Below are 70357 nucleotides of genomic sequence, written 5' to 3'. Positions count from 1 at the left end.
GGCTCGGTTCTCGGTGGGTTCTCGAGGGGGACGGCTGGGGATATATAGGCGGCAAGAGGAGGTCGGGACGGGCTAGGACTCTCAAGGGCAGCGGCGGATCGATTCGGACACGGCGGCGGAGTCCGAGTGGAAGACGACGGTGCGGTGCGGGGTGAAGGCGGCTTCGGCGCAGGGCGCCAACAGGTGAGCGGGCTGGCGAGCTGCGCTGCGGAAATGGGCCGTTGCGGTCGGGCGCGGCCCAGGCGGAGGGAGAGCAAGGAGGAGCGGGTCGGCTGGGGTGCGCTGGGCCAGGCCGAAAGGGAGGGAGGGAGCCGGGCTGGGCCAGGAGAAAAAATGGGCCAGAGGGAGAGGGGAGGGAGTGGGCTGGTTTAGATTTAGGAATAGGCTTTTTATTATTTATTTTGGAGAATTACTATAGAAGAAAGAAAGCAAATAAAATCCAATAAAATACCAAATAAAGCCTAAAAATTCTAGGAAATTCAACAAGCTCTGAAAGCATTTTGAAAACAAAACAAAATATTTCTAACTTATGAAAACATTTTGGAAATCATTTTTAACTCAAACAGATACAAATAAATCCAAATGAGCTCAATAAGATCCAATAAAACCTAAATGCCTAATAATCAACATAAATGCATACAAATAATTAATAACCTTAATTCAAATTTAAATTTGAATTTAGAAAATAGGATTTTTCCTATTTTAATTATTCAACCTATAATCAAATCTTGGAAAATTTTAGAAAATTGAGAAAAGTGAAAATCAGGGTGTGACATTGTACCACATGAAAATTAAGTGTAATATATTCTATTCTCAATAGAGGAAATAAAATGAATCACGGTTACTACAAACTACTCATATTACTACAAACTTACACCTTAAGATGTCATCGCTCAAAAGAGGTGGCGGAAAAACACAAACAGATAAGCCAAATTCTCACGCTTCTATTAACAGTGTATTAGTAAGAACCAGGATTAAGAACTACACACATCCACTATCTCATGCTTCTACTAACAACATACTAGCAAGAACCAGCTGACTACGATAGCATTAACCCAAGAATGCCAACATATCAAAGAACTCTAAGCATAACCATTAAGATATCAACATACAAATTATCCCATGGTTTCTTAGAAGGTAGAAAAGGAAACGAAGTTAAGAACATGTTAAAGACAAATATTAGTAGCCAGATCATAGGGATGGATGTATTGAATTGGAAAATGCCAAATCAGATTATGAAGATAATTATATACGAGTGCAAGCTCGACTGGGAAAGTGAAAAGACGTGCAAGGTGCATGTATAATAACCATCACAGTCGAGCTTTGCACTCATATGTATGGTAAATAGTTATCTTCTTTCATCATTTGCAGGACGGTTTCAAAAGCACAGGTATATATCATCATGTTTAAAGCATCCAAGGAACTACATATGGCTATTGTAAGTATAATTTCTTTCAGAAGATGAAAAACAATATCAGAATGGATCTCATCTTACATAAACATAGATAAAGAAATAATAGAATGAACCAAATATAATGACCTTTGAGAGATATGACATCAAAGCACAAAAATCAGTTTCCAAAATCATGTATACAGAGTGTTCTAGACAGCAGATACATATTATGCATAATAGTGCTCTCAAAAAATAAATGACAATTGGCCCCAGGACTAACAAGGTCCTGCACCCTAATTGTCCTATTGAAAACATCATTGACTGGACAATTTATCAAGTTCTCAACTAGTTCTTAGACCTCTTTATAACCTAACTGAGGAAAGCAGAACAACCAAGAAATTACTTTCTATTGGGTCAAGATATGTGTAGCAAAAATAGCCCTATTAGGCTATGATTATGATTTTAGTGATTAATTATAACATAGTCAATGAGACTAATATATTTGTCAAGAATATATGTTAGTAGATCTCATGGATGCAATACATGAAGAAACTATCATAGCCGGGACAAAGTTGGACTGAATTAAATAAGTTCCTGGAAAATTTGCCTCACCTAAAGATGTCCCAATAGGCTGTGCCTACTGGGCTGACCCGAGGCATGACACTGTAGGCACGGCACAGCCCGAGCCAAGACTGGCTGGGCCGGCACAACACGAGGTCACGGACCGTACCTGAGCCGAGCGCACGGCACGGGCACGGCCCAGCCCGGGTCGGCACAGGCTCGGCCTAGCTAAGCACGATCCAGCCTGGTACGCATGGGCCAGGTTATTTTCTATATTTTTTAATTTTGTAGCTATTTTTTTATCTATTTTATATTTTTTTATCATATTTTCTATATACTTTTTAATTTTTTAGCTATTTTTTATTTTATCGGGCCGGCTGGGCCGACGGTGTAACACCCTGATTTTCAGAATTTACAACCTTTTAAAAAATTTCAAGATTATTGAATAGCTTCAACAGTAGTATAGGTTTAAAACTTATTTTCTTAATAAATCAATAAAAATAGGTTATTATTTTGTGTGCATTGCATGCTGAGTTTTATTAGGATTCAGGTAAATGCATTAGAGTTCTTTTTCTTTTTCCTTCTCTTTAGTGTTTTGAGTGAAAAAGATTTTGAAAATGTTTTTACAAAACTCACTAGTGAATAAGTTAAGGATCTTAATGGTTGGAATTCAAAATCTTTGAATTTATCATCTATTCAATCCATGATCGTACCTGATCCTTCTCTAGTTCAATTCAAATCTTATCCAAATCCTTGTTTAAAGCCAATCTCTTCTCTTGATCAAAATTCTACCCAAATCCAAATTCAAATTCCTTATCTACTCCGATTCTTGTTCAACCTCATTTTCCGTTTCTCTTAAATTCACTCTAAGCTCAATTCAAATTCAAACCATATTCAAATTTCTCTGTAAAAGTTTCTTTTCTAAACCCTAGATATACCTAAAGTGTCTTTGGGCTCAATCTTGCTCAAGTCCAAAGCCTTAGCCAAGTCTTCTAGATGGCCCAAAAAAGGATTCACGAAATCTGTAAATTTTCGCGGAGTCCTGGACAGCCTCATCTTTCCATGAAGTTTCGGAGTTCAAAACAGCCTCAAATGCAAATCTTGACAATACCAAATTGTAGGTCTCATCGAGAAGATTTGAACTTATGGAAGTCCCCTTTTGGATAATGGAGCTAGGAGTTATGGCCCCCGAAATCAGTGCTGCACAGAGAAGTCCGAGTTCAAACAGTTTATCTTCTGGTGCATTTTTGAAAATCAAGATAGTGTTTTCAGAAGTTTCAATAACTACCAAAGTTGTAGATCTTTTCAAGTAGTACAATTTAGAATCAAGAAACGTCCAATTTAGAGTCCGGACAATGGAGATATCATCCTCGGAATACAGAGCTACAAAAAGAAAATCGTAACCGACTCAAACTCGAATCCGATTCGTGTTTGGTTTGGACTCCACCTCAACCAGCCACCCCTAGCCCTATAAATATGAGTTGCATGCCCTCTCCAACCCCTATTCCATGCCATCAAACCATAGAATTCGCTGATGTCCTGTTCATGCATTGCCGGAGCGCCGCCGTTCACCGGAGCTGCCGCCACCGCCGCCCGTGATGCGCCACGTCGTCTTCTCCACGAATCCTCCTTCCTCGACCATCAAAGCAATGTGAGGACCCATTCTTCTCCTCTTTTACTACTATTTTAGCATCATACTAAGTCCCTAGCCAAGCTCTAGCCCCAGCCAAAGCCTGATCTACGCCGCCACGGTCGTCGCCGTCGCGGACAGCCGCGTGACAGCCGCGTTGTAGCCGATTGGCATCGACGTTCCCGACCGACCAGAAGTCAAATCACCAAGCCCTTTCACCGGTGCATGTCCCATGATGTTCCTCACGCCCTCACCAATCAGGTCAGCCAGTAGAGCAGCCAAACCACGGCAAATCAAGGTCGACATACCCGTTGTCCGGTTTCTGGACATGTTCTGCGCGCACTGGATTTGCATTCGCGTTCTCCATCAATCCAAAAGCCGTATGGATGCACCAACCACATCACGGCATGTCCCATGGAGTCTTCTACGTGACCCTAGGAGCCCATCCCCGTTTGTGCAACGACACGACCAGGACACCATTGCCAACCATAGTACGTTGCAACCATCACCTATCTCATCTCTGCCGATCGTTATTCCTCTCAGTGGATGATCTACCCAAAACTATGCTGTAGCATTATGTTCCCGGGATATCTGAACATCTCTATTCAAACATTTTCTCAAATTTAATAGCTAATCTCCTGGAACGCGAGCATCTTCGTTCCTACATCTGTTTGCGGTCACCACCAAACCTAGTAGCATTCATCATTATTTTGTCGCTACCTTGGATGACCTCTTCCAAAACTAACCATACCGCTGAGTTAGTCTTTCCGCGTTCTACGCTATGCTTCCCTTATTTCACTGAAACACCACTGAAGCTGACATTGATGTCTGTGGCCACATGCCCGATCGCTATCTCCGACGAAACCTGAACCACCACCGCTACATAGAGTCACTAGTAGTATCCTTAACCTAGAAGCGCAACCTTCAACCTTTTTGATCCTTCATGGGTGGTCGAGACTAGATCTCCGCGTATCCCTTCTTTAATCTAAGATGGTACTTGCATAGCATACCAAGTCAGCACCACATCATTCCCATTAGCCTAGTCAGTGAAGTCTAGTCTGCCCTACACTTCTTGAATCTTGTGCAATAATGTTGTCAAGCCTGACACAGTGATTGTACAATAAACTCTTTTCCCATAGGAAGATAACTCCAATAAACTAGTCTTTCTTTTTAGTCTAATCCATCTCTCAAAAGTTGTTCTCTTTTCATCTTAACTCCGATTTAGGTGATTCTTGCATCTAAATACTTCTAAAATCATCCCTATCCAACTATAGTGTTTTTAAAGTATTTTAATGATGTTTGGTATGTTGTTCTTAGTGTTTTCCTTGTCGGTAGTTCTCGTGATTAGTCGATAACGTTCCGGAACAGTTCGAGGGACTTCAAGACCAAGATTTCGACAACACTGAGCAGCAATGGGTAAAAGGAAAGTGTCCTTGATCATCTTGAACCTATGTTTTTAAACTATTTTGTTTTACAAATTGCATGCAGTGTCTATCAATATGATGGGTAGTCACCTATGTTAGGGTTTTCTCTAGATTTTCCCTTATCATCCCTTGGAGCCTAGATGGTTGATGGTTAGGTGTCTTTTATGGGTAGATTGCTTAGCCATGCTTTTGGGATATTGAGAAGTGTCATATACTTGATTAATGAACTTATGCAACAATGGTCATTAATATGTTAATGGTCTAGCAACATGGAACCTTAGGCCTTGAGCAAAGTGGTTTTGATGGTTGTCATGGTTATGATATTGGTTTAGTGTTTGCTCAAGTAACTTATGTAAGGACCGGTTCGTGGAGCGACAACCCAAGAAATATCGTACCAACCACGAGACCTAGTATGGGACAAGCCTAGCCTATTAATTAGTGGATTCCAGTTTTTGTGCGTACTAAACGGAAGAGTGGATGTGTGGGGACGGCAAAGGCCAGAACCATTTGGTTAGTGATATGAGGTGTGTAGTGGAAAGGAAGGGTGAAAACTTTCTGGAGCTACAAGGTGCAAAAGGGGGCTTCTGGGTGGTGTGAATGCCACTTTGACGGCGGTGAAACCTAGCGGGCATGCACATACTGGATGAACTTTGTAACGACTTTGAAGTGACTTTCCGGGCGACACACCACTGGCGTGTGTTAAGTGTCTAGCTAACATGGCAACATGGAAATCACGACTTGTGGGGAAAGCTGGACAACCTCTGCAGAGTGTAAAATCTGATATATCAGCCGTGCTCATGGTTATAAGAGACTTGGATCCTCACATGATTAGTGGGTTGTGATTATGGGTTGTGGTTACGAGTTTGGTTGTGGTTATGGTTCTGGTACAGGGAGTACTAGATGGTTGTGGTTATGGTCCTGGTACAGGGAGTACTAGATGGTTGTGGTTTTGGTTATAGTACATGGAGTACTAGACGGTTATGGTATGCAAGGTGGGAAGCCTTGTATGCTGGATGTTGCACTATATAGGTTACATTAACTTAATAATTGTTTAATACTTTTGAGTCCAAATATCTTTTCATTACTCACATTTACGCAAATATACCATGTGTTAGCCTATTCTTTATATAAGCCTGCATATCATTATCTTTCCCACACTTGCTGAGCTCATCATGTGCTCATACTTGCTATTTTCCCTATACCATGCGACATGTGTGTTGCTACTCAGTGAGTGAAGATGTTGAAGACTATCAAGACGAGGTTGTAACGTTCTAGACGCGTGTCTCCCAGTCGGTTGCCTGCGGTGTTGTTGGGCACCAGTGCTTCTGTTCCGCTGCAGATATCTTCATAGAAGATAATATATGTCAATTGTTGTAAGAGTTTAACGTTTATTTAATAAAAGTATTGCTTTGTTACTTCACCTGTGATGTCCTTATGTCTGTTGAACATCATGGGCACACATAAGCCGCATCTGGTTTTAGCCATTAAAACTGGGTGTGACAGATGGGCTGCTCGTGTGCCATTGGGTCGCCCGTGCCTGTCATGCCCGCCGTGCCTGTTGTGACCGTCGGGCCCGCCGTGCCGCAATCATGCCCAGGCTGCCTCAGCATGGCACGATGACTAACAGGTCATATCGTGGGCTGAGGAGGAGACACGCAGGCCAACACGGTATGACCTGTTACAGTAACTGAGCCATTCAGTTCGTGCTGAGCCAGGCCCATGCCGGGCTGGCCCGAGTGGCCCATTTGGCCATCTCTGGCCTCACCAGATGGTCCGATGCTGTGGGTGTTGAACTCACTGAAGCATATTTGACAAAGGGGAGAGAGGCCTACAAATCTCATTGGAAGGTCCGGTGATCAGAGAAGATACACATCGAAGCATTTTATCTAGAGAAGGTTGCAACCATTAAAGTTGAAGATCAAAGCACCGGATGGTCCGGTGATCAATGTGTTGTTGCACACATCGAATAATGAACAGTGCAAATGGACAGAAGGAGGTCAACACAACAGAAGGTCCGGTTTATGTGTTGTACGCACTAGAGGCTTAACACTGCACTAATTTACATAGGGTGCCAAGTGTTCAAGAATGAAGTTCAATGCACCGGATGGTCCAGTGATGGATGTTGTGTACACTGAAGTATTATTTCCAGAGAGGGTTGCATTGGCTCGGTTGGTTGAAGTCAACTCACCGGATAGTCCAGTGATGAAGTGATATGCACCGGATGCTTTCACCGGAGCAATTTACACAGAGAAGAAGAAAAGACTCATATGGCTTTGGATTACTAACCGGATAGTCCGGTGATGGAGATGAAATATATACCGGAGTGTCATGTGTTCATAGAGGCTTGAGTGGGGGATCCAACGGCTAGTTTGCGAGAGTGTACTCACCAGATTATTCGGTGTTAGTACTATTATTTTCACCGGATCATCCGGTGTTAATAACTTTTCTGAGCCGTTGGGTTAACAGCTAGTGCGTGGGTTTGAGGCTATAAATACCCCTCCATTCAGTCATTTGAAGGTGTGGCATGCTGCTGGAGTCTAGAGGAAGGTCATACACACTTGAGAAGACATCAAAGCCACCAAAGTGCTTAATGTGATTATCTAAGACGATTAAGCACAAGATTAGTGAGTGATTAGTGCTTATAGGTCTAGAGAGAGTGTTGTTGGGTGATTGTTGCCTAAAAAGTGGATCAAGGAGTAATCCAACCTTGTACCAAGTGGTACGCAGGCACCTTGGAGTCTTGGTGACTCACCGGTAAGCTTTTTGACCCTCCCACTTGGTGTGGAGCGGTGACAAGAAGCGTGTACGAGGACGCAGAGACCATTGCCTTGGTGGCTCAAGCTCCAAAGTGATCACATCGGCAAGGAAACAGAAAAGAGACTTGTGATGAGACCTTGTCTTGGTGGCTTGGTGGCTCATTCAGGTAGAGGCCTTGTCTTTATGACTTGGTGGCTCAAGAGCCGTGACCGAGTGCCGACCGGTAGCATATCCTTTGTGGAACTCTAATATGAACTAGGGATGGCATTCATGCTATCAATACCACGGGATAAAAATCCCTTGTGTTAAGTTTACTCTCTCTACCTTATTTACATTTCCGTATTTTCATTCTTGCAATTTACCTTCTTAGATAGGTTGCAAGCGCTTTGATCGGTAGAGTAGACACACTAGATAAAGTTAGAGCTCATTAGAATAGAATTTGATATAGGTTTATCTTCTATTGTTTTTGGAGCCGAATAGATTCTAAGTGTCCTAATTCACCCCCCCCCCCCCTCCTAGAACGTCACTGATCCCTTTAATTGGTATCAGCACGTCTAACTCTTTAATTTCTGTTAGAGCTTCATACCTTTCACAAGGTTTTTCCAATTCAAGTGGCATTTTAATCTTAGTCTTATTGTGACTAGTTAGGCTCACCGCCTAGTGAGTTGTGACGTTCGTGGTTGGGATGTATTCCCATAGTGCTCCACTTTTCGATGGCACAAACTTCTCCTGGTGAAAAATTCTAATGACTTATTAATTGCAAGCATGTAGATTAGATGTTTTGAAAGTCACCGAGGATGGGATGAGAACTCGCATCACCAACAAGGAGAGACAATTAGATGCATTAGCCAAGAGTATCCTTCTATCATCTATATATGTTGATGCATTGGCCAAGAGTATACTTCTATCTCACAAATGCACATGATATTTGGATTAGTTGTATTGAAATACATGATGGCACAAAGGATGTGCACAATAAGAAATATCATGTGGTTGTTACTAAGCTCAATGGCATCAAGCATCTACCCCATGGAAGTGCTAATGATATGTATTCTCCTTTGAACATTTTTGTTAATGAGATCAATAGGTTAGGTTTGACGTCAATTGAAGATGATCAAATGGTGAGAAGAATACTTCATACTTTTTTTCTGAAGTATAAGTTGATAATCTCCATCATCTACGACACCAATAACATCAAGAAGATAACTCTAAGTCAAGTGCTCGATAAGATCACTACCTATGAGATGACAATGAACATGGGGGTGAAAACTTCTTCCTCATCCGACACCAAGAATCTTGCTCTCACAAGCAAGCAAGCTCAATACCAACACATGAAGGCAAGGATGAAGAGACAAGAGCAAGAGTCAAGCTCAAGTGAAGATGATGAAAATGAAGATAAAGAGAGCTATGAAAAATATGAGCAAAGCACCTCAAGCGATGAAGAGATGGATCCCGAAATCGTCAAGCTCATCTCACAAGTGGAGAAGAACATCAAGAAGAGCAATGCCAAGATTGATCACCTAATCTCCATGAACGATTTGGTCAAAACAATTGATCACATCAATAGGGAGAAGAAGACCAAGATCAAGAAAAGGGAGACAAAGTGGAGAGCCAAGTCACTTGCTAGCATAGGAAGATGGGTGAGTGATGATGAAGATTTAAGCTCAAGTGATGAGAGCATCACCATACATTCCTCCAAGAAAAGCTCTTCCTCAATGTCGTTATTGCGTAATTCATCACACAAGTGTCTCATGGCCAAAGGTATGGATAACGATGTAAGTGATAATGAATCCGATGAAGATTCTCCCTCCTATGATGAACTCCTTCATTTAATCATTGAGCAACAAAGGGCCCTTAAGAAACAATCTAAAAAGCTTAAGAAATTCAATGCACTTAATGACATTCATGTTACCTTTGTTTCTAAGTATGAACAATTATTGTGCAAATTCAATTTTCTAAACAAGGAACATGAAGAGCTTAAAAGCTAAATTTGAGTGCATTGAATCCCAAACTAAGGTCTGTTTGAATAATCTATCTCTATATTTTATTTCAAGTCTAAGGTAGATGCTTCTACTTCTTACAATGATTTAATTGATATATTATGCTCACCCCCTTTGCAATGAGAAATGTATTGAGAATATTATTATAGAATCATCTAATAACCTCATTGCACAAGAAAATGATGAGCTTAAGCAAGAATTGGAGAAGCTCAAGAAAGACTTGGCGAGTTTAAAGTGTAAAGGACATGTCCAACCTCCTCAAGATAACTGTGTTTTTATGGTGAAGAAACTTGCGGAGGGGTCCACCGTGACATGCTTCAAATACCATCAAGAAAGCCATAAGTCATTCCAATGCAAATAAGTGAAGAAGGAGACCAAGGAGAAGAAGAAGATAGCAAACCTCTCCCACAAGACCTCCAATCTCTACACCAAGCCTAACTACAAGATCAAGACCAAGAGCAACCACTACAAGCTTAAGAAGAAGGACAATGGCAATATAGTTCCACACATAGTTGGGAGAAAAGATTGAAAGTGGAACCAACCTATTTTGGTTCCCAAGGAAGTCATCACCAACATTAAAGGGCCTCAATCGGTTTGGGTTTCAAAGAAAACTTGAAGCCCGAAGCGACTATGGGGATTTAGAGGCTTGACTTACAAAATGAAGTGAAGATTCAAGTAAAGAAGCCAAGTATACAAGATGGGCGTATTGATAAAGATAATAATCATCATATACCCAAATTCCTATCCAAAGGTAAAAGAGGTAAGTGTAGCTAGATTCTTGATCATGCATTTTGTTTTGCGTCTAGCTCATTTGTCTCGTCTAGGATTGCATGTGTTTATTTCAATTTATTGCAATGCCAAGTGTAGGTTTTCATATGGTATGTCCTTGTATTTATCTCTAACCCATGATCAACCTACATGGTTTATTAGTTGTAGGTTCATTTTTTGGCACTGGTTTTTTCAATTGGTATCCTTCATGTGCCATGATTCAATCTATAGGATAAATCTCAATTGTTATCAATAACAAGTGCATATATCTTATAAATATTCAACACTTGTATGTACACTTTTAGAGGGAGTATAGCCTATAGGTTATGATTTTGAGACTAACATGTATTTCTAATGATATCTTTTGTAGTCTCATGAAGCAATCAACATGTCCCTGGAGGTATGCAATGCTTAAATACTTCAATTGTTATCATTGTCAAATCTTTTATTCATTTAAGCTACCTACATGCATAATATAGCTTAAACTTAATATCTTGACATATTGTCTAGTTGTTCATATATTTCTTTTCCATTGTATGTGACACATATACCGGGAGTTTAGACTATATTATGTGAGTTTCATAATTTATGATCCATGTGCTTTCATAACCTATAATTAGTATCATTCATTTGTAGTGATATCCATACAATTGGTATTTTTTTTTATTGGATCATGATTTATGAAGCTCTCTCCCATGTGCTCTAATATTTTTTCTTTTAGTTCAGCATGTGTTTATAGCCTTTTTTAGGAGATTGTTGATAAAGTGGGAGAATTTTGATGACCAAAGCAAGATGAAAGTTTGCAATATGAACAATGTGGAGAACATTGTAGCAACTAGTAAGATGTATAGGAATACCGAAGTCGACAAAGGGGGAGAATAAAAGATGCTAGGCACTTAGATTGACAAAAAAGAAGCTCTTGCATAGGTCGTTCAAGGGAGATAGTGGCAATGGAGAAAGAGAGAGTCACAAAAAATGGTGACTAAGTGGTAAGAACATGCATCCAAGCAATGTGGTAAGACTTTTTGCTTGCTTATGATCTTTACATTCGGTGTCATTTATTATTTACCACTTGTTTTGGTTATGTTGTCATCAATCACCAAAAAGGGGGAGATTGTAGCGAAAATAATCCTATTAGGCTATGATGGTGATTTTGGTGATTAATGACAATATAATCAATGGGACTAACATGTTTCTCAACAATACATGTTAGTAGGTCTCATGTATGCAATCATGAAGAAGTCACTACAGCCGGGACAAAGTTAGACTGAATTGGAGAAGTACTAGGAAGATTTGCCTCACCGGATAGTCCGATACTCTGGGTGTTGAACTCACTAGAGCATATTTGACAAAGGGGAGAGAGGTCTGAAGACCTCGCTGGAAGGTCCGGTGATCAGAGAAGATACACACTAGAGTATTTTGTCCAGAGAAGGATGTAGCCATTAAAGTTGACGATCAAAGCACTAGATGGTCCGATGATCAATGTGTTGCCAAGAATCACTGTATGACACTTTCCACTAATCAAAGACTAATCCAATGTGTGTCTGCCCACTAGGTTTCACCGCCAGGCTTTACGCAAGCAAAACTCCTACCCAGAAGCCTCCTTTTGTGCTGACCCAACGCACACTGAACAGACTCTAATCAGTATGTCACACCTTACCCATATCAGTCTCGTGGTTGGTACGTTACTTCTTGGGTTGTCGCTCCACAAACCGGTCCTTACTTAGGTTACTTGAGCAAACACTAAATCAACATCATAACCGTGACAACTATCACCAACATCCCTATGCTCAAGGCCTAAGGTTCCATGTTGCTAAAACATCATCATATTAACCATCATTACTGCATATGTTCATTAGTCAAAATTATGACACTTCCCAATATCCCAAAAGCAAGGCTAAGCAATCTATCCATAAAAGACTCCTAACCATAACCCATCTAGGTTTCAAGGGATGATAAGGGAATATCTAGGGAAAAACCCTAACATATGTGACTACCCATCATATTGACAGACATTGCATGCAGTTTTGTAAAACAAAACATTTAAAAACGTAGGTTCAATATGATCAAGGACACTTGCCTTCTCCTTGCTGCTGCTCAGTGTATTATTGCTCCTGGTCTTGATGTTCTTCAAATTGATCCGGAATGTTATCGGCTAATCGCACAATCACCGGCAAACAAACAAACAAGATACACTAAGAACAGAGTACAAAACAAAAGAACAATGAGATTAAAAAAACTAGCTAAAAAGAAAGAACATTGAAAAACGAATCCATCGGCGCAAGAATCGCTTAAATCGGAGTTACAATAAAAAAGTTAGGGCTAAAACAAGTCTACGGGTGAATCTGGAAAAAGAAAAGGGCCTAAATTGAATTAACAGAAAGTTTAGGGACCTTTTTGTAAAAATAGAGGGACCTAAATGTAAATATGAAAATGTATAAGGACCTAACTGCAAAAAGATATGGCTCTTTTTGTTATTTCAGAAAAGTTCAGGGGCTAAATTGCAAAATTACCAATTAAAGGAATTGTCAGATTTATTTTTATACTGAAAAAGGTTTGAATTACTGACTGGGTAGCTCTGGCTGACGTGGCATGGTGACAGGGATGGCACATCAGCATATATGTCGACGTGGCAAGATGAGGTGGCAAGGTATTGCTAACTGGATTAAGTGGACAGGTGGCGGCATGGGATTGGTGGCCGAAGGGGTATAAATGGTGATCTAATCTGGGCCGTGCGGACTAGATCAGACGGCTCAGGACAGATGGATACCGACGAGGAGGGAGTTCACGGCGGAGCCGAGCTCGGGCACGGCGGCGAAACGCCGGAGACAAGCGCTAACCTCGTCGCCGACCTCGGATAACGACGACAAGCGGAGGAACACGATGAGAAGGTAACGGCGATCTCGTTTTGGAGCTTACCAAGGGCGGCGCGGCACGGGAAGGTGGTCGGCGACGGAAGGGGGCGGCGGCTACTTCGGGAACTCGTCGGAGAGGGCGCTCCGGCGATCTATCAGCGGTGGCGAGGGCCGAAAAAGCTTCGGGTGGGTCACACGGTTCCGATGGTGGGCTCGGAAGGCTCCGGGATGCTCAGGATCGGCGGGGCGGCGAGCTCGTGCAGTGGCGGCGGCTATGGCGTCGGCAGCGAGATGAATCTCGGCGAGAAGGCTCGGTTTTGACGAGTTGACGATAGCTATATAGGCGGGTTCGGAAGGGCGGGGTGCGCTAGGACTCCAGGGCGACGGCGGATCGACTCGGACACGGCGGCGGGGAGTTGCATCCGAGCTCAAATCCGCGATTTCCTTAGAGATAAGGCCAGCTAAAGGTAGAGGGGATCCCGGGGATTTGATTTGACTGCTTTCTAGAAGTTCTCGGGTCCGGTTTGGGCTCGGATTTGAACGGAAAATGACGGCCGGCGCGTTCCCGTGTCTATGTCGGAGTCCGACTGAGGAGGAAGAAGGTTCTGACATGTGGGACCCGCATGTCAGCGGCTAGGGTGAGCGGTTCGGCGCGCGGGTTGGTGTGCGGAGTTGGGCCGAGGCAGGCGGCCCGGGTGGGAGGGGAGGTCGATGGCGACTGGGCCGAAGCCGAGGAGAGGCTGGGCCGAAAAGGAAAAAGACAGTCCAGTAGAGGTTTTATTCTTTTTCTTTTTCCTATGAATTCAAAATCCAAATTCAAATTCAAAATCCAGGCAAAAACTGTTCAAATAAATTCATCAAAATCAAATAAAATACTACTTGCCTAATTCAGCATGAATGCAAAATATTCACTTATACCCTATGTCATTTATATCTTCTTTCATATAAAATAGGGTTTTCTCTCTTTAAAAATATTTAAACTCATTTTGAACTTTAACAAATATTGAGAAATTTTAGAATTGGAAAAAAAATTAGGGTGTTACATTCCCCATCCTTGAGATCATGATCCATTTTACCAGGTGTAAATCCTTGATCCACACTGTCGGCATGGAAGGTCCGGTCCATCTCTCCCTCGTTAAGCCTTCCTCGTCATGTTTGTTTCAACATATATAATTCTCTTTAAATTCACGTATGACCAAGTGTGCATGTATATTGTCTGGTTTTAGAAACTTCTTATCATTCTTGCTGTCATAATATGGACAATACATTATCATTTTACCACGATATTTCAGATCCGCCAAGGCAGATGAAATGTTTTACCCTGCTGAGGTACTCCGGATAAGTCCGGATCTCAAGGTACATCCAACTTCTGTCCGTCATCTACAATTAATGTAAAAACATTCATTCTTCATTAATAATTATCTTAATTTCATGGTTAAACATGCGATTAAAAATTCCATATAAATACACTAGATATGTGGCATCTCGCGGTAGATCGGACAAACCTAGCATCAAATCTAACATAAATACAACTCATTGTACTAAGATTTTGGATAAATATGCAAAATAGCCAATTGTAACTCAAAGCACAACAATATACCAAATAGGGATTAGATGAGAAGAAAGGGGAGATGCAAAACTTCAAAGATCTAGCGCCAATTTAAACTTCAAATCAATAAGATATTAGAAAATCTCTAGCGGAGCTGATGAAAATCGCCAGCACGGTGCGGGTGGCACTATTGAGTAATTGTTCACTCACACAGTGGTTGGCAAGCTCTTAAAACAGATCCATGTAATAAGTGACGGGTGATAATATTACCTGTCACTTATTACTTGTCATAAGTGGTGGACCATAACACAACCCATCACTTATGACTAGTGCAGGGAGATCCATCACTTATGATCATATTATAAGTGATGGATATAGTAATTACCCGTCACTCATATCATAAATGACGGATAATATTATGACCCGTCATATTTTACCTGATATCTGTTACGGGTCTATACCCTATAGCAACCTGAGGCGATATAAGTGACAGGTCATATTCTTTCTCCGTTTTTCTCGTAGTGATTCATACTTTAGACAGATATCACACATCATATATCCTATCTCACTTTTTTTTTGTCTAAATTGGACACATATAGTGTTAGCTAGCAAAAGAGATACATCCTATCTCAAGCCTTGAGGAGATCCCAAGCAGTCCGATATGCCACAAAAAAGGTGTAATGTAAGATGAACCAATTTTGTTGTACCTCTTCATTTTCGCAATTGACCCGTCCCGATGACTCTTGACGTCGCCACCGAAGAATATTGTACTAAATTTTAATCTATCCATTTTCCTCTGATATGTATAAACTTTTACAAAATATTTACGAAGAAAGCAGCCCTGCTTTCCACGCCCATGCAACGACGCTTGCTTGCTTAGAATGTGGGAATGCACGAAGCTAGATGTATTTGGACAAGATCTTGTACCTGTTCTTGCAAGGATTTTTCTCGAACGATGTGCATCATTATTCAAGCTGTATTTTGGACAGTTTTAAGCGAAAAAATCACTCATTTCAGCGTTGTCAAATAATAAACAATGAACTGTACCCGTTCTTGAGAAAGACTGTGTGATAAAGTATTTATTGAACACTTCGATATGCGAAGTTCCTGTGGACAAGTAACATTTATACACTCTCTCCGTTCAATAACGTAAGGTACATTTTATTAAAAAAATCAAACTTTATAAGTTTTAACCGATACTTAGTTAAATTATATATATATTTAGTATACAAAATTTATTTTAATAGAATTATATTTCAAAGTATTTTTAATATATTGTTAATTTTATAGTAATTGATAATATATTTTAAGAGAAATTAACGATCAAATTTTATTTTGTATGATTTTTTCTAAACATAATACTCATTACATTTTTAAATGGAGAGAGTATATTGCTTAATCCCTTCCAAGCCATCTGCTGTCACCACGTCTTCAGAGGTAGCAGAATTTGTCGAATTAATCTGTATACACGAAGCACCAATCCAGAACATAGTATATATATAAGTACTGTAGTACATTATTGATTGAATTTGCAAAGCTAGCAGAACACCAAGCAACGTTCAAGGGTCTCATAAACTAAGTAAATGGATGAATGAATAAACTATGTAAAAGTCAGTTAATACTAATATAAAAATCAATCATCCCCTGGGATGTAGATAGCAAATTTGACATTATTATTTTTAATACGAATTAATCAAAACAACACTGGTCAAATGATTTGAAATTTTCAGATGATGAGCCTCTTAGCTAAACGCAAGGAAGTGAGCAGCTGGCGCCATGGTCTCAATCACGGCAAGAAGCAGCTAATGAACGTGCATGCCTATATAAGCCCTCGCACATCTTGATGAAATGGCGAAGGAATCAGCACCAGCGAGTCGGCACAAGATGGCGAGCGGCAACGTGAAGGTGAAGGCCGGGACGCGGCCGCCATGGGTGGGGCTGGCGGCGGCGGTGTGGGTGCAGATGGCTGCGGGCAACGCGTACACGTTCCCGCTCTACTCGCCGGCGCTCAAGTCGGTGCTCGGCTACAACCAACGGCAGCTCGCCATGCTCGGCGTTGCTAACGACATCGGAGAGAACTTCGGCGTCGTCGCCGGGGTGCTCTGCAACAGCCTTGCGCCCTGGCTCGTGCTGCTTGTCGGCGCGGCGTTCTGCTTCCTCGGCTTCGGCGCGCTCTGGCTCGCCGTCAGTGGGACCGTGCTCGGCATGCCTTACTGGCTGGTAAATCAGAATTATTGCCATCTTGGTTATTTTGTTGATATATAATCTTCAGTTCTTCACTTCTTCCCATGCCACATATGTCAGCTGTGGATCGCACTGGCGATCGGGACCAACAGCAACGCATGGTTCGTGACGGCCGTGCTGGTGACCAACATGCGCAACTTCCCGCTCCGTCGCGGCGTCGTCGCCGGCCTCCTCAAGGGCTACGTTGGCCTCAGCGCCGCGCTCTTCACCCAGATCTTCTCCGGAGTGCTCCACCGCTCTCCCACGAGCCTCCTCCTCCTCCTCGCTATCGGCCTCCCCGTGATATGCCTTTCCACCATGTACTACGTGAGACCGTGCACTCCGGCGCTCGGTGCCGGTGGGGACGAGGAGGACGCCATGCAGGACGGCCACTTCGCTTTCGCCCAGGTCGCGAGTGTCGTCCTCGGCGCGTACCTCGTCGGGACGACAGTCCTAGGCAGCGTCGTCAAGTTATCCGACGCCACAAGCTACGCGCTCTTCGGTGTCACCGCGCTGCTGCTTCTTGCGCCCCTCGCTATTCCGGTGAAGATGACGCTGTTCAGAAGAGCGAAGCCGCCGCGGACGGACGCCACGGCAAGCGTCGAGACGCCGTCGTCGACCGAGGAGGAGCCGCTGCTGATTCCATCCGACGCAGCGCCGGCCGACGAGGACTCCGACAAGGTGGACGTCCTCCTGGCGGAAGGGGAGGGAGCAGTAGTGAAAAGGAAGAGGCGGCCAAGGAGGGGAGAAGATTTCGAGCTCGCCGAGGCGCTCGTCAAGGCCGACTTTTGGCTGCTGTGGGTTGGCTACTTCATCGGCGTCGGGACCGGAGTCACCGTGCTGAACAACCTAGCGCAGATCGGCGCCGCCGCAGGCATCGCTGACACAACCATCTTGTTGTCCCTGTTCGGCCTTGGCAACTTCCTCGGTCGGCTCGGCGGAGGCGCAATCTCAGAGAAGTTTGTGTGGTATGCTCACGCACTGTGACAAACATATATAGCTGACAAGTAACAAATCTTTAGTCACTTGAATATTAGAAACTCCGATCGAGGTAGTTAACAAGTACAAGTAATCTTTGTGACATAGGTCAATGCTGCTGGTACCCCGGCCTATATGGATGGCGCTGACGCAGACCATCCTCGCCGTCGCCTACCTCTGCTTGGCCTACGCCCTCGGCCCCGGCATTGTCTACGCCTGCGCCACCATCATCGGCATCTGCTACGGGGCGCAGTTCGCCGTCATGATCCCGACGACCTCCGAGCTGTTCGGGCTCAAGAACTTCGGCCTCTTCTACAACCTCATGTCCCTGGCGAACCCGCTGGGTGCGTTGCTGTTCTCCGAAGAGCTCGCGGGGCGGCTGTACGACGAGGAGGCCGCGAGGCAGCGGCGCCCCGGCCACGCTCCGCACGCGTGCCTCGGGCCGGACTGCTTCAAGGTCGCGTTCGTGGTGCTGGCCGGCGCTTGCGCGCTGGGGACGGCGGTGAGCCTGGTCTTGGCGGCGAGGATACGGCCGGTGTACCGCAACCTGTACTCCGGCGGGTCGTTCAGGCTACCCAACAGTTCCCAGCAGCATTGAGACATTGCTTCAAGATTTGTTGAGACGTTGTTGTGTCTTTGTTAAGTTTCGAGATTTGGATTTAATCGGGCTTTTGTGGTGTGTCCGAATTCCGAAATGGTTCTTGGAGTGAAGGTGAGGTGTGCACGTATGTTTTTGACCTGGCCAGGGGATATGGTTTGCCTTTTGATATCCTTTTTCCAGAGGAAAAGGAATAGTCGACCTGACTTCACATGTATATGTATCATTCTTTAACAAGAAGAAAGAGTGTCATATAAAATTTTGCATGGTAATTCCCCCTCTTTCTCAAAAGATTTTGTATCAAACAGCACAAAAATGTTCTTTTTTTCCCCAGAAGGTCAAGACCTTTAGTGGTTAATTCTGGTAGTATATCTTTAAAAAAAAAGTATGGGAAGTGTACCGATGCTCGTGTGCAGCTTCCTCAATGCATCTAGGAACACTTGCTAGGCAAACAACCAATCTAAAGAAACACCTGGTAACTTGACAAGATTCGGAATGTTTGATCACGGACATGTAATAAAAGCATCAAACATATATAGAAGAAGGATCCCGTTAACGCACGACCCATCTCGCAAAAGCAGAGCGCGCGACCCGTCGTCATGTCCGTTCCGCAGGCCCTCCACCGGCGAGTGCACACACAACGCAAGGTACGGGGTGAACGGCATCCACTGCGCATGTGATTTTCCTTAATCACAAGAAGATAAAAAAGATGCCGCTTTTAGGAAGTTACCGTGTAATCATGAGTGAAAGTGCATCCAAGTCATTAAAAAAAGTACATCTAAATCCTCTAAGTAGGTTTTGATGATTGACGATAAACAATTAAGAGACTAATATATTCAATGAGTATTTATATTGGTAAAAGTCACATTGACGAAAGCATCGTTACATTGACGACCCCTAAAAATTGAAGAAAAAAGACGACGAACGATTTTACTTTTTTAAATTACTCTTTTATTTCTGAAATTGAGTATAGAACTACCGAACTATTAAGAGAGGTGCAACGCAGTAGTTTAGTCATGAATTTAGTGCTAAAAAAGATCTACACTTAGTTTAAAGAGAGACACAAAGTTCACAACACGGGCATCGAGTTAATACTTCTCTGTGAAATCGGAAGTTCTGATGTCTACATCGGATGCTCCGATCTAGTCGGATAATCCGAAATTTGAGAATTCTGGGTTCTCGCATTGCAATTTATTTTTAACATTGGGTGTTCCGATGTTTTCATGGGAAGGTCTGATGTGGATCGGAACCTCTAGTTTTCACCAACATGGGGTTCTCGGGTTTGATTTAAAATATTGTATCAAAAGTTCCACTAGGTCAGAACATCCGGTCTTCGTGAACATAGGACTCTCGGTTTCAAATAAATTCCTAGATCAGATGTTCTGATCCATTTACATCGGATGTTCCGATATATTGTTTTTACCAGGTTTGGTTTGGGGAATGAAGTTCAAAACTGTTATTTTACATACATCAGATATTCCTATCGTGTGAATTGAAAGTTCCGATGTGGACTGAAAATATTTCTAATAGCTAGTTTTTGAAGGGGTCTATTTATACACCCCTTCCCCTCTCCACTCCCTTAGCTTGCCCATTTCAAATATGAGCACATCTCTGAGCAAAAATCACTCTCCTCTCTTAAGAAAGTGTTTCATCCTTTGAGAGAGATTTGAAAAGAGAGTTTGAGTGCTAGAAAAAAAAAGAGTTAATCTTTAAGCACTAGGTTTTATCTTCAAGTTTCTTCACTTGCATTTATTTATTGAGGACTCTTAGACGGTTAGGAGTCACTCACGAGCCACCAACACATTTGTGGTGCATCATGATAAAATTTGTGAAGGCTGGATTTCGCCTCTACAAGAAAAGAAATGCCACAAGGAAGTCGAGAAGTACTTTGTACAATCTCAAGAGGAAAATAGTTGAAAGAGATCCAGTTCAAGTGTGATCGAGCCCATCAATAGAGACGTAGGATCCCCTCAAGGATCCGAACTTTGGAAACAACATTGACTTTCTCTGCCTTCAATTATTTCGCATATTTGCTTACTTTATTGCAAGTTCATATATTGCTTAGTGTTAATCTTAGTTATGTTTATCTCATATAGGATTGTATCTTATTGCTTGCTTTAGAGTAGCTTTAATTTTGTAATTAATTTTATTAAGATGAAGTTTTAGTTTATTTTTAAAAAAAATTAAAAAATACCTATTCACCTCGCCTCTGGACTGTCATCTCGATCCTTCAATGAGCAGTAATGAAACAAGCATTATATTTCATTGTTGTACTAGTGGTGCATCACATCTACTTTAAACGTTCATAACTCTTTCACCGAGTGTCCATTTTCAATTGTGTTTGTAGCATTGTGTTCTTTTCAACGAAATCTAGAAAATGAGACCATATTACACATATTTTGAAAATATATATTTGTACTAGCAAGTTATGCATAATGATACTAGCAAGTTACGTACATAGTTACTATTAAAATTTCTTACTAGAGTTGCTACACCTGAATGACCAAATAGCTACTAAATTGAAGCAACTCACATGGGACTACGTAAAAGCTTCGATTCATGTTTGGTAGCAAATTCATATGAGATAACAACTTTAATCAGTATTAGGTAGCTGCTTCAATGCATGTTTAGTAGCACCTTCAGAACTTCAATGCATGCATTTATTTAGCGTATGTTTTGTATCAATTTTAGTGGGAAATTTGGTACCAATTTATGTTGAAACTATTATCTCTATTCTTTTTACTTGAGTTTAGGATATTAACATGGTCTCCAATATATATATTTAATTATTACTTTTTTCAAGTATTAGTTATAGAAAGTTACTAAAAGTATAATCATTTGAAGTATTTTTCACGACAAATCTACTAATAACATCTTTATGTGATAAATCTTAATGCTTTTAAGTATATTAATAGTCAAAGTTTTCAAAGTTTAATTACACGTATCCCTAAATGACATCTATTTGAGAACAAAGATAATATACAACTTTGTTGCGTGTTGCATAAGAACTTTAATGAATGCTTGGTCGCAACTTCAGATGATATATTCGTTAAAAAAACTTCAGATGAGATGCATTTTGTGAACATATGGTAATAACTTATGTTATGGTTAAGGAGCAACTTCTGGAATATTTTGTAACAACTTATATGGTGAATTTGTAGCAACTTCAGCTGAGTTAGCAACTTTGACTAAAATATTTTGTAACAACTTATGTGGAGAAATCATTATTAAGTTTACATGTAAGTTGCTAGCTACATTGCATGTAACTTGCCGGTGAACATAAAATGTCTCCGAAATGTATGTAATATAGATATCATTTTGTTAGGATAAGACAACGGAGAAAACGAAATTAACATCGGAAGATAGAGTTATCATTATTTTAAAGTGCTCAAATAGACTAACACAACAATCTCCTCCCTCCCCCTCTCCGTCCCTGCATCTCCATGGCCACGGCGACCCCGTAGCAATGCTGCCTCTAGGGATGTAAATGGGGACCCTATCCCTGATTCTCCATAGAGAATTCCGCTATTAAGGGATGGGGATGGAGAGATTTTGTCTCCCGTGAACTCATATGGGGACGGGACAGGGTGCTCCGTCCCCGCTCCCCGTTATATTCCAATATCATATATATATATATATATATATATTTTTTCTTAGTATATAAATGTATAAATATTATATTATATAAAGTAAATAATAAATTTTTTTTCTAACCTACCCCCCTACCTCCTCCCTTCGCTCCCCTACGGCCGCGTCCCCTAACCAGAGCAGCAACCGCCTCCTTCTGGCTCCCGAGGCGCCGCGCTGCAGCTCAAGGAAAGCGAATCTCCGTCGCCTGCTCCCCCAGGTAGCGACTTCGCCTCGTATCCTGGATGCGAGCGTACAGTCATTGAGCCCACGTTTGTCACACCATGTTATTGATTTCGATTGATTTCTTTCCGCTTCGTTGCTGCAGGTGCACGTTGGAGACGGCCGGCCCTGGCTTCGACCCGCTAGGGCTCTACAAGGAGGGTCCGTCGAGGTCTGATTCCCAGTCTCCCTTGTCTTACTTCTTTGGTATCCTGTCGCCGGTGTTCGGGAGCTCCAGCGGCGCCAGGAAGGAGAAGACATCCTATGGCCGAGGAGCAGCAGGTTGCCGATTCTGAGTTCACACATTTCTTTTTATCTGTTAATTCTTTGCGATTGGATCATTCAAGGCTGCTGCAGAAGTGGGTTAAGTTAGCGCAATGCGTTGTAGTTCAAACTTATAAAACTTTGACCACTAATCCAGATTCCATTTTCCAGCAAAATGCTAAACACAGGATCTTGTTTATTAGAATTTTCTCAAGACTTCCCTAACATTCCGCCCTATTAATAAAATTTATGTTGTTTAGCTCAAATCATGCCTACGTTTTCCTATTATTGCAAAAAAAAAAATATTTGACCTACTGTCTAGGCAGTGCCTCTCGGACTGCTAATGTTTGAGCTTTAGATGTCTATGATTTATTTTGTTCATGGTTCTGCTGGAATCCACTTTAGCCAATTAAGCTTTGCTATTTAAAATGTGCTTTAGTCCATGTAGCTACCTTTTGAGCAGCTGCAATCGAGGATAGTTCAATTGACATTGGTGACTTCTTCAAGGGCCCTCTACCTGGGAAGTTCCTGAAGCTCCTTGGTTATTTGGCCTTGTCTCGGCTTGGCGTGTATATACCCTTGGGTGGAGTAAACCGGGAAGCTTTTGCTGGGAATCTTGATCAGAACAGCCTACTGGGCACTTTAGATTCTTTTTCCGGTGGAGGTATCGGCCGGCTTGGAATATGCTCTCTTGGCATTGTTCCATTTATCAATGCACAGATTGTGTTTCAGCTTCTTGCCCAGCTTTACCCGAAATTGCAAGACCTTCTGTGAAAAGAAGGGGAAGCAGGAAGAAAAAAGGTTCTTCAGTATACAAGATATGCATCTGTTGGTTTTGCAATTGTCCAGGTTAGATTCTTGGAAATGTTCGAGTGGTTGAATTTTTTAAGATATTGCTTCAAAAGTGAAAACTCTTAGGAATTTTTCATGTCATGATGCTGGTTCCATCTTTCTTGCAGGCTATTGGACAAGTTTTTTATCTCCGTCCTTATGTTAATGACTTCAAAAATGACTTAAAAAATGACATTGTTTAAGAATATGCTTCAAAAATGACTTCAGCACAGAATGGGTTCTAACATCAATGACATTGTTGACACTTGGATCAGTGTTTACCACCACCATTGGTGAAAGAATATCTGATCTGAAACATGGGAATGGAACATCACTTCTTATATTTACAAGTATAATATCGTATTTGCCTGCATCATTTGGGAAGACAGTTGCACAGGCATTTCAAGATGGAAATTATGTTGGACTTCTCACAATCATATTGTCATTCATTCTCTTAGTTTTTGGGATCGTCTATGTCCAAGTAAGAGAGCTTTCATTAATCAATATATGTTCAGAGTTTCTTTCAATGTGCTAGCAGCCTAACTCAGATCATTTGGAGGATTTTAGGAAGCTGAGCGGAAAATACCACTGAATTATGCTTCTCGATACAGCAGTCGAACTGGCGGTCTTCAGCGATCTGCATATCTACCATTTAAGGTTTTTGATACAATGATACTGCATACTCCCTCCGATTCCAAATATGAAACCATCTAGCCTTCCTAACTTTTTTACAAATATAAGTCCATCAACAATTTCAAGGCACCTTTTACCCCTTTTCCAATGAAGCAATGGGGTCATTGACTCATGTGCACGAGTCTGAATGGACTTTTTTTTGTTTGAGGGGGGGCGGCTTTAGTTTTAAGTTGACACTTTGGTGTGTCTCCTGACGTGAAATGTTTAGTATTTCTGTATTTGTAAACTACCTGTAACTTGGATGTGATCAAATTTATGCTAAAGTGTGAATTTGCTCTAGGTAATTTACAGCACATGTCATAGGAATCACTTTCCATGATATTCATTCGAGTACTCCCGAAAGTTGGTGCGAAAAACTATGTGTTGTTTTCAAGAATGCTGTAGTCTGTTGCAAAGCTGCTTCTAAATCTTCACTTCAGTGACTCACAATTCAATGCTTAATGTTCAGATTCGACTTCCTTATGTTTGCTTAATGAATTGTGTTAAATTGTTGTGGAGGCTATATGATGTCTGAGAGGTCAAATTAACAATCTAAATCTAGATGTCATATGTATGAAATTGGACTAGAGCGTTTCACCAAAATGTGCTTGCAGATGTGACCCAACAAAGAATTAGAGCCTGTTAGATTGTACAGATGTTGCCTGTTCTTCATTAGGAAATTAATGAAGTCGGACCACAAATACTTTTCTTTGTTCCCTGCCCTTGTTCTATCTTTCAAAGTCCATGTAATTGCCCTGATTTTCACTTCTTTTTGCCCAACCTTGCAAATTACCAAAGGATGTAGTAATCACATCAGTACTATTATGAGCAGGTCAACAGTTCTGGTGTCATGCCTATCATATTCTCTACATCTTCGCCGGCTTTGCCTGGTACATTGGCACGATTCACTGGCTTAGAGTTTCTTAAGAAGGCTGCCGTAGCCCTTAATCCAGGAGGTAAACTGTCTAGATTTATAGTTCATTTGAAAACTGTTGCTTTTACTGGGAGAATGCTGATACCCATAAATTGTTTATTCACAAGTTAATCTCATTTTATTATTTTTCTGGCTTAGGTGCTCTGTATCTTCCAACTAATGTATTACTTATAGCCTTTTTCAATTACTATTACACATTTCTTCAATTGGATCCTGATGATCTTAGTGAGCAATTGAAGCGGCAAGGCGCTTCAATACCGCTTGTGCGGCCAGGAAAAAGTACAGCTGCGTTTATTAAAACAGTGAGTTGTTACTCTTACATTAGAAGAGATGCTTGCCTTTAATTCTGATGCACATGTTCCAACTCATTATTTTATTCTTGTGATATGAAAGATCGATAAACAACTTGAAATCTGATGCATTTCCCCTCAACTTGAAGTTCTGCAGATGAAAATTGTTTATTCATGTGTTTGTTTGCAATATCATAACTAATGTTGAACTCGGGCTGATTGTTTTAAGCCATTTGTTACTCAGAAAAGCCAACACAAATATCCTATATCCTATTCATAACTGGCTGGTCAAAAGATGGTGCCATTGGTCATTGGCAGGGGCGGAGAGGCCCCCCACAATATTGTAGTCCCTTAGTCAAAGTATTAGGCTTTATGGTTAAATGCTACTTAAGCTTAGAAATGGCCACCCCTTTCTTATGCAGTACATCCCCTTATAAATGTTGGCTCCCTCTTAATTTACGACCAAGCTCCGCCACTGGTTATTGGCTATAATTGCCATTGGTCAAACATCCTATATCCATAGAGCTAGTCTTATATGTTGCAATGTTGAATGCTGTTTTAAGCAATTGGACAACATTTCTCATCATAATGAAACCTTAGTACTGGAAAAGGGAGGGGAAAATAACAAACACCTCACACTTGACATTTTCAAATATTTGGGCCTTCCTAGTTCACAAAACTAGATATATTATGTATGCGGAAAGAAGATTTAACATTACCAGCGCATATTTTCTTGGACAAACAGATGCAGAAGCCTCAAGTTCAATAAAATAAACCCAGTCAACAGAATTCAAGTACACTTAATATTTCAAACCAGTTAGCCAAGCAAACCTGAAATCCACTGTGCACAAACAAGCACAATATAGGAGGACAAGAATTGCATCAGCTGTGGATTTGCGAACTATCTCTCCCATATGTTGTACTGAGTAGTTATATGTCACTGCAGGTTCTTAGTCGTATATCTGTCCTAGGATCTGCCTTTCTGGCTGTTCTAGCTGCTGGACCATCTGTGGTTGAACAAATATCTCACTTGACGGCATTCCGGGGATTTGCTGGAACATCAGTGCTCATCCTAGTTGGATGTGCAACTGACACAGCTCGGAAAGTTCAGGCAGAAATAATTTCTCAGAAATATAAGAACATCGAGTTCTATGATGTCAACCGTTTTGACCAATGATTGATCTCACTGGTCGTTTTCAACTTGTACTTAACTTTTTCTTGTACAATTGAGTATTGGGTCGTCTGCTAAGCATTTTGTTATTATTCATTTGGGTCTTATTTTGTTTCCACTGTATACTAACATGTTAAAACACTCAAATCTTAAAGCTGTGGATGCTCATTATTATCCAGCATTCATGTTGCTGATTGATCTAACATGATTCCGTACCTCAGAAATGGGCACTTGACTTACGATTTCCTTCCCTATTGAGAAAGGGTGGTAGACAGAGAATAAATAAGGGTTGGAGATTTGGACTCAGCTGTTTCACTTCTTGCACATATTATTAGCAGTTCCACTAGAGTTTTTTTAGGGTGGCAACTGGCAACTCCACTCAGCTGGAGTGCTGGTGTTTCCCATCAAGCATACAAGGATACCTCTTTTCTTATTTTTTTAGGTTTCTTATCTTGAGATTTTATTAGTAAGTGACTAAGGCTGCTTTTTGCAGTTCAACGTCAATGCTTACTCATGCAAACTTTTCTTATTTGGATTCATATCTTTTCATATATCTTACATGTGAAGTTGGCATCAGATTTGTTAATATTGTTCTTGTCTGCAACATGCATACATTGAACCATTATTCAAGAGCTAAGTTAACATTATGAACAATAGAACCCTGAAACGATTATTGACGGATGAGAGGATTATGAAAATTTGGTAGATATAGCTAACACATAGTGAGATCATCATTTGTTTGATTACCAAGTTTACCACCTACATCATTTGACTATATGAATGCAGGTTATTTGCTATCCCGAGTCATCGTCTGCCGATCAGTCAGGTTTTCCTTGCTGCCTGTTCTGTGTTTTCCTGAACATTGAGGCAATCTTGTAATGACATCTATTTAGAAAAGGAGGCTATATTCATTTGTCTGAAAAGTGACATCAACAGGTCAAAACAAATTTTATAGACAAGCTGCTATTGATACTATACAACCTGATGGTATGTCTAGACTCTGGGGTGATGCAAGGCTGGAATTGTCAAAAATCCATAAGTTAGTGTAGAAATGCATATGTCAAATGTTAAGTGTCCCCACAACAGTCAAAAGAAGTATTTCTCTGATAGAAATATTGTAGCCACTTCATTTTGCATTGGATGAATGAATATTCTGTAATTTATGCTGACATTGTGGCTGCCCACATTACAATTCGTTGCATAAATATTTGTGTTATCTGCCTAATTTTTATCATCACTTCAGCTGGCATGTCGACAATTGAAGATTTTGAAATTACATGGAGTTTTTTTCACTCCATATTTCAGTTGACTTGAAAAGGTAACACAGGCACAACTTGGAAAACTGAATAACTAGGTGAGTGGTTGAGACTTGAGACTAGGGAGAAATGTTGAGACTAGGTGAGTAGTTGAATATTGGCTCATCTTTGTTAAATACTAAAGTGCTTACTGGAATCCTTACCTTTTGTGCATATTTCTCATCTATGTATTGGACAAGAATGTCGAAAATATAGTCACTTTGCTAAGCTACCCTATGCTTTGAGAAAACAACATTCTAGCCTCTAGGAATGTTGGATAAATCCACTTTAGCTGACATTCTATTTTTTGCATATGCTTAACATTGTTTTGTTTGCACTACACATATGAAATTTGGTATAAACGTCTTGTTACTTGTTGTCCGGCTTTATCTAATAATTGGTTCTTTGTGAAGCTCATGTTTTGCCAGAGCACATTCTGTGTACCACTGATTCTTTTATTCATTATATTTGTGAAGTTGAATTCCTCAAATTTTCTAAGGTTCCTTTTTGACCATGCACAAGTGCTAAGTTTGTCGTTATCTCCGAACTACAAATATTTAATCATTTATTCAGACAATTAGATATCAGCCGTGTCTATCAAGCAATTTTAGTTTTGGCCATTAACATGTAAACAAAAAGGCTCTAAATTAGCCTCATGAAGTTGATAAAATTAGATTCGTCATGAAATGTTCATCAATAATATCAAAAAAAAAATTTATATCTAACAGCATATTATATTTAAACTTAGCAGCCGAACTAGTATTTTGAGACCATGTCAAAAGTCCAAATGACGCGTATAAGCAACCGGAGGTAGAAGGATCAATAGGATCAAATGACTCATATCATGTGCTGAAACTCTGTAGTACCACCTCCCTGTCTATTTAGCAGCAGCCCCAGAATGTTGTGCCCAAGTAATTAAAAAATACTAAAAAAGTAATGGCTCATCTTTGTTAAATTAAAAAACTCACTATTTGTAACTTAATTTATTTACATCAGTGCATATTATATGCTACTCTGAGTGATCATCCATGGAGAAATCAGACTCCATAGGCCGGTCCTTCTGCGCTTTTAAGAAGATCGTGGCAATCTTTGAGAAAGGAAACTCTGCTCCCTGTGGCGTAGAGCTGGAAGAACCATCGTTATTCTGATGCCTCGCTTCGTTGGCATGGTTATCGATCAATGAGAAAAATGATTTCCACCTGCTGCTCAAGCCTCCTTCTGCTATCTTCTGCCGGTTCCTGTGCCTCCTCCATGCAGACTGGATGAAGCAGGCTGCCCATGTTCTCCACTGGTTCGAGTAGAACCGGAGAATGTGCTGCAGATTTTTGGAATGCATCATTCTGAATGTGCTGGCCACAAACTTGATGTCATCTGCCTGCAGGGAGAATGCCTCAAACTCGGCGATTGTTCTTACAGTTCTTGTTGATGATGGGTAGCTTTCACTAGATCTGGGAAGCAATGCCCATGTGAGCAACTCCTCACCGCAGAAATCACCTGGCTTTAGGATGATGGAGTTGAAGAAGCCCGTCCTGCCACCATCTGTCGTGGAGCTCTCTAGCTTCCCACGGATTATAAATAGCATCACCTTGACGGGGTCTCCCTCACGAATAATATAAGTGCCCTCAGTACGAAGGAAGTAGGTCATACGCTCACAAATAGCGTTGAGTAGTTGCTGGTCCATTACAGAGAAGAGTGGCACCTGAAATTTAAATTGGAGGACATGCTTTTGGTTCATCTCATAATTGACTATTGCTGTTTGTTGTTCATCAGTAATGTTTCTCTTCTTTCGTTTAAATTTGAAGTAGAAGAGATTGTTGCTATTATAGCAGAACATGTTAGCGGTAACCAGAAAACCACTTACGCGTTGAACAAGATCAAGGCATAGGTACTGTTTTATGTCTTGACGAAGATCAACAGGTAGCTGTTTGAGTATCGAGTCCTCTTCAATTCCCTGTGTTGCAATCCATTTGCATTCCAAGAACCGGGAGATGCGAATCCGCAAATCATCAGGTATTTGATGATCTGTCATCCAATCCTCCGTTTCTGCCTTTTGTATTCTCCAATCTTCGGCGTTTGTAGAACGGGATCTCATGTATGTCTGTGGACAATTCTTTTCCTTGTTAGATCTACTACATCTACATAAGTATATTGTTAGCAATATGGCTAATTGTTAGACAACTTACCATCATGTTTCCTATTAGCTGAGCAAACAAACCAATGCTGAGAAGGGTTAGCCCTATGGCAAATAGGTTTTCTCCAATGAAGGAACTTGTCACTAAAGGATTGCCATACGTGCTGACACCAAAAACATACAAAAAGTGAATTTCAGTCTCCTAGAATTATGTGTGCTCTTCCACAAAATATTGTGAATACTATGAACTTGTTGGTAAGGGTAAGTTGTTGCGTGATACTACTACACCACAATTATCATCTCGAATAATGCCAAACTGGAACTATCAAAATGCATAGAGTTAATTTTGAGATGTAAGAACGAACGTTAGCTGTTGGAGTCCCCACCACAGGGAGTAGAAATATTTCTCAAGAAATGATGTTGTGGCCACACCATTTTTCATTGCTTGGCTGAATATCCCATAGTTGATACTGATACTATTACTGTCAACGTTGCATTTTGTAAAGACATTTGTGCTCTGTGCCCAATTGTGACTTTCACTTGATGTGGAATATCGGCAGTCAAGAAACTTGAAATCACATGGTGTTTTATTCATAATCCGGTCCTCGACAGAGCATTGTGTTTCCCAGCATGTCTTCTGCCGATCAACTGCAAGTAGATAGTATATTGATCCGACAACCTGGTGGAAATGTATCACATGAAATACTATTTTTTCCATGGGACATAGCACAAGTTTTGTGCATAGAATGTTATATGTTTGACCCAATTCCATGGTTTCTTACATGTGCTTTAAATGCCTGTGTAACATTGCTAACATTAGTACTAATCAGGTCCCTGGAGGCTAAAGTACATTGTTATTTCGTTCATGACATGATTTATCTTTTTCAAGTTTTCTCTATAAATTTTACTGTACTTTTAATATCTGGATTTCATAAAATATTTCTTAGTATAATTCAAGAGAAAATGCCGAAGGCTCACATGACTGGCGACCAAATACAGAAATAGGTTGTAGATAGTTCCATCCCACCCATTTTTAGTGATATAGCCCACTGTCTTGATAATGCTTATGCTGAGCTGAATTATGATGTATAATCTGACTGCAGATTGGACCAAGATTATCAGAAACAATGGGGCACCAATATATTTGAAGCTCAGAGATGGCAGGACTGCCCACACAAGTATCTGCATATGCAAAGAAGGTGCTGCATTAATACTTAGTAGCCACACATATATCACTCTTTTCTGATTGCAGTTGTGCAATTATCTGACAAAGGGCACGTACTTGTGGAACAGGCAATGCAGCTACTAGGTCAATGAAGAAGTTTGTTCTGATGTATGTGTGTGCAATCCTTTTAGGATCTGTGACTAGTTCACCTTTGCCAAGCACTTTGGAGACTGGATCAACATATGCAGTGCAAAGTCTTGTGGCAATAGTTACTATGAAGAACATGTCAACAATAGTCCGGAGATAAGTGAGTACGATGGCCAAATGGCGGTCTATTCTCATGCAGGGGTTTGTGCCGTCAACTGTTAGCAAGAAGAAGAAGAGAGGATCAACGCAGTAAGAAGCCACACAAGAGACGAGGAAGATACGGTTCCATGTCAGTGCAATGTTGCCTCCAGGGTCTAGAATCCGCTTTTGCTGGCTTGTCCATTTTCTGAAGCAATCTTTTAACTGACGCATTGTCTTGCTGCTTGTTGCTTTAACTGAACCTGTGGCTGTGTTCTGTTATTTATCTCTTGCTTCGTTCTCTGGGATTGAACCTGAAGAGTTCAAAATTCATGGAAAATTATGTACTTGAAGTTCTAGCAATGGAGGTGTAGTTGTTTCCAAGACTGGAATCGATGTATTTTGTTGCCAGTCAAGCAGTACTACATGTCTTTTCTACCAATGACAGTACTCACTCCGTTTCAGACTTCTACTTTGGAGTTCATTGAGAACAAAAGTATTTCTAATTTTGGTGTGAAAGAGGTTGGGGGGTTGTCGGCTTATAGTATTCTATTTAATACGATTTCATAGACATGTGTGGTCATTTCTCATCAACTCTTCCCTAGAATAAGTGACTCTTGTCTGTGTATGGCAGGCGGCTATGAACTTATATTGTGAAATGGAGTGTGTGTGACACTGTAATGACCCATGTGTGACTGGATCTACCATGGCCTATTGCAATTGACAACTGATTGAATTTACACATAACAAACCATCGTAACATCTTCTGAAGGATGAAACAAATCAATGTATGCAGATGTCACTGGTTTAATATTCGCTACTGAAACCACCGTGCTAGGTGAGAAGCTAAAAATACGAAATATGTAGAAACATTACCTCTTGGACGCATAAAAGTTTCAAGTAGTTCTTTTCTATGTAAAGCCAAAAGTAGAAGAACGTTCTTGTGAAAAGTGGGGGGAAAGGGTGGTCATCGGACTAGCAAAAATACTTTGGGAACGGTCAAGTTGAATTTCCAATATGTTTGAAAAGATTCAAACTAAAGATCAAGAATTTAAAATATTTCTTCCATTTTTTGTCAAATGTTTTCCGGAAATTTCAATGGGATAACTCGCAATCAATTAGGTCTTATGAAAATATTTGTATTAGAAAAAAGTTTGTAACTTCCAAAAAAGCATAACAAGGAACAAACTACAGTAGTCCAACTCACCTCATTGTTGTCTTGTAACTTCCACCTTTTCTACACACAGTTATCCAACTCACCTCATCATTTTCTTGTCAATCCTCTCACAGAAGCTCCTCTTCAAGGGCAGCCGCCAATCCTTTGATCTCTCTCAATACAACGTCAATCCTCTCACAGAAGTTCCTCTTCAAGGGCAGCCGCCAATCCTTTGATCTCTCTCAATACAACAAAAATTTCCAAAATAATACTCAGCAACAAAACAGAATAACCATAGCTTTGAAACTTCCCTCACTCGCACAACTGCAGGATAGGCGATGCCGCCATGACCCAGAAGCTTCTGGAAACTTCTCCTCTCACTCAAAGAAACACAAAGGGAGGAGAAAGAAGCCTCCACAGCCAGGGAGGAAGAAGGGAGGGGCTTGACTTCCTCTAGCAAACTGCTTGTATATATACATGGGACACTGCACTATATAAAAAATGAGAAAGGTATGTTTCTAAGATTTAATATAATATAGTACCTATCCTAGAATAAAAAGAGTATTAACCTAAGATCAACGGATTTGGGCAGTGACTTGAGGAGCAGAGAGGCTTGGAAAAACGTAAACAAAATAAAGTACTGCTGCTGGGAGCATGGAACTGGGTGGGTTGACCACTGCATATCTTGGAAACAGCCAGCTTAAAAAAAAAACTCGATCAACCTAAAAGAAACTAGGTGACATTATAAATGAGAAAAAAATATATATTTAAATTTACATTGAAGAGAACTCAAACTTAAGTGATCTAAATGTACATCCACACCTTTAACCAACCGAGCTATCCTAATTCTTGAAACAGCCAGCAATGACTAATGTATGTTTGACATCTAAGAACACGCTTGCCCACTGCATCAAGTTGCTCCAAGATAATTCAATACTCACCCCTGTGGCCCTGTAATCGACAACTAGCGCATATTTCATTGGAAAAAGCAATGTAATATATTAGCAGTCCTAATATATTAGAACAAGTATATTTGTTGTGCAGTAGGTAAAAGCTTACGAGATGAACGCTACACAGCTTAGTTGGCACCCTTTGATTTGCATGGCAACATCCGTAATGCATATATTAGCAGTCCTAATTGGAGTAGTTCATGGACTTCTGTAGTCGGTAGTTTTATATTGTTTCTACCGAAAGTGATCAACCAACTTCACTAGCAAGTAAGAAAACATGGGAAGAAAATGAAAAAGGGCCTGTTGAATTTTCAGTCAATAGAAATCGTTTTATTTTTCAATGGATACTTTTACCATTGGATCAAGATCAAAGGTTTTAATCAATCGATCCTTACATCTCTTAACCATTGTCCAGTTGCCACCCGTCTCGACTTCCCATCGGGAATCCAACACATGTCCTAACTCCCTATCGCGCTATGTACCTCCGTCCTTTGCTGCCGGTAAGGCTGCCTAACGAGCTCCTTCCCTTGCCAACCTCTCATTTGTCCCGCCCTAACCACTGCCATGCCCTCTGTCATCTCTGACAAGTCTGCTCCCCCGTCCCACTAACACGTCTCCAATGCACAGTCGTTGTCTCCCGACTCATCCTAAATCCATTTGCTACTCGTCTCTTTCTCACCGGCCCTGCTAATCACAACCCTCCTTCGACCATGCGACCTATTGCCTGGACGCTCCCTCCTTGGTATTCCTTTTAAGGTTAGACCATCTCCAACCATATTTTCTTCATTTCGTTTTCTTCCCGATTTCCCTCTCCATTCCGATTCTCTTTATTTTCATCACCAACAGCTTCCCTTCGAAGGGTTTCGTGAAGGAAATGAAAGAGAATCCTGTCTTGAAGGGAATGACCTTGGGAATCTCTTCGTGACGGGAACCGTGAAGGGAAACCGTTGGAGCGCTGAAAGGAACGAAAATCTTTTCGTGAAGAGAATTTGGTCTCTGACGGGAATTCTTTGGAGATGATCTTAGGATAAGGTAAAACTGAAACCTATCTCACCCTCCAATCCCTAGCCTTGGTGGTGACGTTGCTGATCAAAGATAGCCATCCAATAAAACTACCCAAACCGATAAAAAATATACCTATATTTATCAAAAAACCAAAAGAGAGAATTGCATAGAACATCAATATGGTAGAGTTGCAGAGCACATATTAACTGAGGGAAGTTCTAACAGCTCCCAAACACCGTAAAAAAGTTTGCCTAGAAACATGCCTTCTATTGTTTCGAATTTTGGTGGTAGCTATTTGATTACTACCAAAAACCAGGAATGCCAGTGTGTGCCGGGAGAAGTTTTTGAAGTTGAGAATTATTGAAACATTGTAACAAAAGAAATAGAAGAGTGAAATGTGAACAAAATTGAAAAGTAGTTTGTGAAAAAATTGAAAAAAAGAAGTTTTTGAAACCTTGGTTACTTATACTTGTTCTAAAAATGGGAACTCATTTATGTCCCACATAATTTACTCACTTATTTTAAAATGGCCATAATATAACTGTGCAAATTAATTAAATCATTTACATTGGTATATTAAATACTCTATGTGGCCAAGAAAGAATGACATTTTAGACATTCAATGTGTTTGAGACACAATTTTGGAAAATAATTTCTACTGTAACATAGTCGTAAATCATAGCAAAATTATATCACTCTGAAAGTGTGTTTTGGCTCAAATTTAGTCGTATCATATACAAATGTCCAAAGTCAACATTTAAAAGGTTACCAATGGCTAAAGCAGTTTGATTTATGGGACCATAAACGGCACTCTTTTCCGGCAAACGGTAACATAACTATATTTCAAATCACATTCATTAAAATTGTATAGTAATATAAATGTATTCTCAAATAAAATTATTATAGTTATATATATGTAATCAAAATGAACCGGTAAGGCTAAGTATGGGCATTTGGTTTTTACAATTTGTTTTTTCGGTGTTTGGAAAAAAATCAGTTTTTAAATATGCAAACAAAAAATGATTAGAAAACCACCCAGTTCGGCGTCGGTTTTCAGTTTTCACTGAACATACTGATTTTCGGTTTTCACAGGCTCACACCCTCGTGAGAGCCCGACTGCTCGAGATGCCGAGTGCGACTAAATGGGTTGAATGCTTGGATAGGTGAGGTGTCTCCTGTCAGTCTTCGATGCTTCGGTGTTTTACACCTAAAAACAAACCGATCACTATACACCGAATAGCATATAATTAGAAACTGAACCGATTACTGAACACAAAAAAATCAATAATTTCGGTTCCTTGGTTTCGATGTATTTTTGCACAGGCCTAGGTAAAGCTAGTACGAAGCCCACTTGGGCATTCGATTATTCGGCTTCGGCGCCTATCTACTTACTCCTTTCTCCCGTCAAAAATCCCCAAGGAATCTCGACCTCCAATTCCGCCATGCCGTCGTCTTCTCCGTCCCTCCTCTCCTCCCCGCTACCCTCCCCTGCCACCCTCTTCTCCAAGAAGCCGCCGTCCTTGCGCGCCGAGAGGCGCGCCGTCCGGGTGGTGGCCACGGCGGCGGCCGCCGCGCCGGTGGCCGCGGCGCGGGCCGGGCCGTCGGCGGCCGAGGTGGCGCGGACGGTCGTGGAGCTCGCGCCGTCCGGGACGCTCTCCGTGGTGGGCCCCGACGGCTGGCCGCTCGGCGTCGGCGCGCGCTTCGTCGCGGACGCCGCCGGCGCGCCCGCGCTCTGCCTTGCCGCCTCGGGTGTCGCCGCGCCAGATGCGCGGTCCAGCTTCCACGTCGAGGTGAGGGAACGCAGCGTTGAGTTGGTTGGATGGTCGCGCTAGCCATAAAGATCGAGCTTTTAGGGGTTCTAAGGCACAATTCCTGTGGTGCGGCATTGTTGAGCCTGAGAAATATTCAGTTGCTTTTTTTCATCTTCTGATCTAGCATTCCACGTTGAATTGACGATGCTAATTGCGCATCAACTGTAGTGTTCGAGTGCATTGTGCGACAGAACAAAAATTCAAGGCATTAGCTTGGTTGCCCTGTCGCATTGTGTGGTGGATGCCCCTCTGAGCAGGTTTTTGCATTGCGCCAGGGTATTTGAATTAGAGGCCTAAGGCATTGGGTTGTTACTATGTACAAAAAGGTTTGCATTTCAGTGTGCGATCCACGTAGGTAGAGGCTTGCTCAGCTATTCGATGAGAGAATCAGATTTAGGTGCTGGATTATTACATAATGTGGGACTTCTTAGTGTGAGACAAATTACATAGCTGTGTTAGCAGGGGAGTAAGAAAATTAGGCCAAGAAAGTAAAGCTTCCCGCTGACGCTTATTTACAATTTGGCTTTGCAAAACAGGATTTAGCGAGAAGGGTGATTCAAGTTATTATGAAACTGATTTGCCAAAATATTTGAATTCCATGCTTCCTTTTGGTCAAGTTTTGTATGAAATAGAGATGACCCAAACTCTTAAGTTGTTGCCTTTACTGGTAGAAGTGTGATTCTTTTGTATCTTGTGCTTACCATTCTTGTTCTAATTTTGCTGGCTGCAGTTCCGACAGAGTGGGGCTAGGACACCACAATGTACTATGATTGGTACCTTGACTAAGCCTAGTGACGAGTCTGTGTTGAAGGTAAAGTTATTAATCCGTTGCATTTTGCTAAAGATATATATGCATTTCGTTTGTGAATTAGCAAGTGATTACAGTGGAAGAATGTCTGCCCTAAATGTATGTCCTAGTATGCAATATTGTGAATGAAAATATTATTGTTCTTAAGCAAATGAACCGCTCTTTTCTATAGTTTTTTGTAATATTTTTTCTTCATTATCTTATTAACTCATTTTGAAGCTCTGAGCCGCCACTACTTTCAGTTCATAAAGCATAGTTGGACTAATGGTTTGTATTTTGCCTTATTAAATTGTGCAGAAGCTTTCCACTAGGTGGCAAAAGAAATTTGGGGAAGAGGTAGATCAACATCTTTTGTATTTGATATCTGTTGAGCGGATCTTGCACATGGAAAATTTCAATGAGGTAGAACATACAAGTTTTAGTCATTTCTTTTTGGTCTCTTCACATTGTTAGGAGATCTTATACTAGTGCTAGATTGTTTGTTCTTCATTTCTGTGCTTGATCATTTGACTATGAATTCACACGCTTTCCTTTTTTTTTTTTCTGAAAGAAACAAATCTGATTTTCTTCATTTCCCTACTTTCACCCTTACTCTCTTTGTGGACATAATGAGTAGGTAGAAATGGAACCACGGACTTATGCATGGCCTAGGTTTAAATCTTTGTTGATTGGTAGGCCACCCTAAGGTCCACCTAGCACCCAATGGCCCCTTTCGGCCGAATTTGACACAATTTCTGCAAAACAATTTCCAGATAATTATCTTTCAACTATGTGTGGATTATTGACATAATTGCATATAACTTTGGCACTGTTATGTCAAAAGAGGGATTATAAGCATAAATATAGATTGTAAAACAACTAACAACAATGGACGATTATGATCCCCCAAATCTGCCAAACTGGTAATTTACAAGTAGCATAGGTTACTCAAATTCTCTTGCTGATTATGCAACTTAAAGAGCTTGGTGGTAATTGTATTGTCTCCTGGCGGAGAGTGTGCCGGCCGATCCAATTTGGTGGCTTAGGTGTTGATGATTTGGCTACTCTTGGCTTGGCTCTTCTCATGAGATGGATATGGCTACGGAAGACGGAGCCATCTCGGCCTTGGGCAGGTCTGCAAGTATAGTTTCATCCAAATTCAAGAGCTTTGTTTGCTATGGCCACTGTGACCTTGGTTGGTGATGGTTCGAACACCAAATTCTGGACCGACCGGTGGCTACATGGGAGGACACTCTCAGAGCTTGCCCCAAACCTCATTGGGCTTGTTTCTCGGCGCATAATCACCCAAAGGACGGTGGAACAGGCGCTGGAGAACAGAAGGTGGGTGGTTGACATTACAGGGCCTCTCTGTTAGGGCTTTGGAAGAATATCTCTAGGTTTGGGACTTGGTTGAAGGGTTCGTGCTCCAATAAGGCGTCCAAGATCAGCACGTATGGAAACTATTTGGCTCCGAAGTATACACTTGTAAGTAAGCTTATGGTGCTTTCTTTGAGGGCTCCATCAGATTTGCACCATGGAGACGTATATGGAAGAGTTGGGCGCCTCCAAGATGTAAGTTCTTTATTTGGCTTGCAATCCTGAAAAGATGTTGGACTGCAGATAGATTGGCCAAACAAGGGCTACCGCACCCGGCGTCTTGCTCTCTTTGTGATCAGGTGGATGAGAATATTCAACATTTGCTGGTCTCCTGCGTGTTCTCGAGGCAAATGTGGTATACTATTTTCCAAAAGCTTGGGTTGCAAGCATTAACTCCACAACCTAATACAACCATTTTCTCTAGCTGGTGGTGCCGAGTGATTAAAAAGGTTGACAAGCAGCTAAAGAAGGGTCTTAACTCACTCATAATTCTAGTTGCTTGGGAGGTTTGGAAGCATCACAATGAGTGTGTCTTTAATGGTGCCACACCTAGTGTGGACATCGTGGTGAGGAAAGTGGGTGAGGAAGGAGCCATGTGGTGTGCGGCCGGGGCTAAGAAGCTTTGGAGGTTGTGGTCGGGGTAGTTTTTTAGGATCGTTCTCCTGTGTGTGTTTTTTTATACGTGTGGCGCGTGTGTGTTCGTGTATGCCAGTGATTAAAACTGGTGTTGTACTTTGTTCTCTTCTTTTTTAATGAAATGAAACACAACTCTCCTGTGTTTTCAATAAAAAAATTCTTTAACAAAATTGCTTCCAGGCTTTCCATTCTATCCTTCCAGCACTTAGCGTTATTTGGCACTAAAGATTCTCTAAACCATGAGATTGCACTGCATGCTGAATAATTCTATCCATCCAGGATGGCATGTGGGTAGTTCCATCAGAGTACACTGGTGCTGAACCTGATCCTCTTCGTAATTTTGCTGAAAACATTGTGGAGGAAATGAACAGCAAACATGCAGAAGACGTCCATAGGATATACAACATATATGTCGAATCAGATTTCCAGGTACCGATCTCATTAATATCATTCCTATTACTTTATTTCTTGCAAGATGGATAATGAAAAACCAATTAAAACTCCTATTTGTCAGGATATCTAATGCTAAACCAATGAGGCACACTTTTTGTATATGGCCCTGTTTATCAGGGCTTCAGCTCCTAGCTCCACCTCAGATCTGCAGTTTGCAGGCTAATATAAAGTGGTTTAAGTTTTAATTTTAGTCTAAAATAAAAATAAGATGGTTCACCCAAGCACCCTTGGTGTACCCTCAACTCTAGATCCACAAATTCTTAGAGCTAGGAATACCAGCTCCAAGAATTCTTGGTGCTGGAGCTGTGCCAACAGCCCTATGTGTGTTCTGTATTACTTATAATCATTAAACTATACCTCATTTTGAGAAAAATGTTGTAATTGACTGATAGTGAGTAAATGAGGGTGATAAATGATTGGACATCTATTTTCTATTTCCTCTTTGTTGGAATAATGGAATATTAGATGCCAAGATATGGAACCTACTGGCTCAAGGTGGAGGTTGGATGACTGAGGCTGTAACCTGTAGCCCACAATAATCAGTGATTCGCTCTTATGAGATTTTCATTTTTAGGGCACGTTCGGATAGGGGAGATTGGGTCCAAATCCTTAGGATTTAGTTCAAATTTGAACTAATTGTTAAAAATTCCTAGAGCAGCCCTGCTCTTCCAAACAAGCTAGGATTTAGTTCAAATTTTCTCAGGAATTCATATTGTTCTGTGGTAACAGGTGGCAGATGTGAAGATGATATGGGTTGACAGGCTAGGTTTCGACTTGCATGTTCATTCTGGGCAAGGTGTCTTTTCTGTTCGGATTCCTTTCTCAAGAGAGGTATCTGACGAGAAGGGTGTGAAATCGTCGTTCAACATGATGTCTCATCATGCGTGGGAGGTAGAGAAGAGCTATTCCAGTCCAGAGTTTGAGAAGGTACAGTTCTTGAAGAAGGTCAGATAGGCAGTGTGAGTTCTATCACTATGGTTGATCATTTTTTGTCATTCATATGAGTATAATGCGAGATCCAATTCCTTTTAACATGTATCACGTGTCTTGTGTGTATCTTCATCGTTTTTTTCTACCACATGTAGATTGGACACAATTGACATCATGAACTATGTATTAGTCATTTATTTGATATGGGCAATGAATTTTGACCTTATGGTTAGCAAGAATAACTATGGGCCATGAGACGAGAGATAAATTATGTTGCATATAAATCATGCTCTCTGGTAAGCTTACTAACATTTGACTGTGACCTCTTAATGTGAACCTTATTTGTAACATGCAAAATGCTTGGAGAATTAACTGGAACCAGCTAATGCATCTTATTACCTTTCCAATGGGAGGTGGCAGGATTTTTTACTACTTTATTTCTAAGAAAAAATACAATTATTGTTATCCATAGGTTGTATTGAGTGTAAGTATGTGTCCGCCTTGCCTTGCTTCATGTAATCTGAATTCATTAGTACATTGCTTGCTGCAAGATTTCCATAACCAACTGTTAATTGCCAAAGTATGGTATCGCTACAGAAAAGAAGGAATATTTGCTATGATCTTTTTAGGTCCTCCAGGGCCAGTCCAATTTTATCTGTTTGCAGACCAGCCGATCTCCTTTAATGGTGACACTACCCAGTATGGATGTGGTTTTTTTCCGTTGGCAATTTTGTACGATCTGATTAATGTATTCTTGTTAATTTATTTTTGTGATTCCCTACATGTGCAATAAACATGTGGGTATGAGCTTGTAAGGCATTATTGGAGCGAGGTCAATGGTTTTTGTTGTGGGAATAACTATTTGGCATCCATATGGACATTCGAATCTGTCCTGATGATTGCATTGTTGAACTTGATGAAGCTGCACATGAGCACCGATCTACCCATGAGGCCATGAGGATCATGAGTACAACAATATTTTGTTTAGGTCATGAAGTTATATGGAAATTTCCATGGCGTTGGTGTCAGTATAGCCCGCCCTTGCTTGTTCATCTTGGAAAATTTTGCCCGGACTTTACTTGAATTCAGATTTGTTTTCTATTCTTTGAGTACTGGAATCAAATCGACCCATACATAGCCTGCAAACTTCCTGATGCATGCCTTTGTGATATGATGTGATTGTGATTTTTATATTTTAACTTTCAAAATGATGACGCCGAGTATTGGCCAATACAATTCGATTTGTTATCCGCTAAATTCAGAAGGGTCTGAGTGTTCCTTAATGTATGTTAACCTTTTTGGCTCAAAAGCTTATGGTTTGTTTGTTTTAGCTTCAAATTGTGAGAATACAGTTAAGTCTGTAAAATCTGTAGAAACTCCTTTTCACTATACCATGGATTGTGAGAATTAGCTTTCAGATTATGATGTTTATTTTTGCTTTTGCTTCTGCTTCTGCTTCCAGGCTAGAATCCATAATCAGAGCTTAAATCCGCGTGTGTTATTTATGCTCAGGTTCTAATTCTAGAGAATCAGCCACACGGACGTTAGGCCGGGCCCTTTTTGCTCAGGTTTAATCCACGGGGAAAATGCGCATAGTTGTCCAGGACATGCGGATCGAAAAAGGTGAAAAATCTAGTCATCAGAGCAATCTGATTGGCCAAACACAGGTTGGGACTTGGCTTGATAGCGACCCATGGTGGAATCATCCTTTGCTCCACGAAGAAATATTCCACGGAAAAGCGGCTGCCTTAGTTTGACAGTCTCTGAAAACGACGTGCTTTGGGCGCCTAATCCATGGTCGATCTCATCTCTCAGTAACATTGGATTGTGTTCTTTCTTTCTGCAAGTAGTTAGGCATATTCGCAGCTCCTTCCCGTGAAGAAGAGAATCAGATGTTATCATCTCATCTGGACAGCAATGTTTTTCTCCAATTCTGTGATGCCTTTTACTAGACCTTTAATTCGTGCCGCTGGATTTAGTGTGACAAGAAAGTGGCAACGGCTTGCTTGATTGTTCTGCCTGAATTCACAACTCCATCAATGGCATGAGCAACTTGCATGGTATCTGGTAATCTGGATGATGGTGCTACTAGATCATGGTTCCGAGCGTTTGCTTTCTTCTGTTGATTTTGTCTGTGCGAGGAAATGGACAATTTTCCGCATATTTGTTCCAAATTTCACCATACAATGTTTTGACATGAGCCACTTGAGATCCTGTGTTTGGAAGACAAATTAGACTATGTTTATCTAAATGAAACTGGGAATTCGATTTATAAATTGTTAAATTTATATGCTATGCTATTTCTTTCTTGCAACAATTACCAAAACAATAAAACTAGCATCAAAGACTAGTCGTCCAAAGAATTTGCCACAAGGAAAATGGGAAAAAGATCCAATCAAATGTTTGCTTCGTCTCCATTGGGCAGCTTGGTGTACCGATGGCCACTCATGATCACCTCTTCCTCCTCCTTGTTCTCCCTGCACTCGAAGTAGTACGCGGTGACGGCCGCGACAGAGAACACCTCCACAGCGCCGAGCAGCAGCACGTAGGCGACGCCGGCGGTCGCCCCGCTCGCCGCGCTGCGCGGCCACCACCTCAGCGCGAGCGTGTACACGGGCGAAACCACGGCGCTGAGCGCGCACGTGGCGACGACATAGAGCACGGCCTGCGCGTTCTTGCCACGCATGAGCCGCCACGCGCGGGACACCGCGCCGGCGCCGCGCCGCCCGGGCTCTGCCGCCGACACGACCACGGCAACCGCGCAGACGACGGAGAGGTAGACGAGGAAGAGAGATGCGAGGAGCACGAGCAGCGCGTCGAGGAAGAGCAGCAGGAGGGAGTAGTCCAGGAGGACGACCGCGAACAGCGCCAGGGCGACGATGGCGCTGGCGCAGGCGAGCTCGAGGACGTATCCGAAGGCGACGGTCAGCACAGGGCCCCAGACGTTGCCCTTGGCCGCTCCCAGCGCCGTGGCCACGGTGGCGCGCCGCTCGGCGCCGCCGGAGAAGGCCGCAACGGCGGCGAAGACGGTGGCGATCTTGATTGCTGAGCCGGCGACCACGGCGGCGAAGAGGCACGCGCCGACGGCCAGCAGGAGCCGCTGGACGTGAAGCTGGAGGCTTCTCACGATTTCCCGGTAAGCGGCGGTAGTCGGGTCGGCGCGGCTGATGGCGTCGGCGTCGAGGAGCACGGCGGCAGCGAGGGGCTGCACGGCGAGGGCGTTGCCGAGGAGGAGCGCCGCGGCGAGGGCGGCGGTGAGCACGAGGAGCGGCATGAAGAGGCCCCGGCTCCGTGCGGGCAGGAGGGCACCGTGCCCCAGGAAGGCGAAGAAGCCCGGCGGCTGCTGTCGCGCAGTGCCGGTGGCTGCCTCCATGGCTAGTCGCAACTCGCAGGAATTGAGCTGTGCTCTCGAGAGGAGATAGGAGGAAGAAGAAGGAAGCCGGCGAGCTGCGTCGTGCGCGCGTGGTGGAATGGAGTGGCGACTTTGTAAGAGGAGGGGCTTTTGACCTATGACCGCCAGTAGGAGGATATGAGTAGGTTGGAGACAACTTGGAAGGAAAGTTCTTTAGATTGGACGGCAGGGAACGAATCCGGCGGCGAGAAAATAATTCTACGAGACTAATTTATATTGTGATATGGGATGATTTCTTTTATATTCATCATAAATTTTAGAAATAAATCTATTTTACTCTCCCAAATAATTACGTTTGTCCGGATAACCACTGAACTTTTAAACCGTCTATTTTACTCTCCCGAACTATCAATACCATCCATTTTACCTCCGAAGTGGTTTTTCTCGGTAGTTTTTATGACGTGGTAGCGGTTTCGCCACATGACAGTCCTAGTCAGCATGTCCAGTTAGCGTGCTGACATCAGTATTGCGTAGTAATTCGATTTTTCTTTAGAAAAATAATTCATGAAAATATATTATTCCGAAAAATAGATTTTATGTTTAGAAAAAAATCCAAAAAATATAAAATAATTTAGATAAATGTTTTAATATGTTTTTAGCTCTGTTTTTATTTCTGTAAATATTATTTAATGTTTTTCTAGTGTAAAACTTATTCCAAAAATATTAGAATAAATGTTTTAATTTGGAAAATAGTTTTAAAAAATATAGATTAATTCTGATAAAGTTTAAAAATATTTTCTTTGATAAAATAAATACTTGTAATATGTTTTGTTGTATATAAAATTAGTTTTAATTCTAGAAAAATTAGGTTTAATTTCAGAAAAATAGTTTTCGTCATTTTTAGCCGTAGTTTTCGCGTCATTTCTAGCCGTTTAAAATTAGTTTAGCCGTGCTTTTGTGCATATTTTGGGCATATTTGAGCACATTTTTGGTACAACAAAACATATTTGGGCACATTTTTAGCACATTTGAGTACATTTTGGTCATATTTGGATACATTTGATCATATTTGGGTACACTTTTAGCACATTTGGACATATTTTGGTCACATTTTGGCATATTTGGTCACATTCGAACATATTTTGGGCACATTTGGCTATATTTTGGACATATTTGAGCATACTTGGGTATATTTTGGCATATTTGGGCACATTTGGCCAAATGTGTTCAAAATGTGCTCAAAATATGCCCAAATGTGCCCAAAATATACCCAAAATATGCCCAAATATGACTAAAGTGTGTCCAAATATGACTAAAATGTGTCCAAATGTGACCAAATATGTCTAAAATGTGCCCAATGTGACCAAATTTAGCAAAAATATATAAAAAATATGCTCAAAATGGGCCCAAATGTGTTCAAATGTGTCAAAATGTGGCTAAAATATGACCAAATATGTCCAAATGTGCCAAAATGTGCCCAAAATGTGTCCAAAAAGTACGGCTAAACTAATTTTAAACGGTTAGCAACGACGCGAAAGCTACAGCTAAAAGTGACAAAAACTATTTTTCTAGAATTAAACCTAATTTTTCTAGAATTTAAACTAATTTTATATACAACAAAACATATTAAAAACATTTATTTTATCAAAGAAGATATTTTTAAACTTTATCAGAATTAATCTATATTTTCTAAAACTATTTTCCAAATTAAAACATTTACTCTAACATTTTTGGAATAATTTTTACACTAGAAAAAAATTAAATAATATTTACAGAAATAAAAATAGAGCTAAAAACATATTAAAACATTTATCTAAATCATTTTATATTTTTTAGATTTTTTTTCTAAACATAAAACCTATTTTTCGGAATAATCTATTTTCATGAATTATTTTTCTAAAGAAAAATCGAATTACTGTGCAACGCTGATGTTAGCACGGTGACTGGACACGCTGACTAGGACTGCCACATGGCGAAACCACCACCACGTCATTAAAACCACTGAGAAAAACCACTCCAGGGGGTAAAATGAACGCTATTGATAGTTCGTGGAAGTAAAATGGATGGTTTAAAAGTTCAGGGGTTATCTGGATAAACGTGATACTTTAAGGGAGTAAAATGAACTTATTCCTAAATTTTATGCTAATTTTTGCCACGTGTCACACTATAAATTGGGTAGCCTTCCACTGAATTATCCCGGAATGAGGATGACCAAATCATCTATAAATACATTCTCCGAGTGGATTGAGAATGAGCCAAAGAAAAAGTGAGCTCTGCTCTATAATACAAACAGAGCAATGTATGGAATTATAACTATAAACTTAGCTGAAGTCTATAACTGGGTCATAAAATGTATTAGGGGACTGCCACTAGTCAGAATTGTGGAATTCATTCTACAAGGGGCCTGTAAATGCTTAATGGATCAATTTGCAACATCAACGGCAATGAATGACAATCGATTGATCTATGAGTTTAAATTAACTCTATACATGACTGATAAGACGAAGAAGACACAAATATATCGGATGAAACCCATAGGAACTGTACAACACCAATATGAAGACAAAGGTTGGAGGGGGACACTACTGAAAGATGCAGTTGCAGCTACTACAAGCCTTCCTATATCATGATGTCCCCTATTCCTATCTCGGATATTTGTAGTCTCCCTCCTCCAAACTAATGGATGAGAGGAGCATTGCTCAAGCTTTGACAAACCGGTACAAATCTTTTCCTTAACACCAAAGAAATGGAAATCTCAAAAGTATTTTTTTTCTCTACGAGTACATAAGGTGAATACCAATTAGAGTGATCATATAAAAAGTTTTCTCATTTGAAAAGAAAAGAAAAGTAAATGGCAGGTTTAAGCAGATATTGCAGTAACGGAAGATTCTCTATTGAAGGAGAGTTCATAATATTTGCTGTCACAGAACAAAAGGCACTCTCAAAGTGTTATCATTAGTTCTAATATCAATCGAATTTTCTGCTAATAAAATATAGGAATCACATATGAATGATGAATTTTAAAAATACTCTAAACTAGCAGAAGCAGCAGCAGCAGCAAATGTTCAGTAACGCCTGCCTATGCGAGCATGCCTAGACAAGAGTTTTTCTTTCTTTCTATTTATTTTTTTAGTATATGCCACTCGTCTTAGTTGAATTTTAGAACGTACGCTACAACGTCTCACCAATGGCACTGGGACCTTGGAGTGGCATATGCTGAAACACAACATAAGGATGTGGTATATCTTACTCACACTCCCAACATTTGATATCTCTGTACGAAAGTTGTCTAAACTTTAAAAGGTGGCAAGCCCCATTCGCTAGGTTTGAAATCCAACAATGAACTGAGAACTTGGTCAGCTCCTTTGTGATATGAAACATCAAGCCTTGGATCTGGGACCATCACCACGTACCTGCAAAACGAAGAAAAAGTTTGTACTCAAAAGGCATGAAAGCTTGCAAAGATGGACAGATAACGACCACTTACATTCCAGCAGTTTTAGCTGCTGAAACACCCAATGGTGCATCTTCAAAAACCAAGCAATTACTGGGTTCCACATTGTGCTGAAAAGAAAAGCAATGCACATTGCATCAGGGGAGAAAGATGGTCACTTGACACAACATCCTAAAGGAACAGCGCAAGTACAATTGCTGCCTTACGGTCAATTCCAATGCCTCAAACCTCCTCATAGCGGCAAGGAAAATATCAGGCGATGGCTTGCCAGCCTTCACTTCGGCATCATCCCCCGTAACAACATGATGCATCAGGGAAAACATTTCCTGGTGCTTTTGTGTCTTCAGTGCAAAGTGATGTTTCTGGGTTCTGTAAGCCACGGCAAGAAAAAAGATCATTCGTATTGCTGTAATTCAGAAAAGAAAAAACTATGGGCATTCAAGAAAGAGATCAAGCGTAAAGATATTACCCAGTTGCAACAGCTATTGGTATTCCATTGGCATGGAGATGATGGATCAAGCGTAGTACACCTGCAAGAAACAATTCATTTATCGAACATCCATATAACACATATCTAATTCGGCATGTTATGCTAGGGACATTAATACACTTCCAATAAATAACATAAAGCAGCCGTAAGACACTTCTAATTTAATAGTAAGTAATCCATTAGTGTAAAAATATTGATTATTTCTTAACTGGAGATACATATTCCAGCAATGAGCAATACACTGCCAAAAACAACAGTTGTGATGTGGGTTTATCTCAAAAGGAACAAATGCAAAGTACAAAAGTGGCTCTGGGACGCTAGAAAAGTTTGACATTTGCTATGGGATATGGCACACCGTAGAATCATATTTCCCTTAGCTCTCCTCGAATGTACGAAGTTCTTACTTCTTTAATTGTCTTTTTCTCCAACAATTTTTCGGACGAAACAAAACAACAAGATATATAGAGTACTCCTACAGTCATGCAATCATGCTGAATCGGTAATGTAGTTGTCCAGCAACAGAGAAGTTTGAGAGATCATCTTCTTCACCTGGCAGTGCAGTGCAGGAGGGTAAGAGCTCCTTGAGCATGCTCTCGCGCTCCTCGAGGAATTGCTCCGGGGTGAGCAGGCCGGTGAGGCCGCACTCCTCGAAGAAGATGCGCGTTGACTCGGCAGTCGTCTTGCCCATCATCTTTACCTTGATGGCCCAGTCGAACACCTTGCCGTATCTCGCGAGGATCTTCTCCTGCACCTCCGTGTAGAACCCCTCCGTGTCTGCCCCCCCCCCCCCCCCCCCCGCATCAGACACACACAATCAGCACAACCCCCAATGAAGTGAGCCAAGAAGCAAACTAACTATCGAATTCCAACGAGGGGCATAGAACAATCCAAGGGAACCAACAAGACATTAGGCGCGAAAAGCAGGAAATCCAATAATATAAGCAAAATCAAGACGGCGTTCAGGCAAGACCATCCAATGTGCCTCCAATACGACGCAGAGGAGCAAAATCAAACCTCAAGAACCCATATGAAACAAGGGAGGCATGGAAGCAAGGCGTAAGGAGGAGGACGGGGCAGAAGAGAAAAGATACCGAGGAGGAGGCCGTCCATGTCGAAGATTACGTGCGAGATGGAGGCCCTGGGCAGCGCGGCCGCCGCGGGAGTCCCCTCGTCGGCGCAGACGGATGGCATTGGCGCGCGTTATGGGGCGGGAGAGATGAGAGATCTGAAAGGACGGTTGTTCTTTGTGGGGATCTCGTGTGATGATTGGTCAGCGCTACTCCAATCTCCTGCCGACGGCTTTTTCTTTTCTTTGAGAGGAACCAGAATGGCTTTCATCGACATAACAAACATGAACGATACAGACCACTGGTTAGAGACACTAGTTTTCTATCAAAACATCGGAATATTACAACGTCTCACCAGCAATAGACGAAACACACCAAAGATGATACCGGGAGCCATTCCCTCAACCAACGAGGAAGTGTAATTTTTTTTTTACCACAGGAGACAGCCCACCCGAGACAGGTCTTAGGAACGCTGAACGCATAGGCTCTGCACAATAGCTATCGGCCGTTACCTTGCTAGGAAAAGAGAGAACCGACGTTACTAGCTTAACCCTCCGTGCGAACTCCACCACTGACAAGCCTACAACACCAACCCTTGCGGTCGCCGACACCCATGTCGATGACCTGGAAACCAAACACACCAGCTGCGGCACCGGAGCTCCGGCAAAACCGACCAAAACAACCTCTATCACACACGCAAAAACCACAAAATCATGCCCGAGCAAGAACGATGCACAGTCTTCACAAGGGCAGGCGACCAAGCAACAGCTGACGCAAATTTGGCCCCCAATGGCCACGACGCTCACCTGTAGCTTCCCCTAGCCATCTTCACCACTACCATCGTCCTCGTCGCAACCAAGAACAGCGCCAGCCGGAAGAAGCACAAGCACCTCCCACAGGCATCCCACACCACCACCGGGAAGCGATAGAAGCACGGACAGCCGCACCACTCCACAGCCACTAGGAGGGCTAGGCCCCAGGAGTTGGAGTCGTAGCATGGCCACCGGGAAGGCCAGGCACCGGGAGCCAGAATCACGACGTGACCCATCGCCCCCTGCTTCGTCTTGCTCCACCCAAACTCATTGCACCCCCGCATGATGCCAATCGATGGCTCCACTGGGAAACCCTACCAAACCTAAAAGCTTATAACAACTACTATCTACTATGCATGCTTCACCGGGCGTCGATCTACTGGATCCCACCACCCCCGGTGCCAAAGAGGTCGTCGGAGGAGGAGATCTGACAAGATTGACGCTAGCTTTGGAAGATCGCTTTCGGATCGCCTCTCTCTACTGTTGCTGGGGAACGAACTCTCAAGAGAGACACCGGTCCGGAGGCTAGCATTCCAGCCGTGGCTCTGCTCCAAAAAAATAGGGTGACCTTAGCAGGTCGAAGGACGGGTCGGGCTAGAGTGGGCCTAAACCCTTTATGGGGCCAGGCTGCCGAGTTGAGCCTAATTTGCTGCGGTCAAATCTCTCTCCCTATCTGATGGTTGACCAATTGCTGGCAGGAAAAAGAGGAAGATTTGTATGTATGTAAACCTAAAAGCAGATTGCAATGCATGGGAAAGGCAACTCCGTATTAGGGTGTGGATACACGGATTATCTCGTTTGTCCATCCCTCTCACCTGATATCCATTCATTCGTTGATTCTCTCACCAACCATATGATTTTTTTCACCTACCATTTTGACATAAATCTCAATGCAAATGAATGGTTCTAATAGCCCATGCATCTACAAGGGCTAGTAGAATTTTCCCTTCCGCAATGCATGAGCTTGTCTTTTGAGGACTAATAGTCTACTTTAGCTGTTCAGTTCTAGATTTCTGTTGTGAGAATCAACTTTGTTTGGTTGTCTATGCAAGCCAAGAGGGAAAGGTGTCCTCCATGAGAAAGTGGGAGGTTACCGATAGTACCAATGTTCGCAAAGTCAACCAGGAATAAGGCCCATGCTATCTCCAAGGCTTAGCCCCCTAGATAGATTAGTGACATCAGGACATCCCTAAGGTAAGCTATTAGGGTATGTCACTGTCCCTTCTAAATTCTAAATGATCAATTACATGCAACCTTCTCTAGAAACATAATAGAAGGGTGACATACTTAAAAATCTGAGAGAAAAGGCAAACAAAGCTCCTCATACTGGCCTCTCAAACACTCAAAGATGAAAAGAAACGACAAAAGGCAAATACTAAACAAACCGAGGAGGGGCTGTAGAAGGAAGGAAATTCTATAGGACCGGGTCCTTCAAAAGACCTCAACTCCCAACACGACATGTGTCCTTATCTTTCTCTCTCCTGCAAGTGCTAGCTGTTGGATCAGAGGAAGGACGGCATGGATCAGGGTCTCACGGAGGTCTTTCTATAAAGGGTCCTATAGAATTTCCTTTCATTGTAGAATAATCAAGATTAACTTCTTAATGTGTGTGTATTTTATTTGAGCACGCGGTCATGCTAATGCTGTAGCCATGGAGTGCTAGCTTGGACTTGCTGTGGCCAGCAGATAAGCGATTCGAGTCTAGGTGTTAGCACCGCCGGTGTTCCGGTGGGTTGCAAGATATCGACGCTGGACGATCCGGCGGGTTGCAGTCGGCGGGAGGTTGACACTGTTTAGAAGCTAGCACAAAAACACACATGAATAGAGTGAGAGGAGGTCTATTTACGCCACACAACTTCACTGAGTTTTCTCTTTTCCTTTTACTCACCGATTACATGAATGTGAGCCCGGCCATTTTGCCATGACAGCGAGGGGTCCGCACACACTGCGCATACCGCGCATGACGCGTAGCGTGGGCGCATGCGTAAGACTCGGCTTTGCTCCAACAGATGAGCCTGGCCGCTAACTAATCGGAGAAGACCACTAACTAGAAACTGAAATAGCAAAGGAAATAACTAGATTATCTAACATTACTCCCCCTAATCTAGTTGTTGATGAATATCGATGACGCCGAGCTTTGAGCGCAGGTGTAGAAACCTCACCCGACCATGGGATTTGGTCAGAATGTCTGCCAGCTGGTCATCGGTGTGAATCTTCTGGATGGTAACTTGGCCGCCCTTGACGCATTCTCGGATGAAGTGAAAACGTGTCTCAATGTGTTTACTCCAGCCTTGGAAGACCGGATTCTTGCAAAGATGAATTGCTGACTGGTTGTCGATGAAGATGGTGGCGATGCTCGCCGTTCACCCATAGAAGTTCCCGAGCAGCCGCCCAAGCCAGATGCCCTGTCACGCTACAGTTGAGGCCATGATGTACTCGACCTCGCACGATGATAGTGCCACCACCGGCTACTTCTAGGACTGTCATGTCACCGGCGCACGACCAAGGTAGAACAAAATGCCAGTGGTGCTCTTGCGATCATCCACATCGCCGGCTATGTCTGCATCACTGTACCCTTGGAGCTTGAGATCGCCGGTGCCCTTGGTGTGGTTGAGGTCAAAGTGGAGCATCCCAGCGATATAGTGGAGAAGATGCTTGACGACGCTCATGTCTCCATCGTAGGACTCGCCATGAACCGGCTCACATACCTGACCGCAAAGCTAATATCCGGTCGGGTATGAACCAGATACCGTAGACTCCCCACAATGTTGTGATAGACTCCAATACCGCAAAGCTAATATTGGCGCTTTTTTTACTCAGTTTCGGACACGTCTCCAATGGCACTTCCACGCTGTTGCAACTGCTCATGCCTGCCTTGTCTAGGATTGTTGTCGTGTACGCCACCTGGTTCATGGTGATCCTCCCACGTTCCTGCTTCACCTCGATGCCCAAGTAGTAGCTAAGGCACCCGATATCACTCATTTTTAATGAGCGCTTCATCTCCTCCTTGAACGACTTGATCTCACCTAGATCGGTGCCGGTGAGAATCAAATCATCGACGTACATGCCTAAGAGCAGACGTTTCCTCCCCTTGCCAAGCGTGTACACCCCATGCTCCTCCATGCAGCGAGTGAAGCCGAGTGCCACTAGCGTACGATCGAGCTTGGCGTTCCAGGCTCGTGGGGCTTGACGTAGTTTGTAGAGCGCTTTGCGCAGCCTGAGCACCTACCGCTCATGCCCGGCGATGATGAATCCCGGCGGTTGAGCGACGTATACCTCCTCCATAAGGTCACCGTTGAGGAACGCAGATTTGACATCGAGGTGATGCACCGTCCACCCTTCGTGAGCAGCAACAGCCACCAGAGTGTGCACTAAGTTGAGCCTCACCACCGGTGTGAACACCTCGTCAAAGTCAACGCCAGCACGCTGCACATAGCCCTTCGCTAGAAGCCGTGCCTTGCGCCTGATCACCACCACTTGTGCGTCCTTCTTGAGCTTATACACCCATTTGAGACCGATGGGGTGATGACCAGCCGGGAGTTCCACTGCCTCCCAGGTGCCATTCTCCTCAATGGCGGCCATCTATTCCTCCATTGCCACATGCCACGCCGGATCGGAGTTTGCCTCAGCAAATGAAATGGGTTCCTCCGACACGGTGAGAAGTAGCTCATCAGGATCTAGCTCGCGAGGCTTGGTGATGAGCCCATGGATCCTTCAGATACAATCAATACTATTAATATTCCTCAAATCATACAAGGTCCAATTACAAGAGCACGTGCACGATAATTAAACCATCAGGTGAACTCGTTCTTTGCTGTTTATGCTTCTGTGGATGGATTACTACTAAATTATTGTGATGTTTTATTGCTTAGGGACGTGGGAGAATCACCACAACCTTACCCGGACATCACCCCTCGAAGGCTAAGTCTACTCGGACTCAAGGCTGAACTCTAGTTGTGGTCATGGTTGAAGTCGTGGTCATGGTCGAGTCACAGGACATCACGCTAGTAAAACGGGTATAACTCTCTCATACGAAGTCCGTTTTAGATAATCTTGGACATTCTGGAAATCTTACGATAAGCCCTTTCCAATGGATATGAGCTCGACCAAATATTCCTTATAGTTTAGTCAAAGTCAAAAAAATAAGGTGTTACGCCACCGTTTTGGACATAGTTGGGTCTTGTAATCGTGTCGGGGTCAGAGTCCAGGTTGAATACGCCTTTTTCCATGGCTGCACACCCTAGGTTGACCTCCTCACGTTCCCCCTATATATACACAGTAGTCATCATAGTTTATGCTCAGATTTAGCTTAGATTATTCTGTTTTAGACAGTTTCACCGTTCATCGGTTTGTTGAACCCCAACTTGAGTACTTCATTGGTAATTAGAAATATTCAGATTGCATCTACCTATTCTTGCTTGTGTTCTCGATTTGCTTGCAGGAAAAGCCTTCTTGGTGAGGTCAACCGCGTCTTGACACGGTTGATAACCATAGAGTAGTGGTGTAGTGGTTGCGAGGGTTCTAGATCTGTTCTGTTCGGAGCCTTTGGATTATCAACGTCGAAGCTCCACCAATCAACTTATCATATTACCTTTCGGAAGATCGGGCAAACGTGCATCACTTGGAGGTGTCGATGTATTCATCCATGGTGCGGAACCGCCATGGCATGCCCTCGTTGTCCAAGTTGATGTCGGATGAGATGCTCGACGGTGGTGTGGTGAACCTGATGCATGCACCGTCCGAGTTGCTCCCGCCGCTAGTGGGGTTGCAGGGCATCTGCTCCGATGAATCCATAGGAGATACAGGGAAGCACGACTTGCCACCGCCTGAGAGCGCATTGACTGGGTATTTCATGGTGAATATCTCAAGGACAACAGCATCGTCACCGGTCTCCTCCCAATTTCATCCTTTGTCTTCGTCGTACACCGCGTCACGGGTGATGTGGAGCCGACCGTTCACCATATCGTACACCCGATAGCCCTTTGAGCCCGACTCATACCCAACGAACACCATCTTCATGCTCTGGTCATCAAGCTTCATGATGTGGGGGCGTGTGACCTTGACATGCATGAGGCACCCGAATGTGCGCATGAAGTGGACCGCTGATTTCTCGCTATGCCAAGCCTCATACGGTGTCATTCTGATGACGCTCTAGGTCGGTGAGCGATTTAGGATGAAGACAGCGGTGCTCACTGCCTCTCCCCAAAACGTGCTCGGTATCTTCTTTGCCTTGAGGAGACAACGCGCCATGGCCATCACCGTCTGGTTCCAACGCTCCACGATGCCGTTTTGCTGCAATAAGTATGGCGCCGTGAGCTGCCAATGCACACCCTTCTCCGTGCAGTACTTGCGGAACATTACCGACATGTACTCACCTCAATAATCCGTGCGTAGCGCACAAAGTTTTCTCCCCATCTCCACCTCGACGCCGGCTTGAAACTTCTTGATCATGCCCACTGCCTCGTCCTTTCTCGACGGCAGCACGATCCACATGTATCGGCTGGTGTCGTCGACGAGGAGGAAGTAGTGCCTGCCCATGTGGGTTGCCGGAGTGACAGGTCTGCACAAGTCACCATGCACGAGATCAAGATGGCTCTTCGCGCGGTACTTGGCCTCCTTCAAGAATGGCACACGCCGTTGCTTGCTGACGAGGCACGCGTCACACAGCTGATCGACGTGTTCAAGCTGTGGGAGTCCACGCACCAACCCGTTGTGCCCCAATCTCTTCAATGCGTTGAAGCTGAGGTGACTGAAGCGTTCGTGCCACCACCACGCCTCGTTATCGGAGAATGTTAGGGTTAAGATTGGCAACACTACGGTGAGTGTGATCGTGTACATGCGATTTGACGACTTGCGTACCTTGGCGAGGAGCTCCTTCTACAGATCACGCACCCGCAGCACGCCATCCTCGATCTAGATTCGGCACCTGACCTCGTTGAGCTAACCCAGTCTAATGATGTTTTTACGGAGCCACGGTATGAAGTAGACGTCCGTGAGAACATGGTGTCACCCTTCCATGACGGGAACACGATCGTACCACGCCTGACGATGTCCACAACTGATCCATCACCGAAGTTCACTGTCCCGGTGATGCCACGGTCTAGCTTGCAGAATGCTACACCATTGCCGATCATGTGGTTCGATGCGCTAGTGTCGAGGTACCAAACGCCGCGCTCTTGCTCGCCAGTGTCTGTTTCACCGAGCTGTACCATGGCACGCTCGTCATTGAGGTGGACGCAATCACCCACATGCTCTGTCTCGTCGCGCGTGGAAGAGTGCTCGGATTGAGACCCCAGCGAGGCCACCTGCGCCATCATCAAGGATGGCTCATCGTCGGTGCCGCCCTCCTGAACCAAATGTGCCTTGTCCCTCTTCTTCTTCCTACACTTGCGCTCCTAATGCCCCAGCTTGCCGCAATAGTGACACTTGTCCTTGCTGGACTCCTTGTCACCTCCTCCTTCGTGTGACGTGTCATACCAGCGACCTAACTGTGACTTGCCACAACACGGTGCATCCGTGCCACCACCAGTTCCGTTGCCACCACCAGTTCCGTTGCCACCGGCGCTATAGCTACTGTTGCGTGTAGCCTCCTGCTCCCGTTTGCGCAGGCGCCGGATCATCTCATCTTCCTTGGACGAGAGGAGCAGGCGCGAGCCTAGCTCCGTGGTCGCCGCCCACACCTCATACCACTGTTCAACCACCTAGAGATGACTGGCAACCTCCTCGACGGACATCTCCTCGATGTTTAGCATCGTCTCGATGGAGATCGTGACCTGCATAAACCGGTTGGGGACCACCTGGAGCATCTTATGCAAGACCTCTACTTTGGTGATGTCATTGCAGAGGATCCATAGGTTGTTGTCAAGAGCGCTGATGCGCATGGCAAAGTCATCCACAGCCTCCCCTTCCATGAAGAGGATGTTGTTGAACTCGCGTCGAAGCTTCTGCGTGTTCACCACGCGCACGCATTTGACGCCCATGCGGATGGTCTTCACCGCCTCCCACACCTCCTGCGCGATCTGCTTGTCCCCGAGTGACGCCAGCATCTCTGGCAACACAACTCGAAGGGTCACGGCCAATGCTAACCGATCCTCGCTGTACTTGAAAGTGCCTAGAGGGGGGTGAATAGGCTTTTCTAAAAATTAATACTAAATAACGGATTAAAAGCTGCCGGATACTCCGGTGAAGGTCGGATACTCCGGTCAGTTCGGAGCATCCGGTCTAGTCCGGAGTCTCCGGTCTATACAGGATATCAAGAAAAACTATGAATTAAAGCGAGCAGCTAGAATCTAAAGGAGATACTAAGTTTACTAGATATCACAAAGCTTAAACAACAATAAATCCTAACAATATGATCACTAAGACAATTTATATGTAAATTTTCAAAGCCACACGATTAAGTAAATTGCACAAATAAGAACACAAGGGATTATCCCGGAGTTCGGCCACCTCACAAAGAAGTGCCTACATCTCCGTTTAGGAGCTCACAAAGAGCCAGGTCTTTTCCAACCCTATCCTCTTCTAGCGACCACAAAGATCAAGCTAGAATTTCCTTACTTAATTTGAAGTTGATTACAAATTTCCTGTGGCACTCCACAAAGATTGGGTGCTCTACGGGCGACGCCTTGCCGTCTAGAAGCACAAAGCTCCAAGAGAAAAGATCACAGTGAATGCTCGATGAAGAACTCAATGCTCAAGTGCCTTAATCTCACTCCAAACCCAAACTCACTAAATTTTCGCAAAACTTAGCACTAGAGGTTGTTGGAGGGATTTTGAATGCTCTTGGAATGCTCTAGGAGTGTAGAGTTTAGCAGCAACAGCAAGCATTTAGTGCCACAGGGAGTGGAAGTATATATAGCCCTCTCTCAAAAACTAGCTATTACTGTTCTGACAGACCTAACCCGGAGTATCTGGTGAACACCGGAATATCCGGTCTCAATTCCAAAACGGTGTCAGAACGGTCACAGAACGTGTCAGAACTAGCCATTACAGTTCTGTTAAGTTACCGGAGTCTCCGGTCCTGACAGGGCTGCTACTCAGACTAAGTCCGGAGACTTGCCGGACCCTCCGGCTTCTCCAGGTATCGGAGTATCCGGTGAACACCGGAGACTCTGGTCCTTTTTATCAAAAGAGTAAATATTAACCGAGCCACCCTTGCCGGAGTCTCCCTCGAAGACTCCGGTAAAAACATTTTCTCCTACCGGAGTATCCGGTGAACACCGGAGACTCCGGTCTTTTTCAACAAAAATAAATGCCTAACCGATCGACCTCTGGCGGAGTCTCCCTCGGAGACTCCGGCCTTAAAACTCACCAACTACAATAGTATCCGGTGAACACCGGAGACTCCGGATAATTAAAAATAAAACGAAACCAAGCACCTTCTGTCAGAGTCTAACTCGGAGACTCCGGACTAAGTATTGAGTACCGAAGTATCTAGTGAACACCGGAGACTCCAGACTCAGTGAACTTCTGTCTAACATCCCGGTGTTCGTGGTTGAGTGTGTCTCTCAACTTATTGGTTCTAAAGGATATCTTGAGCATTGAGATACTAATCAAGCAATCAAATGCAACCCTCTTAATAGAGCAGCTATCATAGACTCAATTTCAAAAATAAAAAGAAATTTAAATCCTATTGAGTACTCGTTGTTTCTTCTCTTTTCTTTTCGAAGGGCGTCAATCGTCATATGTCTTCTCAATTTAGACTTAGACCTGTTCAAGACTTAGATAAACATATTAGATACTTAATCATTTTGTCATCAATAAGCCAAAACCCACTTAGGGGGCCTAGATGCACTTTCAATCTCCTCCTTTTTGGTGATTGATGACAACACGATTAAAGCTTACAAAAGATATTTGAAACAGGATTTTGAATTCTAGAAGATATGGTGAGCTCCCCCTAAATGTGTGCATTGATTTAGGATTGAGTTACACTCAAATGCACATATTCAAGAGAAAAATTTGCAAGAGCTCCCCCTATATCCTAGGATCCGTGGGATGCCATATCAAGTAATCAAGATGCATATGAAAAGATATGAATCACACTTAATTTAAAAAATACGACAAGCATCACACTAACATGAAGAGTCTTACAAATTTAAATAGAGCACATAGTTCAACACACACACAAGATAGTCCCAATGTCCAACAGCGATGAAATAGAGTCCAAAGCTAGAAAAGAAAGAAACTAAGGAAACTAAGAATCTGATCTCTCTCTCCCCCTTTGGCATCAAGCACCAAAAAGAGAGAGAACTATTCGCTGCTGTCTTCAACATCGTCATCGTCGTCGTCGTCATCCTCACTTCCATCATTGTTGCCGCCAGGAGAGGAGCTCGCTGCAGGAACGGCATCGGAGGAGTCATCATGAGGTTGAGCTTGAGAACTCTCGATAGCTGCTTGGGCTTCATCATACCAAGCCCATGGATTTTCAAATTCAATGGGTGCACTTTCTGCTTCATCTGAAGCGATAGGTGAGCAAGGTGGCTGAAGGTTCATGGAGGCATACATTGCCTTTTGACGTTTCTCCATTTTCTTCAGACGAACACTCTGCTCCTTGATCTGTGTCGCATTATGAGTGTACACATTAAAAATAGCTTTGAGAGCGCTTTTTATAAACGATGACCCTCGAGGAGGAGCACGTCTCGAGGCAATCTTCCTTGAGCTCGGTGGAACATGAGGAGGGGATGGCGAGGGAGATGGAGCTCGGATGTTAAGAGGTCTCATCCGATAGGGTTCATGTTTTATCTCCTTCATAAAAGTCTTCTTGGATACTTGCTCGATGATAGACATGATATATGGAGCGTATCCACAACTCTTGATGGGCGATTTTGATGTGAACACAATTTCTTCCCAAAGAAAATAAGCCACACTGAAAGGAGCATGATCGTTGGACATGGCAGCGAGGAGATTCCTTGAGATGCTCTGCACTGTGGTCGCATCCCCGCTCTTTGGTGCCAATGTGAGTCGAAACAAAGAGTTCAAGCATCTGTAGAATGGCCTCATTCCAGTGAGTTTTCGAAATTCGACTCGTCCATGATTAAGATACATGAACCCGAGCTCTTCCAAGGTAAGTTGATTCTCGTTATGAATTTGATCCTTATGTGTATCTCGAGTATCAAAACGGAAATGATGAGCAAAGCCTCTGAAACTTATTTTGTACTGAACTCCCTCGGTCATCCAATGCATGAAGGGATTCTCCGATCCCTCGAACCAAATTGTGGCATAGAATTGTGCGATGACTTCCTTGCACCAATTATATTTGAATGCCATTATATTCTTGACCTTCTTGCTCTCACATGTAGCTATGACTTCATTAAACACAGGGTCATTTTTCTGTGCCATGTAGTTCCAATCAATCCACTGCATGTGTGTGATCGGCTTCTTCTTTGATAGGATCACTGTCTCATAGAAGTCTGCTTGGAAATCATTCCAAAAGCGGTAATCCGTGACATTCTTTCCATAGTCAAAAGGGTTGTTCATTCTCTCATTGACTACCCTAGACACGTGCTTCATATAATTCATTGTTTCCTTCAGAGTGTCAAAGATAGAAGCTGTCCTTAGGGGTCTGTGAAGTTTCAGAGGTCCAATCACATCATCTGCCTCCTCTTCTTCCTCATCCTCTTGTTTAGCTGCATCGGACTCAGAACTATTTTCCATGGCGATGCCTTTGCCTCTCTCTTCTCGAGAAGGCATCCCACTTCTTCCCCTTCCTGCTGTTACTGGGGCTAAACCCTTTCCACGGTCACTGTCGCGGCCCCTCATCACTTGACTCTTGGTCCTACAAAGAGTGACAACGTCTCTTTGAGATTCTCCAGCAAAGATCTCTTCTTCGATGTGAATCCCCCTCCCGGTGGCCACTTTGCAAACTCTTTCACCGCTCGAACGTGTGACCCTTCACAAAACGATCTCCGGCCATGACGAAATACCTGAGAGAGATAGAAGGAATAAGGAGGATGCGAAGATATATTGATGAAAAGACTGCTGCTGAAAAACTGGCAGACACCGGAGTATCCGGTGAACAACGGATACTCCGGTCAGCCCAAGAAAATCCCCAAAACCTAGGGTTTTGGGAGATTTGGCCAACAAGAGTTGAATATGGTATAGGAATAAGTTCTAAGAAGTATATGGAGCTATTCTACCAAGGGAAATTGATTCTAGAGGAGAGCATTGATAGATCGGGAAGTTTTGGGAAAAAGTACCTTTTGGAGCAAAAACACTCTGGAGATTTTGATGAATAGAGATGTCCGAAGATTCCGGCCTTGAATCCAAGTGAGAAACGATGAGAAACTTGAAACTCCTTGGTTGTTCCTAAAAAATCGCCAGAGTGACTAAGTTGGGGAGAGAGGAGTTGAGAATAGATGGGTTTGAGTAACTGTTCGGGCAGAGGGGTATATAAAAATCTAGAGACACCGGAGACTCCGGTGAAGACCGAAGACTCCGGTCCTCATACTTTACCGGAGACTTCGGTGAAGAGCGGACTTTCCGGTAACTGGAACCTGGACAGGGATATGAAAAATGAACAGTGTCAGGTCCGGATACTCCGGTGAACACCGGACATTTCGGCACCTGGAACTGTTACAGAATAGAGTGAAAGCTGAAATTTGAGGAGGAATTTTTTGGGAGAAGGCCGTTGGACATAAAAGACGAATTTGCTAATTGTGATCAGCCAACAAGCATTATTACATAACTATGATCACAAGTTGTAAATTATGATCAAAAGATCAAAGAACCAAATAATTTTGAAAAATTCACTCAAAAATGCAGTTTTTGCAAACTCCTAGCTAAGAGAGCTACAACTCTATAATAAGCAAATATATGCAACAGTTCAAGCCACGTTTCGAGAATCTAGGATATTTAATTCACTTCTCAACTCGCAAAACTTTTGCTCGTCTAGTGGCTTAGTGAGGATATCGGCTAGTTGTCTTTCGGTTGTCACTTGGCGAATATCGATATCCCCTTTTGTTGCATGGTCTCTCAAGAAGTGATGTCTAATGTCTATGTGCTTGATTCTTGAGTGTTGTACGAAATTGTTGGCTATTTTGATGGCACTCTCATTATCACACAAAAGTGGAATTTTGGATGTGTTGTGGCCACAATCTCTTAGCGTTTGCCTCATCCATAGGAGTTGAGCACAACAAGCTCCCGCAGCAACATACTCGGCTTCGGCGGTGGATAGGGCTACGGAGTTTTATTTCTTGGACGACCAAGACACTAAGGACCTACCCAAGAATTGGCAAGTCCCCGAAGTGCATTTTCTATCTACTTTGCAACCGGCATAGTCGGAATCCGAATAGCCGATGAGGTCGAAGGATGACCCTTTAGGATACCATAAGCCAAGGTAAGGTGTATGAACTAAATATCGAAGAATCCTTTTAACGGCTATTAAATAGCACTCTTTTCGAGCGGCTTGAAATCTTGCACACATGCACACACTAAGTATGATATCGGGCCTAGATGCACAAAGATAAAGCAAAGAACCTATCATGGAGCGATATACCTTTTGATCCACATTTTTTTCTTCTCCATTGAGATCAAGATAACCATTGGTTTGCATGGGTGTCTTGATAGGTTTGGCATTCTCCATGTCAAACTTCTTGAGCATGTCTTTTATATACTTTGTTTGGCAAATAAAGGTTCCTTTCTTAAGTTATTTGATTTGAAATCCGAGAAAGAACTTTAATTCCCCCATCATGGACATCTCAAATCTTCTTGTCATGATCCTACTAAAATCTTCACAAAATTGTTGATTAGTAAAACCAAATATAATGTCATCGACATATATTTGGCAAACAAATAAATCATTATCAACATTCTTGGTAAAGAGAGTAGAGTCGGCTTGGCTTATTTCAAAGCCCTTTTGACAAGAAAGTTCCTAAGGCATTTATACCATGCTTTAGGAGCTTGCTTTAACCCATAGAGCGTCTTATGGAGTTTGTAAACATGTGAGGGGTGCTTGGGATCTTCAAAGCCGGGCGGTTGCTCCACATACACCAATTTGGAGATTGGTCCATTGAGAAATGCACTCTTCACGTCCATTTGATATAGCTTGAAATCATGGTGAGTAGCATAGGCTAATAATATTCGAATTGACTCAAGCCTAGTTACGGGAGCATAAGTCTCACCAAAATCCAAACCTTCAATTTGAGTGAACCCTTGAGCAATCAATCGTGCCTTGTTCTTTATTACTATCCCATTTTCATCTTGTTTGTTGCGGAAGACCCATTTTGTGCCAATCATATTTTATTTTGGTCTTTGCACAAGGACCAAACTTCATTCCTTTTGAAGATGTTCAATTCTTCTTGCATGGCCATCACCCAATCCGGATCATCAAGAGCTTCTTCTACCTTCAAAGGCTCTAAAGAGGAAATAAATGAGTAAAATTCACAAAAATTTACAATTCTTGAACGAGTAGTTACCCCCCTTTTGTATATCACCAAGTATGTTGTCCACGTGGTGATCTCTTTGGATGCTTTGATGAACGCGTGGGTGTGGTACTTGAGATTGATGTTGAATATCTCCCACTTCATCATCCAAAAAGCTATTTGTGTCTTCATAGACTTGATTTTGATCTTGTGGTTGTTTATCGCCTTGATCTTTAGTTGACTTGATCTTGAGTGAACACCAGAGTCTCCGGTCCTGATAGGGCTGCTACTCAGACTAAGTCCGGAGACTTGCCGGGCCCTCCGACTTCTCCAGGTACCGGAGTATCCGGTGAACACCGGAGACTCCGGTCCTTTTTATCAAAAGAGTAAATATTAACCAAGCCACCCTTGCCGGAGTCTCCCTCGGAGACTCCGGTAAAAACATTTTCTCCTATGGGAGTATCCGGTGAACACCGGAGTCTCCGGTTTTTTTCAACAAAAATAAATACCTAACCGATCGACCTTTGGCAGAGTTTCCCTCGGAGACTCCGGCCTTAAAACTCACCAACTACCGAAGTATCCGGTGAACACCGGAGACTCCGGACAATTAAAAATAAAATGGAACCGAGCACCCTCTGCCGGAGTCTGACTCAGAGACTCCGAACTAAATACTGAGTACCGGAGTATCCAGTGAACACCGGAGACTCCGGACTCAGTGAACTTCTGTCTAACATCCCGGTGTCCGTAGGTGAGTGTGTCTCTCAACTTATTGATTCTAAAGGATATCTTGAGCATTGAGACACTAATCAAGCAATCAAATGCAACTCTTTTAATAAAGTGGCTATCCTAGACTCAATTTCAAAAAAAAAATAAAAATTTAAATCCTATTGAGTACTCGTCGTTGCTTCTCTTTTCTTCTCGAAGGGCGTCAATCGTCATATATCTTCTCAATTTAGACTTAGACCTGTTCAAGACTTAGATAAACATATTAGATCCTTAATCGTTTTGTCATCAATAAGCTAAAACCCACTTATGAGGTCTAGATGCACTTTCAGTACTCCGTGCCGCCAGGCTCGATTGCTCCCCACAGGCCTTGCGCCTACAGGTTGATGCGCATGAGCAGCGCCCACTTTGGGTAGTTTGTTTTGTTCAGCATTGGGTACTGAACCGACGCCGATGACTCCTTCACCGTGCGATGAATGATGATGGGGAGCTCCCAATTTGCTCACCCTTGCCCTTGCCGTGAGGGTGGTGATGGCGACCGTCGCCGATCACTTGGTGGCACGCTACCGTGGCAAGGCGGCGTCTGAGACATTGCTCCACCCCTGATCGAACCTGGCTTTGATTACTAATTGTTGGCACCGCCGGTGTTTCGACGGGTTGCAAGATATCGACACTGGACGATCCGTGGGCTGCAGTTGGTGGGAAGCTGACACTGTTCAGAAGCTAGCATAAAAACACATATGAACAGAGTGAGAGGAGGTCGATTTCTGCTGCACAACGTCACTGAGTTTTCTCTTCTCCTTTTATTCATCGATTACATGAACGTGAGCCCGGCCATTTTGCCATGACGGCGAGGGGTGCGCGCACACCGCGCATGACGCGTAGCGTGGCCGCATGCGTAAGACTCGGCACTGCTCCAACAAATGAGCCTGACCGTTAACAAATCGGAGAAGACCACTAACTAGCAACTGAAATAGCAAAGGAAATAACTAGATTATCTAACACTAGGTGCCCTCATCTGTTTGTTTACATCGTCGTTGTGCCATACATCTTCGTGGTCAATTGGGTCACTGTCGATCATAGGCCTCTAGTTGTGGTATAAAAGGGACAAAATTCAAAAATAACCAACATACGTGATCGTATTTATCATAATAAATAATATATTATTGTATTTACAAATTTAGCATATGTATTCAGCACCTCATTCACTAAAAACTTATTTTCAGCACTTAATTGCCGAATACAGCCTACCTGTTCCTGTGCCGCGCTCGCGTGCCTGAAGAAGCTAGCAAACCATTATACATGTGTGTTTAAGTTTTTTTATTTAACTCTCAATTTTATTTGGAAGTATAAAAATAATCTAAATATTCTAAATATTTTTATGAGTAAATTATAGCTCACTAGCAACCCATTTTTAGTTGGTTTGATAAAAAAAAAGCATGAGCCAATACTTAACTAAAATTCTCCAAATAAGCCCACTTTTATAAATTCTAGTAATTCTTAATGCCTCAAATAAATTCCCGGAAGTCTAGAAAAATTCACTAATATTCTTTTCATGTGATGTACTAATTTATAAAAATGTTTCCAACCCTAGGATATTTGGTAAAAATGTGACTTCCTTTGTAATGCTCTATTTGTATGCATTTTTATCATTTCATGTGATATTCTCATTTTAATTCAATTTAAATCAAGATAAATGATCATCATATAATGAAAGGCCAAGGCCAATCAGCGGTGTATCCTTTTCTTCCTCTTTCGAAACTACAACAAGATCTCCAACGATTGTGCTCTCTTTTTTTCTCTTAGTTTATTTCTAAAATCCGGCCACAGTCTCCGATCCCTATACAGATCGACAGGCAACAACCTCAACTCCAGTGATACGTCGATCACCTCTGCGGATTGGTGTCAACTACCTCTGCTCGCCGGCTCACACCCACCTCATTAACGTTGTCCACCTCCGTTGATCGATGATGACCATCTCCACAACACCATCTATCTCACGACCACCTGGATTCACTCATGTATACAAATCCCTCTTTTGTTATGCTATATACTTCTACGTCTTTGTATTGCTACATCCTACATTGATTTCACATGTATGAAACATGTGTGCAATTGCTAGTTGACAAAAATTGTTGTATACCTAACTTGTCTGGCTGCTTTCCCTAAACCAGAAGATTATCCTTTTCTAAAGTTTTTTTGCTAGAACTAGCCAACCGGCCCTTTTATAAATTTAAGCATGACAATTGCAAAAGAAGGCTGCAACCTAGGTTTAATCTAAAAGTCCATGATGGCTTGTTTGCACCATTTCTAGATGAAATTTTCAACTGACGAATTGAGGTAGAATTACGCTTGTTTAAGAAAAGAGAGGTATTTATATCTGTAGTACCTACTCCCCAAAAATATCTTCCTAGTCGGATTAAAATAGGTTTTCATCCGCAAACGGAATGAAAATAATGAGGTGATGAGATACAAGCAAGGCTTGTTGCACAAGGGTTCACGCAGATACCCATCATCAATTTGATGACATTTATTCTCTAGTGATGGGTGGAATAATGTTATGATATTTAATATCTTTGGTAGTTCAAAAGACTTTATCCATGCGGTTGATGGATATAGTGACCGTATACTTATACGGGTCACTCGATTCGGATATTTACATGAAAGTCCCTCAAGGACTTAAAATTCTGAATCCAAATATAAATCGCAACATGTACTAAGTTATATTGAAAAAAATCATTATATGGCTTGAAATGGTCAAGCAGGATGTGGTACAACTGACAGAGTGAGTTCCTTCTATAGAAGGGTTACTCAAACAATGATGATTACCCATGTATATTTACAAAGAAATCCTCAATAGGATTTTGTATATCTCAATGCATGTCGATGATCTCAATATCATCAGAAACACATAAGATATAAATGATGCACACAATCAACTAATGATGGAATTTGATATGAAGGATTTGAGTAAAACCAAATTCTACTTAGGTCCTCAACTTGAGCATCTTCCATCAGGAATACTTGTGTATCAATCTGTTTATATCCAGATGATATAGGAGAAATTCAATATAGATAAGGCATATCCATCAAAGACACATATGGTTGTTAGAACTCTTGATATGGATAAAGATTCATTCAGACTTAGGGATGATGATGAAGAGATATTAGGGCTTTAGTCCCATATCTCAGTGCAATTGGAGTGCTAATGTATCTTGCAAATTGCAACAGACACACTATTTCAGAAAATGTCATCACTACCGGTTCAAAATTGACATCACTGCCAAATTTTGAACCGGCAGTGAATTAGAGATAGTGATAATCTATGATTATCACTGCCAGCTTAGGAACCGACAATAATAGTGGGTATCACTGCCGGTTCATGTCTTAAACCATCAGTGATAACCAAATGATCACTGTTGGTTCATAACATGAACTGATAATGATAACCCAACTATCACTGCTGATTCATGTCTTGAACTGCTAGTGATAATCCTTTCATATTTGCAAAAATATTCTACCAGGAACATTTCGGTATGGGGTCTTCTGTCTCAAGTTTGAGTTTCACAAACTTGAGACAGATCCCCATGCCAAAATATTCATGGTAGAGTATTTTATACCTATATCTAGCTTGAATGAATAACAATATCTAAATCTACATTTATAGTGACAATAGTAAGCCTAAATGAATGGCAAAAATCCGTCTTCAACACATTTGTATTTTTGCTATTTATTTAGATCTACCTATTACCACAATCATCTTCACAAAAGATTTGCGCATGTAGTGTAGGCATCTATATAAATCTACATTCGTAGTGGAGACGGGGAGAGGAGATGAGGAGATGGGGAGTAGAGATGAGGTGACCGTGGGGAGAGGAGATGAGGAGACAGGGAGGAGAGGAGATGAGGAAGGTGCGCAGTCGCGTAGGTTGCTCGACTGATGGTGAGGTGGCTTGAAGCTCGGTATGGAGGACAAGTTAAAGACAGGCACAAGGGACAGAGGTGGCCTCAGTGGAGACAGTGACCGTCATCTCCACTGAGCCCGCCTCTGTCCCTCGGGAATAGCTTTAGAAGAGCGAAATGAGATGGCTATGACTCAAAGCTCGACGGACAGTGAGGTGGCTATGTCAAGGTGGATGGTGAGGATGCGTTGAAGCCGGGCACAAGGAACAGAGGTAGCCGCGGTGGAGACAGTGACCACCGCTCCACTGTGACCCCATCTGTCCCTCAGGAGTGGCTTCAGGAGAGCCAAATGAGATGTGGAAGTCTGTGGGAGACGGGTTCTTCTTACAGAAGAATTATCACCGCCGATTTGGATTACAAACCGATAGTTATAATAAATAGCAATGTTGTTTTGTCTTCATCAGTTATTAAAGGCATGTATTTTAAAAACTAGCAGTGATAGATATTATCACTGTCAGTTTGGAATATGAATCGGTTGAGATAAAAATTATCACTGCCGGTTATTAAAGGAACATCTTTTTATGCTCGTATTTTAAAGAACTGGCAGTGATAAGAATATTATCACTGCCGGTTCATGTTACTAAATGGCAGTAATGTACCACTACCGGTTTGTACAGTGATGTATCACTACCGTTCGTAGCAAGAACCAGCAATGATAACTACTACTGCCAGTTCTTATTGGCTTGACTTTTTATGCGTGCCTGGAGCTTAAGAACCGGTAGTGAATTTACTATATAGACAAAGCGCAACTCCAACAAAATACCATTTGGCATTAGTTAAAGATATCCTCAAATATCTCAGTGGTATTAAAGAACTTGGTTTATTCTATTAGAAAAATCATGATATGATTATGATTGGATACACAGATCCCCATAATACCAGATCTTAGACGAGATTTGTATTCCTGTATGGTTGGTGCTTCGCTCACGTACACCTTTGGTTTGATATCAGCCTCGACTGCTTGAACCGTCGACGTGTCACTCTCTAAACAATGGAAGAGTGCATCGAATGAACAAAAGAATGAACGAAGATGTATGCTCATGATGCATGATTGTGAACGAGATGCAATATGTCACGCCATGAAAATATTTGCAAAAGAACGCCTAAGCTATTGGGTTAGAAGAGGTTTAAACCTCGCATGAGACAACATAAGGTCACAGGGTTCTGAGTGGCTGGCGGTCAGACCGGCCCAGGTGGCGGTCAGACCTTGACTCCTGATTATGGAGTCTGACTTGAAGTCTGCCAGCCAAGTTTTATCCCAGCGGTCAGACCGGCCCTAATGGCAGTCAGACCATTGGGCCTGGCTGACGACACCTCAGCAACATCGCCAGCAAAGGCTCCGATGATGTCTTTAACCAAGAATGGTACCAAAACACTCAACAAGACTATGGGAGTGTATTTTGGGTAGTTTGGGCGACATGCACGGGGTCAAACGCGAGGACCCCACAAATGACATCTATGGCTAGGGTGAAGCTTGGATCTAAACTAATAGGGTATCTATTGGAGCTCAGGAATGACGGGGAAATAGTTGGAGAAGTCTCACCTTGGTGAGGGGAAGCTTCCTAAAGGGTTGGTCAACTCCAGGAAGGCTTAGATTCGAAGATCAGGCTCTAGGGTGGTGGTTGGCCTTGAGGTAGAAGATGTGGGGAAGCGTCTCTGGTGAGGAAGACAGTGGGGAGGAGCTTAGTGAAGCCTTCAGGAAGTTTTTGAAAGCCTTCTCCATTGATCTCCAGTCGTGGTGGTGGTCGAGGTGGTCACCTCCTCTTTCTCTCGGTTTTGGTGGAGAGGAAGTGAGTGAGGGAGAGTTGAAGGGGTCTTAAGTGGGGGTTCTGAGCCCTGGCGATCAGACCACCAGAGATGTTGGTCAGACCGCGGGCTAGGCCCACATGCTGAAAGTCTTCTTTCATTTTCCCGTTTCTTCCTATTCTTTTCCTTATCCTTCCTAAATGGTCTTGGGCTTCCTAACTATTTCTAAACCATTCCCACTCATAATTACATGGTGGGAATGCATGTTGATCAACAACATAACCTTTCCAAAACATTTTTAAATACTTAAAACAAAAACCAAATACATGAAACATGATGTCATGATGTGTATGCGTGCATGATAACTAGGCTAGGGTTTTTGGGGTATGACAATAATACAACTTGTATTGCACAATTGCAAACAGGTTACATAAAAACAATATTACAAAACATATTGCTCCAAAGTTATTCTATCTTCATGAATTATAGAAAATGGGAATAGAAATTTTGCAAACAAAATCATGTGATAATCTTGCAGATTTATTCACAAAGTCTTTACAAAAGTCTACATTCGAGAAATATGTTCATGGAATTGGTATGAGAAGACTTCGAGATTTGCAAAGTTTAAGGGGAGTAAACTCCTAATATATAACATGTTAATGAT

General features: G+C 42.5%; 7 protein-coding genes across 8 annotated transcripts; 3 read left to right on the top strand and 4 right to left on the bottom strand.

Moving 5' to 3' along the window:
- The first annotated feature begins 16785 nt into the window (after nt 1-16785).
- Nucleotides 16786-18736, top strand: LOC133898513 (protein NUCLEAR FUSION DEFECTIVE 4-like). Its single transcript, XM_062339238.1, has 3 exons — nt 16786-17157; nt 17242-18125; nt 18247-18736. Exons 1-3 carry the CDS (start codon nt 16786-16788, stop codon nt 18734-18736), a joined length of 1746 nt encoding a protein of 581 aa, XP_062195222.1.
- A 3722-nt stretch (nt 18737-22458) lies between these two features.
- On the top strand, nt 22459-26925 carry LOC133898512 (preprotein translocase subunit SECY, chloroplastic-like; the record flags this gene model as incomplete). Its single annotated transcript, XM_062339237.1, is given in 9 exon segments — nt 22459-22583; nt 22692-22867; nt 23313-23698; nt 23809-23843; nt 23897-24161; nt 24248-24337; nt 25185-25308; nt 25425-25588; nt 26523-26925. Coding segments are annotated over 9 exon segments (1596 nt in total), but the record flags the coding sequence as incomplete, so codon positions are not given.
- Nucleotides 26926-28839: 1914 nt separating this feature from the next.
- On the bottom strand, nt 28840-33209 carry LOC133898916 (probable cyclic nucleotide-gated ion channel 14). 2 transcript variants are annotated; one of them, XM_062339728.1, is made up of 7 exons: nt 32831-33209; nt 31456-31937; nt 31152-31355; nt 30539-30852; nt 30226-30337; nt 29904-30140; nt 28840-29741 (listed from the first exon to the last, which is right to left on the bottom strand). In XM_062339728.1, exons 2-7 carry the CDS (start codon nt 31855-31857, stop codon nt 29052-29054), a joined length of 1959 nt encoding a protein of 652 aa, XP_062195712.1. In that variant the 5' UTR covers nt 31858-31937; nt 32831-33209; the 3' UTR covers nt 28840-29051. The 2 variants fall into 2 exon arrangements, with proteins under 2 accessions (XP_062195712.1, XP_062195713.1); XM_062339729.1 differs by having other exon boundaries at nt 32884-33209.
- Nucleotides 33210-36009: 2800 nt separating this feature from the next.
- On the top strand, nt 36010-40954 carry LOC133898856 (glutamyl-tRNA reductase-binding protein, chloroplastic-like). Its single transcript, XM_062339644.1, has 5 exons — nt 36010-36524; nt 37276-37356; nt 37651-37755; nt 39625-39774; nt 40528-40954. Exons 1-5 carry the CDS (start codon nt 36042-36044, stop codon nt 40750-40752), a joined length of 1044 nt encoding a protein of 347 aa, XP_062195628.1. The 5' UTR covers nt 36010-36041; the 3' UTR covers nt 40753-40954.
- Nucleotides 40955-42353: 1399 nt separating this feature from the next.
- LOC133898857 (uncharacterized) lies at nt 42354-44322 on the bottom strand. The gene is made up of 2 exons (XM_062339645.1): nt 43050-44322; nt 42354-42941 (listed from the first exon to the last, which is right to left on the bottom strand). The coding sequence occupies exon 1, from the start codon at nt 44099-44101 to the stop codon at nt 43124-43126; it is 978 nt and encodes a 325-aa protein (XP_062195629.1). The 5' UTR covers nt 44102-44322; the 3' UTR covers nt 42354-42941; nt 43050-43123.
- A 2365-nt stretch (nt 44323-46687) lies between these two features.
- Nucleotides 46688-49320, bottom strand: LOC133899217 ((DL)-glycerol-3-phosphatase 2-like). Its single transcript, XM_062340190.1, has 6 exons — nt 49116-49320; nt 48574-48798; nt 48004-48064; nt 47741-47903; nt 47568-47644; nt 46688-47493 (listed from the first exon to the last, which is right to left on the bottom strand). Exons 1-6 carry the CDS (start codon nt 49213-49215, stop codon nt 47370-47372), a joined length of 750 nt encoding a protein of 249 aa, XP_062196174.1. The 5' UTR covers nt 49216-49320; the 3' UTR covers nt 46688-47369.
- A 3066-nt stretch (nt 49321-52386) lies between these two features.
- On the bottom strand, nt 52387-53026 carry LOC133898511 (uncharacterized mitochondrial protein AtMg00810-like). Its single transcript, XM_062339236.1, has 2 exons — nt 52691-53026; nt 52387-52611 (listed from the first exon to the last, which is right to left on the bottom strand). The coding sequence occupies exons 1-2, from the start codon at nt 53024-53026 to the stop codon at nt 52387-52389; spliced, it is 561 nt and encodes a 186-aa protein (XP_062195220.1).
- Nucleotides 53027-70357: the final 17331 nt, after the last annotated feature.

This window comes from Phragmites australis, chromosome 18 (assembly GCF_958298935.1).
Source record: "Phragmites australis chromosome 18, lpPhrAust1.1, whole genome shotgun sequence".
Lineage (NCBI taxonomy): Eukaryota > Viridiplantae > Streptophyta > Magnoliopsida > Poales > Poaceae > Phragmites > Phragmites australis.
The sequence above is the reverse complement of the archived record's forward strand: the minus strand, read 5'-3'. Positions and strand labels throughout refer to the sequence as shown.

What these genes read in the sequence shown, in the direction of transcription:
- LOC133898513 (XM_062339238.1), top strand. Translation starts at nt 16,786, where the DNA reads ATGGCGAAGGAATCAGCACCAGCGAGTCGGCACAAGATGGCGAGCGGC. An exon ending in TCGGCATGCCTTACTGGCTG is followed by an intron (nt 17,158 to 17,241) that starts GTAAATCAGAAT and finishes CACATATGTCAG; the next exon opens with CTGTGGATCGCACTGGCGAT. An exon ending in GCAATCTCAGAGAAGTTTGT is followed by an intron (nt 18,126 to 18,246) that starts GTGGTATGCTCA and finishes TTTGTGACATAG; the next exon opens with GTCAATGCTGCTGGTACCCC.
- LOC133898916 (XM_062339728.1), bottom strand. Translation starts at nt 31,857, where the DNA reads ATGCGTCAGTTAAAAGATTGCTTCAGAAAATGGACAAGCCAGCAAAAG. An exon ending in CTGCATTGCCTGTTCCACAA is followed by an intron (nt 31,356 to 31,455) that starts GTACGTGCCCTT and finishes TTGCATATGCAG; the next exon opens with ATACTTGTGTGGGCAGTCCT. An exon ending in AGCTAATAGGAAACATGATG is followed by an intron (nt 30,141 to 30,225) that starts GTAAGTTGTCTA and finishes AATTGTCCACAG; the next exon opens with ACATACATGAGATCCCGTTC.
- LOC133898856 (XM_062339644.1), top strand. Translation starts at nt 36,042, where the DNA reads ATGTATTTTTGCACAGGCCTAGGTAAAGCTAGTACGAAGCCCACTTGG. An exon ending in GGTCCAGCTTCCACGTCGAG is followed by an intron (nt 36,525 to 37,275) that starts GTGAGGGAACGC and finishes TGCTGGCTGCAG; the next exon opens with TTCCGACAGAGTGGGGCTAG. An exon ending in GTGACGAGTCTGTGTTGAAG is followed by an intron (nt 37,357 to 37,650) that starts GTAAAGTTATTA and finishes TAAATTGTGCAG; the next exon opens with AAGCTTTCCACTAGGTGGCA.
- LOC133898857 (XM_062339645.1), bottom strand. Translation starts at nt 44,101, where the DNA reads ATGGAGGCAGCCACCGGCACTGCGCGACAGCAGCCGCCGGGCTTCTTC.
- LOC133899217 (XM_062340190.1), bottom strand. Translation starts at nt 49,215, where the DNA reads ATGCCATCCGTCTGCGCCGACGAGGGGACTCCCGCGGCGGCCGCGCTG. An exon ending in CATGGACGGCCTCCTCCTCG is followed by an intron (nt 48,799 to 49,115) that starts GTATCTTTTCTC and finishes GGGGGGGGGCAG; the next exon opens with ACACGGAGGGGTTCTACACG. An exon ending in GCAGCTAAAACTGCTGGAAT is followed by an intron (nt 47,494 to 47,567) that starts GTAAGTGGTCGT and finishes TTCGTTTTGCAG; the next exon opens with GTACGTGGTGATGGTCCCAG.
- LOC133898511 (XM_062339236.1), bottom strand. Translation starts at nt 53,026, where the DNA reads ATGGAGGAGCATGGGGTGTACACGCTTGGCAAGGGGAGGAAACGTCTG. An exon ending in GCGCCAATATTAGCTTTGCG is followed by an intron (nt 52,612 to 52,690) that starts GTATTGGAGTCT and finishes CTTTGCGGTCAG; the next exon opens with GTATGTGAGCCGGTTCATGG.